The sequence below is a fragment of the Heptranchias perlo genome, chromosome 21 (genome assembly GCF_035084215.1).
Source record: "Heptranchias perlo isolate sHepPer1 chromosome 21, sHepPer1.hap1, whole genome shotgun sequence".
In the NCBI taxonomy this organism is placed as follows: domain Eukaryota; kingdom Metazoa; phylum Chordata; class Chondrichthyes; order Hexanchiformes; family Hexanchidae; genus Heptranchias; species Heptranchias perlo.
The window spans coordinates 51,335,871-51,407,799 of record NC_090345.1 but is presented as its reverse complement, the minus strand read 5'-3'; the positions used below and the strand labels follow the sequence as shown (position 1 = coordinate 51,407,799).

Sequence of the window (71,929 nt, the reverse complement as noted above, 5' to 3'; positions counted from 1 at the left end):
GTTATTCTCATCCCCTGCTGATGTACTTTCTTCTGTTTGAATCGGTTTGTGTTCCAGCTTTTTCTGCTCGTTTCAATTTTAAACCCAGTTCCAAATGGAATCCTGCCACGCACTTGCTGAATGCTTCCTCCTCGGGTTTAATAATGTTAACATAGCTCCCTTCCTTCGCACTATTACCGTTCCAAATTTGTTCAGGCACTCCTCTCCCTCCTCAGGCATTTACTACTCGCTGAGGTTCAGTGTTCTATGTGCTGCTTCTCCATTGCCTTATCCAAATGCCCATTATTTACCAACAGTCAGTAAGCACTGACCGTCCTGGTCCCATTCTGACCTGGCTCCCAAGTTGCACTTTCCTGCAAGGGTCACAAGTAACCCTGCCTGTTGGTTCTGGTCTCTAACCCAGGAGCATTGTGGCTAGATGATCAGCTAACTGCACAGACTGAGCATCAAACCTGACATCTTCCTCATTTGTACAGCTCGGCTACTGACTGCTAAACTCACAGCGATCCTGTACCGTTTCTTTTTAAGGTGGTGAAGAAATGCATCGATATTACAAGCCATTGTTTCTGTTGTAACCTGTTATAAGACATTTCCCTACAACATCTGTGTGTTTTGTGAGTTTTGCACTCGTCTCGGTCAGAAGTTGCCGTTTCACAGAGCGTTGTGCACTGAGATCAGATCCAGCAGAGGTTGGTTCCCTGTACTCTGCTCCTTCCAGCCTGCCTGTTTTCCATCACTAGCTGTCCTGTTGCCTCTCTGAGATTGCAGCTTTGGTGTGAATCGGGCAGTTCTGGGTGACAGGCACCCACAAACTGGATTGAAATGACCCACTAATTTTGTGCAGGGCTCATGGCCAACAGAACAGATTGTCACCCGCCCGAGCAGGCCTGCGTGCCTGAGCTAAGAGTGCGGTGTCTGATCCACTGTTTCTCCCCTTCCCCTTCCCCACCTTCTGATTCCTGGTCGTATTTTTCAATATTCACAGCAAATGAGATCAGTTTCATTTCCCTTCCCTGAAGTAAACAAAGTGAATAAAAACTATTTTTGTAACAACAAATCTAATTCAGAAAGGAAACTGCACCACTTGAAATTTGTTGCTGTTTTACAAAGTTCCGATTTGTGCTTTGTTTTTAAAGGGTTTGACATTCAAACGTGTTGGAGTTCCGACAGCCAATGACATCGTCAAAGCTTCTTGCAAGGACGCCATACGGTAATTTCTAATTTCAGATTAATTTCTGAGGGGCTCGCAAGTCCTGACCTCCAGCATTTGCTACATATGATCCAAAGCCCAACACGGGAACTGGGAGGGAGGGGGAATGCAGTAGGCTTAATGGGTGTGTGCTGTGACACAGGACTGCAGGTGGTTCAGAGTTAGGGTAGGGCAAGGATTTGAGTTCAGTATTTGGGGTGGAAGCAGCCAATGGGGTCTAGTGAGGGTGAAGGGTGTACGAGGCAGAGGTCAGGGCGGGTAAGGGTGAGGTGCGCGCACAAGATTTCGGCTCTGATCTTCCCAACGTTTAATTGGAGCCATTCTGGTTCTTTGTTGAAAAGGAGTCTGATGATACTGGGGTAGGGTGATGGAGTCAAGGGTTGTATGATCAGTATACATGTGGAAACTAACTACAAACCAAGGGAAAGGAAGGAGCCAAGGATGGAGTCATGGGACGCTGCAGAGGGGAGGGTGGGAGGGGAAGCCGTTGCTGGGCATTGTTCAGACACACTCTCACTGTGACGCCTGCATTCCCTGCTGATTCTTCACACTATCTGCAGTGTGCATTTCTGCCAGTTCCACTCAGTTTAAAAAAGACCTCACATCTTTGCTGTGTGGGTTATTTCCAGGTAATGTTTGAATTACATGGTAGGAGGTAGTTGTGTGTTGCTGGATTGTATGAACGTCGTAATTGGTGGACTAAGTCCCGTTCTCCAAACATTCCTGCGCTCGCTGACCTACATTGACTCCTGGTCTGGGAACGCCTTGATTTTAAAATTCTCATCCTTGTTTTCAAATCCCTCCATGGCCTCACCCCCTCCCTATCTCTGTAACCTCCTCCAGCCCTACAACCCTCCGAGATCTCTGCACTCCTCCAATTCTGGCCTCTCGCACATCCCTGATTCCCATCGCTCCACCGTTGGCGGCCCTGCCTTCAGCTGCCTGGGCCCTAAGCTCTGAAATTCCCTCCCTAAACCTCTCCGCCTCTCTCTCCTTTAAGACGCTCCTTAAAACCTACCTCTTTGACCAAGCTTTTGGTCACCTGTCCTAATACCTTCTTATGTGACTTGGTGTTGAATTTCGTTAGATAATCGCTCCCATGAAACGCCTTGTGATATTTTACTACGTTAAAGCGCTGTATAAGTGCAGGTTGTTGTGGAAGAGGCGGTTAATCCTGAGCCTGTACAGTCTGATCTCTGGTTACTGGTCAATCTTAAGAACATGCTTTTAGTTTTCCCTACCATTCAAAACTTGCATGGGAGCTGCTTTCTACATTTGTGTGTGTGGAGAAACAGTGTCCTTCGGTGTACGTTGGGATTTACACCCATTTTATATTTTTCTTTTAATGATTGCAGAATATTCATAAATAAATCATGAGAGCAGTTGTTGCAGTTAGAATGTGGCGGTATTTTATCCTTTGGGTAAATACAGTAAATATTTAATAAGAGCAGGTCAACCTCTCCAATGCTCGTTGGTTCACAGAGTGCAGACCCAGAGTCCCAAATTTGATCCCCAGTCTACGCTGAGAAAGCTGCTCAGCCAGGGTACTGTCATGGGTCAGAGCTCCCTTTCTTTGAAGGCCCTCCCTCTTGACAAGAAGTCCGGGTTGGTCGTGAGGTATTTCCCAGTCGAATAGCCTGAAGGCTCCAGTTCCAAAATTGCCATTATTGCTTGTCTGATCATACCAAACAGTAAATCCCCATCGATGGGGAGTGGGGATGTAAGGAGAGTGGATCAGTGTGAGAAATGTTGACTAATAAATGTGTGTGCGCCAAACGATCCATTACTGATGGTGTCAGTGGATGTCACATCAGTTCATTCCGCCTGCTAAACATTTTTACAATTTGTGTTTGAAAGGTCCTTGGATTCTGTTCCGGCATCAGCGATCGACTATTTCCGTACAGCTGCTGAAAACCTGATCGAGGAGCGAGGAGCACTAGAGGCCTTGGCTGCTGCATTGGCACATATCTCAGGGGCAAAGAGCATCGAACAGCGCTCTCTCCTCAACTCAGATACGGTAAGCCTGGCTGTGTACCTCTGAGAGATTCTCTCCTTACCTTTAGCACTGTGGCAAAGAGCTCCCCCGGGGCATGGTGACCAGTTTTCATCAGTGGCACAGTATTACTTTGTACACACCAGGTCCCAGTCTGTGCTGAGTTAGATAACCTCACCTGGAACAGTGCCTTGGGTACAATAAATGGCCTCAGTGCCAGTGCCCCCGGGCTACGGAGGGCAAATATCAGCCAGATTCCAGCTCTGGCCTTTTGCCTGAATGTGCATCGGATGGGTGAGGATAGGATCAGCCTGTACTTCGATCGCACATACCAGTGGCCAGTTTGACCAGGTACTGGATAGCTGCTGGCACTGTGAAACTCTACCCTGGTGAGAATCGGGGGATAGCGGCAAAGGAAATATGGCAGCCAGTTTTCTTGCCTGTTCTTCATGTGCACCAGTTCACAAGGCATTACAGACTCTGCCAGCCTGCACCCTAAAGCTGGCTCAGCCAGTGACTGTGCCAGTCAGCTGTGGACTCGAGCCTGTCACCATCTCCTGCCAGGCAAGCTGCAATATCAGCTTATGAGGGGTCTGTATCAATCCCAAACTAATCCCACTGCAGTCCCTAGCCCTGTATCAATCCCAAACTAATCCCACTGCAGTCCCTAGCCCTGTATCAATCCCAAACTAATCCCTCTGCAGTCCCTAGCCCTGTATCAATCCCAAACTAATCCCTCTGCAGTCCCTAGCCCTGTATCAATCCCAAACTAATCCCTCTGCAGTCCCTAGCCCTGTATCAATCCCAAACTAATCCCACTGCAGTCCCTAGCCCTGTATCAATCCCAAACTAATCCCACTGCAGTCCCTAGCCCTGTATCAATCCCAAACTAATCCCACTGCAGTCCCTAGCCCTGTATCAATCCCAAACTAATCCCACTGACTCCCCATAGCCCTGTATCAATCCCAAACTAATCCCACTGCAGTCCCTAGCCCTGTATCAATCCCAAACTAATCCCACTGACTCCCCATAGCCCTGTATCAATCCCAAACTAATCCCACTGACTCCCCATAGCCCTGCTGTCCTTGTCTTGACACCGGTGTGCATTTTTCAGCAGAAATGTCTGGATGGTGCTGAGGAGGGGAACCTCTGGCTGACCCCTGCCTAGCGCAGGATATTGTGACTGCTCGTAGTATCCTGACCCCTGCCTAGCGCAGGATATTGTGACTGATTGTAGTATCCTGACCCCTGCCTAGCCCAGGATATTGTGACTGATTGTAGTATCCTGACCCCTGCCTAGCCCAGGATATTGTGACTGCTTGTAGTATCCTGACCCCTGCCTAGCCCAGGATATTGTGACTGCTTGTAGTATCCTGACCCCTGCCTAGCCCAGGATATTGTGACTGATTGTAGTATCCTGACCCCTGCCTAGCCCAGGATATTGTGACTGCTTGTCATATGCTGAGGTCAGCTCAGGCATTTTGAAACAGAAAAGGGGGGCTTGTAGGGGGGTGGGGTTTAAGAACCAGCGAATGGCCTGGTGTCTGCCTTTTATAACGATAAGGGTTATGTGACAATTTGGTAAAGTAGATCTGTATAAAATTACATAGAATTTTACAGCACAGAAACAGGCCATTCGACACAACAGGTCTATGCCGGTGTTCATTCTCCACACGAGCCTTCTCCCTCCCTACTTCATCTAACCCTGTCAAGCATACCCTTCTATTCCTTTCTCCCTCATGTGTTTATCCAGCTTCCACTTAAATACATCTATGCTATTTGCCTCAACGGCTCCTTGTGGTAGCGAGTTCCACATTCTAACCACTCTCTGGGTAAAGAAGTTTCTCCTGAATTCTCTACTGGATTTCTTGGAATCATCGAATGGTTACAGCAGAGTAGGAGGCCATTTGGCCCATCGAGTCCATGCCAGCTCTCTGCAAGAGCAGTCCAGCTAGTCTCACTGCCCCGCCTGTAGCCCTGCAAATTTTTTCTCTTCAAGTACTTATCCAGTTCCCTTTTGAAGACCATGATTGAATCTGCCTCCACCACCCCCTCGGGCAGTGCATTCCAGACCCTAACCACTCGCTGTGTGAAAAAGTTTTTCCTCATGTCACCTTTGGTTCTTTTGCCTTAAATTTATGTCCTCTGGTTCTTGACCCTTCCACCAATGGGAACAGTTTCTCTCTATCTACTCTGTCTAGATCCCTCCTGATTTTGGACACCTCTATCAAATCTCCTCTTAACCTCCTCTGCTCTGAGGAGAACAATCCCAGCCTTTTCATCTATCCATGTAACAGAGGTTCGTCATCCCTGGAACCATTCTAGTAAATCTCTTCTGCACCCTCTCTAAGGCCTTCACATCTTTCCTAAAGTGCGGTGCCCAGAATTGGACACAATACTCCAGTTGTGGCCGAACCAGTGTTTTATAATGGTTCATCATAACTTCCTTGGTTTTGTACTCTATGCCTCCATTTATAAAGCCCAGGATCCCGTATGCTTTCTCAACCTGCCCTGCCACCTTCAGCAATTTGTGCACATATACCCCCAGATCGCCCTGTTCCTGCACCCATTTTAGAATTGTGCCCTCTAGTTTATATTGCCTCTCCTCGTTCTTCTTACCAAAATGTATCACTTCGCACTTCTCTGTGTTAAATTTCATCTGCCACATGTCCGCCCATTCCACCAGCCTGTCTATATCCTCTTGAAGTCTATCACTATCCTCCTCACTGTTTACTACCATTCCAAGTTTTGTGTTATCTGCAAATTTTGAAATTGTGCCCTGTACACCCAAGTCCAAGTCATTAATATATATCAAGAAAAGCAGTGGTCCCAGCACCGACCCCTGGGGAACACCACTGTACACCTCCCTCCAGTCCAAAAAACAACCGTTCACCACTACTCTCTGTCTCCTGTCACTTAGCCAATTTTGTATCCGTGCTGCCACTGCCCCTTTAATTCCATGGGCTTCAGTTTTGCTGACAAGCCTATTATGTGGCACTTTATCAAACGCCTTTTGAAAGTCCATATACACAACATCAACTGCATTGCCCTAATCAACCCTCTCTGTTACCTCATCAAAAAACTCTTATCAAGTTAGTTAAACACGATTTGCCTTTAACAAATCCGTGCTGACTTTCCTTAATTAATTCACACTTGTCCAAGTGACTTAATTTTGTCCAGGATTATCGTTTCTAAAAGTTTCCCCACCACCGAGGTTAAACTGACTGGCCTGTAGTTGCTGGGTTTATCCTTACACCCTTTTTTGAACAAGAGTGTAACATTTACAATTCTCCAGTCCTCTAGTACCACCCCCTTATCTAAGGATGATTGGAAGATTATGGCCAGTACCTCTGCAATTTCCACCCTTACTTCCCTCAGCCACCCCGGGTGATTTATCTACTTTAAGTACAGCCAGCCTTTCTAGTACCTCTATCAATTTTTAGCCCATCCAGTATCTCAACTACCTCCTTTTTTACTGTGACTCTGGCAGCATCTTCTTCCTTGGTGATGCAAAGTACTCATTTCTTACCTCAGCCATGCCCTCTGCCTCTGTGCCTCCTTTTTAGTCCCTAATCGGCCTCCTCTTACTATCCGTTTACTATTTATATGTCTATAGAAGACTTTTGGATTCCCTTTTATGTTGGCCGCCAGTCTATTCTCATACTCTCTCTTTGCCCCTCTTATTTCCTTTGTCACTTCCCCTCTGAACTTTCTATATTCTGCCTGATTCTCACTTGTGTTATCAACCTGACATCTGTCATACGCCCCTTTTTTCCGTTTCATCTTATTCTCTATCTCTTATCATCCAGGGAGCTCTGACTTTAGTTGCCCTCCCTTTCCCCCTCGTGGGAATGTACCTAGACTGTACCTAAACCATCTCCTCTTTAAAGGCCACCCACTGTTCAATTACAGTTTTGCCTGCCGATCTTTGATTCCAATTTACCCGGGCCAGATCTGTTCTCATCCCACTGAAATTGGCCCTCCTCCAATTGAGTATTTTTACTTTAGAGTGGTCCATGTCCTTTTCCATAGCTATTCTAAACCTTATGATACTATGATCACTGTTCCCTAAATGTTCCCCCACTGACACTTGCTCCACTTGACCCACCTCATTCCCCAGAACCAAGTCCAGCAATGCCTCCTTCCTCATTGGGCTGGAAACGTACTGGTTAAGAAAATTCTCTTGAATACACTTCAAAAATTCTTCCCCCCCTTTGCCCCTTATATTATTACTATCCCAGTCTATATCAGGATAGTTGAAGTCCCCTGTTATCACTACGCTATGGTTCTTGCACCTCTCTGTAATTTCCCTGCAAATTTGCTCCTCTATATCCTTCCCACTAGTTGGTGGCCTATAGAATACACCCAGGAGTGTAATGGCACCTCTATTGTTTCTTAACTAACCAAATAGATTCTGTCCTTGACCCCTCCAGGACATCCTCTCTCTCCAGCACTGCAATATTCTCCTTAATCAATACTGCCATCCCACTCCTTTCTTTCCTTCCCATCTTTCCTGAACACCTTGTATCCAGGAATATTTAGTACCCAATCCTGCCCTTTTTTGAGCCAGGTCTCCGCTATCGCCACGACATCATATTCCCATGTGGCTATTTGCACCTGCAGCTCACCAACCTTGTTTACCACACTTCGTGTGTTTACACACATGCACTGTGAACCAGTCTTAGACTGTCTTGTACTCTCTCAGTCTGACCCCACCTAATACCGTACTATTTCTTGCTCTAATGCTATCTGTCTCTCCTGATCCTTTGTGCACCTTGTTTCTCCTTTCCAATGCTACATCCTGGTGCAGCCAAATTAGTTTAAACCCCCCACCCCGCAACAGCAATAGTGAACCTCCCCGCGAGGACACTCGTCCCAGCCCACCCGGCCTGTACAGGTCCCACCTCCACCAGAACTGGTCCCAATGCCCCAGGAATCTAAAGCCCTCCCACCTGCACCATCTCTCCAGCCACGCATTCATCTGCTCTATCCTCCTATTTCTATACTCGCCAGCATGTGACTGTCTTATATTTATGGCCCCTTGTTCTGGTCTCCGCCACTAGTGGAAACATCTTCTCTATGTCTAAACTATCGAACCGCTTCATAATCTTAAAGACCTCTATCAGGTCACCCCTCGGTCTTCTCTTTTCTAGAGAAAAGAGCCCCAACCTGTTCATTCTTTCCTGATAGATATAACCTCTCAGTTCTGGTATCATCCTAGGAAATCTTTTTTGCACCTTCTCCAGTGCCTCTAAATCCTTTTTATAACGTGGAGACCAGAACTGTTCACATTACTCCAAGTGTGGTCTAAACATGACTTCCCTGATTTTGAATTCTATTCCTCTAGAAATGAGCCCCAGTGCTTTATTGGCACTTTTTATGGCCTTATTAACTTGTGTCACTACTTTTAGTGATTTGTGTATCTGTACCCCCAGATCCCTTTGCTCCTTTACCCCATTTAGACTCTTACCATCCAAGCAGTATGTGGCCTCCTTATTCTCCCTACCAAAATGGAACATCTCACTTGTCGATATTGAAATTCATTTACCATTTACATGCCCATTCTGCAAGTTTGTTAATGTCTTGTATTTTGTTGGTCTTTTTCAATAATAACTATAGATCCCAATTTGGTCTCATCCGCAAATTTTGAAATTGTATTTCCGAGTTCAAATCATTAATGTAAATGGAGAACAACCGATCCCTGTGGAACACCACTTCCCACCTTTTGCCAATCTGAGTAACTACCCTTAAACCCCGACTCTCTTTTCTGTTTTGTAGCAGTTATTAGAATAGAATCATAGAAGTTACAACATGGAAACAGGCCCTTCGGCCCAACATGTCCATGTCGCCCAGTTTATACCACTAAGCTAGTCCCAATTGCCTGCACTTGGCCCATATCCCTCTATACCCATCTTACCCATGTAACTGTCCAAATGCTTTTTAAAAGACAAAATTGTACCCGCCTCTACTACTGCCTCTGGCAGCTCGTTCCAGACACTCACCACCCTTTGAGTGAAAAAATTGCCCCTCTGGACCCTTTTGTATCTCTCCCCTCTCTCCTTAAATCTATGCCCCCTCGTTATAGACTCCTCTACCTTTGGGAAAAGATTTTGACGATCTACCTTATCTATGCCCCTCATTATTTTATAGACTTCTATAAGATCACCCCTCAACCTCCTACTCTCCAGGGAAAAAAGTCTCAGTCTATCCAACCTCTCCCTATAAGTCAAACCATCAAGTCCCAGTAGCATCCTAGTAAATCTTTTCTGCACTCTTTCTAGTTTAATAATATCCTTTCTATAATAGGGTGACCAGAACTGTACACAGTATTCCAAGTGTGGCCGTACTAATGTCTTGTACAACTTCAACAAGACATCCCAACTCCTGTATTCAATGTTCTGACCAATGAAACCAAGCATGCTGAATGCCTTCTTCACCATCCTATCCACCTGTGACTCCACTTTCAAGGAGCTATGAACCTGTACTCCTAGATCTCTTTGTTCTATAACTCTCCCCAACGCCCTACCATTAACGGAGTAGGTCCTGGCCCGATTCGATCTACCAAAATGCATCACCTCACATTTATCTAAATTAAACTCCATCTGCCATTCATCGGCCCACTGGCCCAATTTATCAAGATCCTGTTGCAATCCTAGATAACCTTCTTCACTGTCCACAATGCCACCAATCTTGGTGTCATCTGCAAACTTACTAACCATGCCTCCTAAATTCTCATCCAAATCATTAATATAAATAACAAATAACAGCGGACCCAGCACCGATCCCTGAGGCACACTGCTGGTCACAGGCCTCCAGTTTGAAAAACAACCCTCTACAACCACCCTCTGTCTTCTGTCGTCAAGCCAATTTTGTATCCAATTGACTACCTCACCTTGGATCCCGTGAGATTTAACCTTATGTAACAACCTACCATGCGGTACCTTGTCAAAGGCTTTGCTAAAGTCCATGTAGACCACGTCTACTGCACAGCCCTCATCTATCTTCTTGGTTACCCCTTCAAAAAACTCAATCAAATTCGTGAGACATGATTTTCCTCTCTCAAAACCATGCTGACTGTTCCTAGTCAGTCCCTGCCTCTCCAAATGCCTGTAGATCCTGTCTCTCAGAATACCCTCTAACAACTTACCCACTACAAATGTCAGGCTCACTGGTCTGTCGTTCCCAGGCTTTTCCCTGCCTCCCTTCTTAAACAAAGTCACAACATTTGCTACCCTCCAATCTTCAGGCACCTCACCTGCTACCTGTCCCCTGACTCCACATGCTCTGACCTTAGTCGTGAGTCTACAATGCGATACCTTATCGAAGGCATTTTGAAAATCCAAAATGAGGAACTACCTTGAATAAAATTTCTTGTGCAGTTCATGAGCCTGCCAAAGCTATTTCTTTCAGGACTAACAAGTTATAACCAAAAATGTTTGTATGCTGTTATTAAACGTGTGTGTGTCTGACTGTACGCTTTCATGACCTTGGAGATTAACACACAGATTCTTGTTTCAGGGCTATACAACAATGGTGTTGACTTGTTCAACAGAGATGCACAATTTAGGCTACGCATGGCGAGGGCTGAAGGAACAGCTGGGAGAGGCTGTGGACAGCAAAGTGAAGAGGATGAGATTCCTGAAGGGTAAAATGGTATGTTGGCAGTGCGCAGTTAATGTGAAACTGTTTTATTGTATAAAATCAGCAGCATTTAAAACCTACAATCAGACCAGCCTTCAGTGTGTACCATCCACAGGATGCACTGCAGCCAACTCGCCAAGGCTTCTTCGACAGCACCTCCCAAACCCGCGACCTCTACCACCTAGAAGGACAAGAGCAGCAGGCACATGGGAACAACACCACCTGCACGTTCCCCTCCAAGTCACACACCATCCCGACTTGGAAATATATTGTCGTTCCTTCATCGTCACTGGGTCAAAATCCTGGAACTCCCTTCCTAACAGCACTGTGGGAGAACCTTCACCACACGGACTGCAGCGGTTCAAGAGGGCAGCTCACCACCACCTTCTCGAGGGCAGTTAGGGATGGGCAATAAATGCCGGCCTCGCCAGCGACGCCCGCATCCCATGAATAAATTTTTTTTAAAAGACCAGCCTTCGGCAACCCATGGGTCATGGGAATACAACCTGGCAGCTCAGCACTCACCTTTATTGCCTCACCAGTCCATCCTGTTTGAATTTCAGGGGCCTGGAGGTTTGGACAGGACTGTTTCTAGTGCTGTAGCTGCATTGGTAGAGAAACCCTAAATCAGAACACCCAGATCTACTGGCGGGGAACGTGAACAGGAAGAGGGGTTTACACTTTGTTTGTGGCCCCACTCATGCAACCCACAAAGACCAAATGCTCAGACTCCCCTGCTATATGCAGCATACAGGATGGTCGCACAGCGCTGTTTCTGTGAAGTATCCAGGCAGAGTCTGCTATTCCACACGTCCTGATGGACAAGGACATCAGTACATTCCTAGGAAAGGAGCAAGTGCAGTCTCAGGCTTCTGACCATCCCAGGAGTTGGTACTGCAGCTGGCAAAAGAGAAGCCAGACTCGAGGGGGATCTTGGCCTTGTGGTGGGGTGATCTGTGAGGCAGCTCGGGGTCGTGGGCCTGAACACTGCCCAGGTGGCTGCTTGTGGCTGATGGCCTGAAGAGCACTGAGCCTACACTCCGGCCCAGGTCTGAAACAGCACCTTTCTAGGTCCTGCTGCTGAGTGGCAACTGTACACATTGGGGTTTGTGTCCAGCTCCTCATTGGGGTGTCTCGGGGGTACGATCAGATCAGACCCCACGGTCGGTGTTCGACCTTTCTGCACTGTATCATCAGTTCTGTGATTTTGGATGGTTTTCCTTTCGTGAATATTTGTACTGTATTGTACTGTTTTATCAGTATATATTCAAACATTCCAATCAACCACAGCTTAGTATATTTGTGAATCGTTAACTCCAGGTGCAAATTTAATTGAAAGACTTACTGGGGCCTGAGTTTTTTTGGAATGGGACATTTCTGCCAGAAGAAACCAAAAACAGTCTGTGAGATCTTCTTGCACTAATGTCCTGGGGCACCTCCTGTGTGTGTTTTAATGGACTAACTCTCCACATATCTTGTTGTTTAGGGTGTGTGTTTCGATATTCCCGAAGATTCTCTGGAAACCTTGCAGGTACGCTGACCAACCGAGACAACATGTCAACTTTCTGCAGATAAGATTATCTTCATTCAAAGACTGTTTGTTGCTTTAAAAAAAGAAACTACCAACTGTGTGCCACATCTTTTCCTTCCCTTTTTAAAAGACCCGTATCCCACAAACATGAGCAAAGTTAAGCACAGGAAAAGGCCATTTAGCTGATCAAAACTCATCTCTCAATACTTTCACTCTCCCATTGAAGCTAATCCCGGTCCCCAGTGCCAGGTATTCCCAGTATCTTGAACTCATCCAAATTTCTGCTGCCCGTATCCTAACTCACATCAGTCCCATTCTCCCATTACCCCCTGTGCTCACTGACCTACATTGGCTCCCGGTGCGGGAAGACCTCGATTTTTAAAATTTTCATTGTTTTCAAACCCCTCCATGGCCTCGTCCCTCCCTATCTCTGTAACCTCCACCAGCCCTACAATTCTCCGAGATCTCTGCGCTCCTCTAATTCTGGCTTCTTGCGCATCCCCGATTTTCATCACTCCGCCATTGGCGGCCGTGCCTTCAGCTGCCTAAACCTCTCCACCTCTCTCCTCCTTTAAGACACTCCTTAAAACCTGCCCCGTTGACCAAGCTTTTAGTCACCTGTCCTAATATCTCCTTATGTGGCTCAGTATCAAATTTTGTTTGATAATCGCTCCTATGAAGCGCCTTGGGACGTTTTACTACCTTAAAGGTGCTGTATAAATGCAAGTTGTTGATGAGTTGGGCGTTCCTGGTGCGATTGGGTGTGACTGGGTGTTCCCGGTATCCGGTGTGACTGGGTGTTCCCGATGTGACTGGGTGTTCCCGGTATCCGGTGTGATTGGGTGTTCCCGGTATCCGGTGTGACTGGGTGTTCCCGGTGTGACTGGGTGTTCCCGGTGTGACTGGGTGTTCCCGGTGTGACTGGGTGTTCCCGGAGTCCGGTGTGACTGGGTGTTCCCGGAGTCCGGTGTGACTGGGTGTTCCCGGTATCCGGTGTGACTGGGTGTTCCCGGTATCCGGTGTGACTGGGTGTTCCCGGTATCCGGTGTGACTGGGTGTTCCCGGTATCCGGTGTGACTGGGTGTTCCCGGTATCCGGTGTGACTGGGTGTTCCCGGTATCCGGTGTGACTGGGTGTTCCCGGAATCCGGTGTGACTGGGTGTTCCCGGAATCCGGTGTGACTGGGTGTTCCCGGAATCCGGTGTGACTGGGTGTTCCCGGAATCCGGTGTGACTGGGTGTTCCCGGAATCCGGTGTGACTGGGTGTTCCCGGAATCCGGTGTGACTGGGTGTTCCCGGAATCCGGTGTGACTGGGTGTTCCCGGAATCCGGTGTGACTGGGTGTTCCCGGAATCCGGTGTGACTGGGTGTTCCCGGAATCCGGTGTGACTGGGTGTTCCCGGAATCCGGTGTGACTGGGTGTTCCCGGAATCCGGTGTGACTGGGTGTTCCCGGAATCCGGTGTGACTGGGTGTTCCCGGAATCCGGTGTGACTGGGTGTTCCCGGAATCCGGTGTGACTGGGTGTTCCCGGAATCCGGTGTGACTGGGTGTTCCCGGAATCCGGTGTGACTGGGTGTTCCCGGAATCCGGTGTGACTGGGTGTTCCCGGAATCCGGTGTGACTGGGTGTTCCCGGAATCCGGTGTGACTGGGTGTTCCCGATATCCGGTGTGACTGGGTATTCCCGGTATCCGGTGTGATTGGGTATTCCTGGTGTGACTGGGTATTCCCGGTATCCGGTGTGACTGGGTTTTCCCAGAATCCGGTGTGATTGGGTATTCCCGGTGTGATTGGGTATTCCCGGTGTGACTGGGTATTCCCGGTATCCGGTGTGATTGGGTATTCCCGGTGTGATTGGGTATTCCTGGTATCCGGTGTGACTGGGTATTCCTGGTATCCGGTGTGATTGGGTATTCCCGGTGTGATTGGGTATTCCCGATATCCAGTGTGATTGGGTATTCCCAGAATCCGGTGTGATTGGGTATTCCCGGTGTGACTGGGTATTCCTGGTATCCGGTGTGACTGGGTATTCCTGGTATCCGGTGTGACTGGGTATTCCCGGTATCCGGTGTGATTGGGTATTCCCGGTATCCGGTGTGATTGGGTATTCCCAGAATCCGGTGTGATTGGGTATTCCCGGTGTGATTGGGTATTCCCAGAATCCGGTGTGATTGGGTATTCCCGATATCCGGTGTGATTGGGTATTCCCAGAATCCGGTGTGATTGGGTATTCCCGGTGTGATTGGGTATTCCCGGTATCCAGTGTGACTGGGTATTCCCGGAATCCAGTGTGATTGGGTATTCCCAGAATCCGGTGTGATTGGGTATTCCAGGTGTGACACAGTATTCCAGGTGTGACACAGTATTCCCGGTGTGACACAGTATTCCTGGTATCCGGTGTGATTGGGTATTCCCAGAATCCGGTGTGATTGGGTATTCCAGGTGTGACACAGTATTCCCGGTGTGACACAGTATTCCCGGTGTGATTGGGTATTCCTGGTATCCGGTGTGATTGGGTATTCCTGGTATCCGGTGTGATTGGGTATTCCCGGAATCCGGTGTGACTGGGTATTCCCAGTGTGACTGGGTATTCCTGGTATCTGGTGTGATTGGGTATTCCCGGTGTGACTGGGTATTCCTGGTATCTGGTGTGATTGGGTATTCCCGGTGTGACTGGGTATTCCCGGAATCCGGTGTGATTGGGTATTCCCAGTGTGACTGGGTATTCCTGGTGTGACTGGGTATTCCTGGTGTGATTGAGTGTTCCCAGAATCCGGTGTGATTGGGTATTCCCGGTGTGACTGGGTATTCCTGGTATCTGGTGTGATTGGGTATTCCCGGTGTGACTGGGTATTCCCGGAATCCGGTGTGATTGGGTATTCCCAGTGTGACTGGGTATTCCTGGTATCCAGTGTGATTGGGTATTCCCGGTGTGATTGGGTATTCCCAGTGTGACTGGGTATTCCTGGTATCCAGTGTGATTGGGTATTCCCGGTGTGATTGGGTATTCCCGGTGTGACTGGGTATTCCTGGAATCCAGTGTGACACAGTATTCCTGGTGTGACTGGGTGTTCCTGGTATCCGGTGTGACTGGGTATTCCTGGTGTGACACAGTATTCCTGGTGTGACTGGGTGTTCCTGGTATCCGGTGTGACTGGGTATTCCTGGTGTGACACAGTATTCCTGGTGTGACTGGGTGTTCCTGGTATCCGGTGTGACTGGGTATTCCTGGTATCCGGTTGGTGCCAGTGGTGATCATGCTGTATATTGATGGGATTGCGATCTCTCTCACAGGGAACCTGGCAGGACACCAGGCGCTGGCAGCTTGCCGTAGCGACTGAGTTACCGGAGCTGGAGGATGACAGGCGGGATGGGGGGTCTGACTTCAGGAAACGCTCCTTCAACATGGGAGGAGGATTCAACAGGAGTCAGAACGGGAGGGGCATGAAGAGGAGTTTCAACAGAGCGTTCGACCGGTAGTGAAAACAGTCACCTGCCAAACCTTGGACCAGGATACTTTTACATAACTCATTGAAACATCATCTTGGAGACCAACAATGTCCCAGTTACTGATGTACAGGCCGTGCAGTGCTGACAGACTTGTGTATTTATCACGTGGCTATTTTAAATTCACAAGACACCGGCCGGTATTTGTTGGGCTACAGCTGGGTGTTGGAAACAAGGGGTCATTTATCTGGATGGATGGTTACAAAGACATTAAAAAGTAGTCCTTTAACCCTCTGGAGGCTGTGTGAATTTATTAAACCCGCGGTTACACTGCCCTTATAGAATCATAGAAGTTTACAACATGGAAACAGGCCCTTCGGCCCAACATGTCCATGTCGCCCAGTTTATACCACCAAGCTAGTCCCAATTTCCTGCACTTGGCCCATATCCCTCTATACCCATCTTACCCATGTAACTGTCCAAATGCTTTTTAAAAGACAAAATTGTACCCGCCTCTACTACTGCCTCTGGCAGCTCGTTCCAGACACTCACCACCCTTTGAGTGAAAAAATTGCCCCTCTGGACCCTTTTGTATCTCTCCCCTCTCACCTTAAATCGATGTCCCCTCGTTATAGACGCCCCTACCTTTGGGAAAAGATTTTGACTATCTACCTTATCTATGCCCCTCATTATTTTATAGACTTGTATAAGATCACCCCTCAACCTCCTACTCTCCAGGGAAAAAAGTCCCAGTCTATCTAACCTCTCCCTATAAGTCAAACCATCAAGTCCCGGTAGCATCCTAGTAAATCTTTTCTGCACTCTTTCTAGTTTAATAATACCCTTTCTATAATAGGGTGACCAGAACTGTACACAGTATTCCAAGTGTGGCCGTACTAATGTCTTGTACAACTTCAACAAGACATCCCAACTCCTGTATTCAATGTTCTGACCAATGAAACCAAGCAAGCTGAATGCCTTCTTCACCACCCTATCCACCTGTGACTCCACTTTCAAGGAGCTATGAACCTGTACTCCCAGATCTCTTTGTTCTATAACTCTCCCCAACGCCTTACCATTAACGGAGTCGGTCCTGGCCCGATTCGATCTACCAAAATGCATCACCTCACATTTATCTAAGTTAAACTCCATCTGCCATTCATCGGCCCACTGGCCCAATTTATCAAGATCCCGTTGCAATCCTAGATAACCTCCTTCACTGTCCACGATGCCACCAATCTTGGTGTCATCTGCAAACTTACTAACCATGCCTCCTAAATTCTCATCCAAATCATTAATATAAATAACAAATAACAGCGGACCCAGCACCGATCCCTGAGGCACACCGCTGGTCACAGGCCTCCAATTTGAAAAACAACCCTCTACAACCACCCTCTGTCTTCTGTCGTCAAGCCAATGTTGTATCCAATTGGCTACCTCACCTTGGATCCCGTGAGATTTAACCTTATGTAACAACCTACCATGCGGTACCTTGTCAAAGGCTTTGCTAAAGTCCATGTAGACCACGTCTACTGCACAGCCCTCATCTATCTTCTTGGTTACCCCTTCAAAAAACTCAATCAAATTCGTGAGACATGATTTTCCTCTCACAAAACCATGCTGACTGTTCCTAATCAGTCCCTGCCTCTCCAAATGCCCGTAGATCCTGTCTCTCAGAATACCCTCTAACAACTTACCCACTACAGATGTCAGGCTCACTGGTCTGTAGTTCCCAGGCTTTTCCCTGCCGCCCTTCTTAAACAAAGGCACAATATTTGCTACCCTCCAATCTTCAGGCACCTCACCTGTAGCGGTGGATGATTCAAATATCTCTGCTAGGGGACCCGCAATTTCCTCCCTAACCTCCCATAACGTCCTGGGATACATTTCATCAGGTCCCGGAGATTTATCTACCTTGATGCGTGTTAAGACTTCCAGCACCTCCCTCTCTGTAATGTGTACACTCCTCAAGACATCACTATTTATTTCCCCAAGTTCCCTAACATCCATGCCTTTCTCAACCGTAAATACCGATGCGAAATATTCATTCAGGATCTCACCCATCTCTTGTGGTTCCGCACATAGATGACCTTGTTGATCCTTCAGAGGCCCTACTTTCTCCCTAGTTACTCTTTTGCCCTTTATGTATTTGTAGAAGCTCTTTGGATTCACCTTTGCCTTATCTGCCAAAGCAATCTCATGTCCCCTTTTTGCCCTCCTGATTTCTCTCTTAACTCTACTCCGGCAATCTCTATACTCTTCAAGGGATCCACTTGATCCCAGCTGCCTATGCATGTCATATGCCTCCTTCTTTCTGACTAGGGCCTCAATCTCCCGAGTCATCCAAGGTTCCCTACTTCTACCAGCCTTGCCCTTCGCTTTATAAGGAATGTGCTTACCCTGAACCCTGGTTAACACACTTTTGAAAGCCTCCCACTTACCAGACGTCCCTTTGCCTGCCAACAGACTCTCCCAATCAACTTCTGAAAGTTCCTGTCTAATACCATCAAAATTGGCCTTTCCCCAATTTAGAATTTTAACTTTTGGGCCAGACCTATCCTTCTCCATAGCTATCTTAAAACTAATGGAATTATGATCACTGGTCCCAAAGTGATCCCTCACTAACACTTCTGTCACCTGCCCTTCCTTATTTCCCAAGAGGAGGTCAAGTTTTGCCCCCTCTCTAGTCGGGCCATCCACATACTGAATGAGAAATTCCTCCTGAATACACTCAACAAATTTCTCTCCATCCAAGCCCCTAATGCTATGGCTGTCCCAGTCAATGTTGGGAAAGTTAAAGTCCCCTACTATTACCACCCTATTTTTCTTGCAGCTGTCTGTAATCTCCTTACATATTTGCTCCTCAATTTCCCGTTGACTATTTGGGGGTCTGTAGTACAATCCTATCAACGTGATCTCTCCCTTCTTATTTTTCAGTTCTACCCATATAGACTCAGTGGGCGAACCCTCGGATATATCCTCTCTCACTACTGCCGTGATGTTCTCCCCAATCAAGAACGCAACTCCCCCTCCTCTCTTACCTCCTGCTCTATCTTTCCTATAGCATCTGTACCCTGGAACATTGAGCTGCCAGTCCTGCCCCTCCCTTAGCCATGTTTCAGTAATAGCTATAACATCCCAGTCCCATGTACCCATCCATGCCCTGAGTTCATCTGCCTTGCCCATCAGACTTCTTGCATTGAAATCAATGCAGTTTAATCTAGACTTTCCTTGGTCTTTGCCCTGCTTTCTCAGACCATTTGTCTGGTCATGTTTTGTACACTCTCCCTTACTGCCTTTTGTTTCTGTCACCACTTTACTTCCCACTGACTTCCTGCATCGGTTCCCATCCCCCTGCCACTTTAGTTTAAACCCTCCCCAACAGCACTAGCAAACAGTCCCCCTAGGACATTGGTTCCAGTCCTGCCCAGATGCAGACCGTCCAATTTGTACTGGTCCCACCTCCCCCAGAACCGGTTCCAATGTCCCAGGAATTTGAATCCCTCCCTCTTGCACCATTTCTCAAGCTATCCTGTCATTCCTACTCTGACTAGCCCGTGGCACTGGTAGCAATCCTGAGATTACTACCTTTGAGGTCCTACTTTTTAGTTTAACTCCTAACTCCCTAAATTCAGCTTGTAGGACCTCATCCTGTTTTTTACCTATATCGTTGGTACCTATATGCACCACGACAACTGGCTGTTCACCCTCCCCCTCCAGAATGTCCTGCAGCCGCTCATGTCTCCCCTGAAGACGCTGATTCTTGCTGGGACGCAAAACCCTGGCCGTCAGGAGCTCTCGGTGCTTCTTGTGCGAGCCCGGGCAGTGAGTGAGAGCAGGGCATTCTAGCAAGGGCCATCACAGACTCGCCAGATGCCTGTCTGCCCACTTTCCCAGCAGGAGTGGTTGGATGGTGAGTAGCAGCAGGAGCCCTGGATGGTTCCCTCCTCACTCACTGGCTGAGATCTGCTAACTCGTCAGACTGGGAATCAGACCTGGAGGGTTAGTGTGTCTGGCTCCCCTCTGCACCATGGAACTGGAAAGTGGGATTTATCAACTCGCCTGTAGGGGGGAGCACCTTGTCTCTTCATTGTACACTTGGTAACGGTTGAATACCGTTCCCAGAGCTTGCGGCTCACCGCAAAAGCCTCTGCTGCTGCCACTCAATCCTTGACCAAGGGCCATTCCACTAACTATTGCATGTCCCTCTAAGATCACCACACAGATGCCTTCTGACCAGGCTGAAAATGGCAGGTTTCTCTGCCTTTCGTCATAACCCTGACCCTGGGGATCAGCCTCGTGCCTCTTCCCTGCACCGCCTCCAAACTGTGTCTCGGTGACCAGAACTGGACACAGTGCTCAAGGTGGGTCTGACCAGAACTGGACACAGTGCTCAAGGTGAGTCTGACCAGAACTGGACACAGTGCTCAAGGTGAGTCTGACCAGAACTGGACACAGTGCTCAAGGTGAGTCTGACCAGAACTGGACACAATGCTCAAGGTGGGAATCGCCCTCCCCCAGCGACCGGGATATAAGGGAGAGGGGGGAATCGCCCTCCCCCAGGGACCGGGATATAAAGGAGAGAGAGAGGGGGGAATCGCCCTCCCCCAGGGAGCGGGATATAAAGGAGAGAGAGAGGGGGGAATCGCCCTCCCCCAGCGACCGGGATATAAAGGAGAGAGAGGGAGAGGGGGGAATCGCCCTCCCCCAGGGACCGGGATATAAAGGAGAGAGAGAGGGGGGAATCGCCCTCCCCCAGGGAGCGGGATATAAAGGAGAGAGAGGGAGAGGGGGGAATCGCCCTCCCCCAGGGAGCGGGATATAAAGGAGAGAGAGAGGGGGGAATCGCCCTCCCCCAGGGAGCGGGATATAAAGGAGAGAGAGAGAGAGGGGGGGGGGGGAATCGCCCTCCCCCAGGGACCGGGATATAAAGGAGAGAGAGAGGGGGGAATCGCCCTCCCCCAGGGACCGGGATATAAAGGAGAGAGAGAGGGGGGAATCGCCCTCCCCCAGGGAGCGGGATATAAAGGAGAGAGAGAGGGGGGAATCGCCCTCCCCCAGGGAGCGGGATATAAAGGAGAGAGAGAGGGGGGAATCGCCCTCCCCCAGGGAGCGGGATATAAAGGAGAGAGAGAGAGAGGGGGGGGGGGAATCGCCCTCCCCCAGGGACCGGGATATAAAGGAGAGAGAGAGGGGGGAATCGCCCTCCCCCAGGGAGCGGGATATAAAGGAGAGAGAGAGGGGGGAATCGCCCTCCCCCAGGGACCGGGATATAAAGGAGAGAGAGAGGGGGGAATCGCCCTCCCCCAGGGAGCGGGATATAAAGGGGAGAGAGAGGGGGGAATCGCCCTCCCCCAGGGAGCGGGATATAAAGGAGAGAGAGAGGGGGGAATCGCCCTCCCCCAGGGAGCGGGATATAAAGGGGAGAAAGAGGGGGAATCGCCCTCCCCCAGGGAGCGGGATATAAAGGAGAGAGAGAGAGGGGGGGGGGGGGAATCGCCCTCCCCCAGGGACCGGGATATAAAGGGGGGGGGGGTGGTTGGGAATAATCAAAGGGTAACGTTGCAGCACAGCAGGTCGGTGATTGGTTGGTGATTATTCCATTTGTTAATCTCTAAGATGGGGATTAAACTAAAGAGTTGGGAAACTATAACTCGCTATTACTTTATTAAATTAATAACTCAAACTAATTAGTTCATCAACCAAAAATAAGTGAATAAAAACTTCAAATAAATAAATAAAACAAGGTTAGACAGGGTGGCAGGGCAGGTGGTGGTGTAACCACAGTATGTGGGGGTTTGTGGAGAGCAGTGAGATCCCGAGTAACTACACCCTGCAGCAAGTGTCTGCAGCTCGAGGAACTTCGGCTCAAAGTTTCTGGGCTGGAGTCCGAGCTGCAGACATTGTGATGCATGGTGGGGGAGGGGGAGAGTTACCTGGACACTTTGATCCAGGAGGCGGTCACACCCCTCAGAATCATAGAAAGTTACGGCACAGAAGGAGGCCATTTGGCCCATCCTATCCGCGCCAGCCGATAAAAACATCCAGCTTACTCCCACTTCCCAGCCCTTGGTCCGTAGCCCTGTGGGTTACAGCACTTCAGGTGCACATCCAGGTACTTTTTAAATGAGTTGAGGGTCTCTGCCTCTACCACCCTTTCAGGCAGTGAGTTCCAGACCCCCACCACCCTCTGGGTGAGAAAACTTTTCCTCAACTCCCCTCTAATCCTTCTACCAATCACTTTAAATCTATGCCCCCTGGTTATTGACCTGGTTATGAGGGGCCTAGATAGACCGTCCACTCTATCAAGGCCCCCTCATAATTTTGTACACAATTAAATCACCCCTCAGCCTCCTCTGCTACAAAGAGAACAACCCCAGCCTATCCAATCTTTCCTCACAGCTAAAATTCTCCAGTCCTGGTAACATCCTTGTAAATCTCCTCTGTACCCTCTCTCGTGTAATTACATCTTTCCTGTAATGTGGTGACCAGAACTGTACACAGTACTCAAGCTGTGGCCTAACTAGTGTTTTATACAGTTCTAGCATAACCGCCCTGCTCTTATATTCTATGCCTCGGCTAATAAAGGAAAGTATTCCATATGCCTTCTCAACCACCTTATCTACCTGTCCTATCTTCAGGGATCTGTGGTCATGCACTCCAAGGTCCCTCACTTCCTCCACACCTCTCAGTATCCTCCCATTTATTGTGCACTCCTTTGCCTTGTTTGCCCTGCCCAAATGCATTACCTCACACTTCTCTGGATTTAATTCCATTTGCTACTTTTCTGCCCACCTGACCAGTCTATTGATATCTTCCTGCAGTCCACAGCTTTCCTCCTCACTATCAACCACACGGCCTATTTTTGAATCATCTGCAAACTTCTTAATCGTGCCCCCTAGATTTAGGTCTAAATCATTAATATATATCATAAAAAGCAAGGAACCGAGTACTGAGCCCTGCGGAACCCCACAGGAAACAGCCTCCCAGTCGCAAAAACACCCATCAACCATTACCCTTTGCTTCCTGCCACTGAGCCAATCTTGGATCCAACTTGCCACTTTCCCTTGGATCCCATGGGCTTTTACATTTTTGACCAGTCTGCCATGTGGGACCTTGTTAAAAGCCCGGCTAAAATCCATGTAGACTACATCAAACACGTTACCCTCATTGACCTGCCTTGTTACCTCATGAAAAAATTCAATCAAGTTAGTCAGACATGGGCTTCACTTAACAAATCCTTGCTGACTGTCCTTGATTACTCTGTGCCTTTCCAAATGACGATTAATACTGTCCCTCAGAATTGTTTCCAATAATTTGCCCACCACCAAGCTTAGACTGACTGGTCTGTAATTACTCATCTATCCCTTTCTTTTAAAACAACGGTACAACGTTAGCAGTCCTCCGATCCTCCAGCACCACGCCTGTAGCCAGAGAAGTTTGGAAAATGATGGTCAGAGCCTCCACTATTTCCTCCCTTGCTTCTTTTAACAGCCTGGGATACATTTCATCTGGTTAGGTAGTGGTTTAGATTTGGTCATTGGTCAGTGTCAGGAGGATGTGACTGTGAGTCAGGCAGGTATGGGGACCCAGGATACAGTAATGGAGGAGCCTCAGCCTTTGCCCTTGTTCAACAGGTACGAGGTACTTGCTACCTGTGTGGATGAGAACAAAGACTGCAGGGAGGATGGACAAACTGAGCATGGCACCGTGGTACAGGAGGCCATTGAAGTGGGAGGAGTGAAAAGGAATGTGGTAGTGTTAGGGGATAGTATCGTCAGGGGGATAGAGACTGTTCTCTGCAGCCGTGACCGGGAGTCCCGAAGGCCGTGTTGCCTGCCTGGTGCCAGGGTTAGGGACATCTCCTCGTGGCTGGAAAAGAACTTGGAGCATGAGGGGGAGGATCCAGTTGTCGTGGTCCATGTAGGAACCAATGACATAGGTAGAACTAGGAATGAGGTTCTGCTGGGGGAGTTTGAGGAGCTCGGGTCTAAATTAATAAGCAGAACCTCAAAGGTAATAATCTCTGGATTACTACCTGAGCCACGGGCAAATTGGCATCAGGACAAACAGATCAGAGAGTTAAATGCGTGGCTCAGAGTGGTGTGGGAGACAGGGGTTTCAATCCATGGGGCACTGGCACCAGTACTGGGGAAAGAGGGAGCTGTTCCGATGGGACGGGCTCCACTTAAACCGGGCTGGGACCAGTGTCCTGGCTTAGGGCCAGATAGCTGAAGGCACGGCCGCCAATGGTGGAGCGATTAAAATCAGTGATAGTATCATGGAAAGGTTACAGCATGGAAGGAGGCCATTTGGCCCATCGGGTCTGCACCGGCTCCATGCAAGAGCAATCCAGCTAGTCCCACTCCCCCGCCCTTTCCCCGTAGCCCTGCACACTTATCCAGTTCCCTTTTGAAGGCCATGATTGAATCTGCCTCCACCACCCCCTCGGGCAGTGCATTCCAGATCATAAACACTCTGGGTAAAAAAGTTTTTCCTCATGTCACCTTTGGTTCTTTTGCCAATCACCTTAAATCTGTGTCCTCTGGTTCTTGACCCTTCTGCCAATGGGAACAGTTTCTCTCTATCTACTCTGTCTAGACCCTTCATGATTTTGAATACCTCGATCAAATCTCCTCTCAACCGTCTCTGTTCCAATGAGAACAACCCCAGCTTCTCCAGTCTATCCACGTAACTAAAGTCCCTCATCCCTGGAATCATTCTAGTAAATCTCTTCTGCACCCTCTCTAAGGCCTTCACATCTTTCCTAAAGTGCGTACCCAGAACCGGACACAATACTCCAGTTGTGGCCGAACCAGTGTTTTATAAAGGTTCATCATAACTTCCTTGCTTTTGTACTCTATGCCTCTATTTATAAAGCCCAGGATCCCGTATGCTTTTTTAACCACTTTCTCAAACTGCCCTGCCACCTTCAACGACCTGTGTACATATACCCCCAGATCTCTCTGTTCTTATACCCCTTTTAGAATTGTGCCCTCTAGTTTATATTGCCTCTCCTCATTCTTTCTACCGAAATGTATCGCTTCACAATTTTCTGCGTTAAATTTAATCTGCCACATGTCCGCCAGCCTGTCTATATCCTCTTGAAGTCTATCACTATCCCCCTCACTGTTTACTGCACTTCCAAGTTTTGTGTCATCTGCAAATTTTGAAATTGTGCCCTGTACACCCGAGTCCAAGTCATTAATATATATCAAGAAAAGCAGTGATCCCAGCACTGACCCCTGGGGAACACCACTGTACGCCTCCCTCCAGTCCGAAAAACAACCGTTCACCACGACTCTCTGTTTTCTGCCCCTTAGCCAATTCTGTATCCATGTTGCTATTGTCCCCTTTATTCCATGGGCCGCAATCTTGATGATAAGCCCAGCATGTGGCACTTTATCAAACGCCTTTTGAAAGTCCATGTACACCACATCAACCGCATTGCCACATCAACCCTCTCTGTTACCTCATCAAAAAACTCTGTCAGGTTAGTGAAACACGATTTGCCTTTAACAAATCCGTGCCGGCTTTCCCCAATCAATCCACACTCATCCAAGTGACTGTTAATTCTGCCCTGGATTATCATTTCTAAAAGTTTCCCCACCACTGAGGTTAAACTGACTGGCCTGTAGTTGCTGGGTTTATCCTTACACCCTTTTTTGAACAAGGGTGTAACATTTACAATTCTCCAGTCCTCTGGTACCACCCAGTATCTAAGGATTTTTTTAATATTCGTTCATGGGATGTGGGCGTCGCTGGCGAGGCCGGCATTTATTGCCCATCCCTAATTGCCCTTGAGAAGGTGGTGGTGAGCCGCCTTCTTGAACCGCTGCAGTCCGTGTGGTGAAGGTTCTCCCACAGTGCTGTTAGGAAGGGAGTTCCAGGATTTTGTCCCAGCGATGATGAAGGAACGGCGATAGATTTCCAAGTCGGGATGGTGTGTGACTTGGAGGGGAACGTGCAGGTGGTGGTGTTCCCATGTGTCTGCTGCTCTTGTCCTTCTAGGTGGTAGAGGTCGCGGGTTTGGGAGGTGCTGTCGAAGAAGCCTTGGCGAGTTGCTGCAGTACATCCTGTGGATGGTACACACTGCAGCCACAGTGTGCCGGTAGTGAAGGGAGTGAATGTTTAGGGTGGTGGATGGGGTGCCAATCAAGCGGGCTGCTTTGTCCTGGATGGTGTCGAGCTTCTTGAGTGTTGTTGGAGCTGCACTCATCCAAGCAAGTGGAGAGTATTCCATCACACTCCTGAATTGTGCCTTGTAGATGGTGGAAAGGCATTGGGGAGTCAGGAGGTGAGTCACTCACCGCAGAATACCCAGCCTCTGACCTGCTCTTGTAGCCACAGTATTTATGTGGCTGGTCCAGTTAAGTTTCTGGTCAATGCTGACCCCCAGGATGTTGATGGTGGGGGATTCGGCGATGGTAATGCCGTTGAATGTCAAGGGGAGGTGGTTAGACTCTCTCTTGTTGGAGATGGTCATTGCCTGGCACTTGTCTGGCGTGAATGTTACCTGCCACTTATGAGCCCAAGCCTGGATGTTGTCCAGGTCTTGCTGCATGCGGGCTCGGACTGCTTCATTATTTGAGGGGTTGCGAATGGAACTGAACACTGTGCAATCATCAGCGAACATCCCCATTTCTGACCTTATGATGGAGGGAAGGTCAATGATGAAGCAGCTGAAGATGGTTGGGCCTAGGACACTGCCCTGAGGAACTCCTGCAACAATGTCCTGGGGCTGAGATGATTGGCCTCCAACAACCACTACCATCTTCCTTTGTGCTAGGTATGACTCCAGCCACTGGAGAGTTTTCCCCCTGATTCCCATTGACTTCAATTTTACTAGGGCTCCTTGGTGCCACACTCGGTCAAATGCTGCCTTGATGTCAAGGGCAGTCACTCTCACCTCGCCTCTGGAATTCAGCTCTTTTGTCCATGTTTGGACCAAGGCTGTAATGAGGTCTGGAGCCGAGTGGTCCTGGCGGAACCCAAACTGAGCATCGGTGAGCAGGTTATTGGTGAGTAAGTGCCGCTTGATAGCACTGTCGACGACACCTTCCATCACTTTGCCGATGATTGAGAGTAGACTGATGGGGCGGAAATTGGCCGGATTGGATTTGTCCTGCTTTTTGTGGACAGGCCATACCTGGGCAATTTTCCACATTGTCGGGTAGATGCCAGTGTTGTAGCTGTACTGGAACAGCTTGGCTAGAGGCGCAGCTAGTTCTGGAGCACAAGTCTTCATCACTACAGCTGGGATGTTGTCGGGGCCCATAGCCTTTGCTGTATCCAGTGCACTCAGCCGTTTCTTGATATCACGTGGAGTGAATCGAATTGGCCGAAGACTGGCTTCTGTGATGGTGGGGATATCGGGAGGAGGCCGAGATGAATCATCCACTCGGCACTTCTGGCTGAAGTTGGTTGAAAAGCTTCAGCCTTGTCTTTTGCACTCACGTGCTGGGCTCTGCCTTCATTGAGAATGGGGATGTTTGCAGAGCCTCCTCCTCCCGTTAGTTGTTTAATTGTCCACCACCATTCATGACTGGATGTGGCAGGACTGCAGAGCTTTGATCTGATCTGTTGGTTGTGGAATCGCTTCGCTCTGTCCATAGCATGTTGCTTCCGCTGTTTAGCATGCATGTAGTCCTGAGTTGTAGCTTCACCAGATTGGCACCTCATTTTTAGGTACACCTGGTGCTGCTCCTGGCATGCTCTTCTACACTCCTCATTGAACCAGGGTTGATCTCCTGGTTTGTTGGTAATGGTAGAGTGAGGAATATGTCGGGCCATGAGGTTACAGATTGTGCTGGAATACAATTCTGCTGCTGCTGATGGCCCACAGCACCTCATGGATGCCCAGTTTTGAGCTGTTAGATCTGTTCTGAATCTATCCCATTTAGCACGGTGGTAGTGCCACACAACACGTTGGATGGTGTCCTCAGTGCGAAGACGGGACTTCGTCTCCACGAGGACTGTGCGGTGGTCACTCCTACCAATACTGTCATGGACAGGTGCATTTGCGACAGGTAGATTGGTGAGGACGAGGTCAAGTAGGTTTTTCCCTCATGTTGGTTCACTCACCACCTGCAGCAGGCCCAGTCTAGCAGCCATGTCCTTCAGGACTCGGCCAGCTCGGTCAGTAGTGGTACATGTGGAATCTGACGTCGTGTTTACGGATGGTGTCCCCGAGGGGCAGCATGTAGATGAGAAATAGGAGGGGTTCAGGGATAGATCCTTGGGGGACTCCAGAGATAACGGTGCGGGAGCGGGAAGAGAAGCCATTGCAGGAAATTCTCTGGCTACGACTGGATAGATAAGAATGGAACCAGGTGAGTGCAGTCCCACCCAGCTGGACAACAGAGGAGAGGCGTTGGAGGAGGATGGTGGGGTCAACTGTGTCAAAGGCTGCAGACAGGTGGAGAAGGATGAGGAGGGATAGTTTACCATCGTCACAGTCACATAGGATGACATTTGTGACATTGATAAGGGCTGTTTCAGTACTGTGGCAGGGGCAGAAACCTGATTGGAGGGATTCAAACATGGAGTTGTGGGAAAGATGGGCACGGATTTGGGAGGCGACAAAACGTTCAAGGAGGTTGGAGAGGAAAGGGAGGTTGGAGATGGGGAGGCTGGAGATGGGGAGGTTGGAGATGGGGTGGTAGTTTGCAAGGACAGAGGGGTCAAGGGTGGGTTTTTTGCGGAGAGGTGTGATGATGGCAGGTTTGAAGAGGAGTGAGACAGTACTTGAGGAGAGGGAACCGTTAACAATATCAGCTAACACAGGAGCCAGGAAGGTGAGTTGGGTGGTCAGCAGTTTGGTGGGAATAGGGTCGAGGGAGCAGGAGGTGGATCTCATGGTCAAGATGAGCTCAGAGAGGGCATGAGGGGAGAGAGGAGAGAAACTAGAGAAAGATGCGAGTTCAGGGCTAGGGCAGGGGGGAACCTATGGGGAAGTTTGGCTTGGTGGGCGAGGGGAAGGGAGGGAAACAACAGAGGCAGCTGAACGGAGGGTCTCAATCTTCGTGACAAAGAAGTCCATGAGCTCCTCGCACTTGTTGGAGGTGAGGGGGCAGGGGAGAGGGGTTTAAGAAGACGGTTTGTAGTGGAGAAGAGAAGCCGGGGCCGGGGCCATCTTTGCATTCCACGATGATCCTGGAATAGTGAGCAGTTTTGGTAGAGGAGAGCAGGACCCGATAGTGCTCCATGTGGCCCAGCCAGATCTGGCGATGAATGGCTCAACCAGTTATCTATCATATAAGTTCAAGTCTGTGTCTCTTGGACTTAAGGGAGCGGAGATGAGGGCCATACAAGGGGGAATGACCAGGGTGAGAGAGAGTAATGGTTTTAATGGGGACAAGGGCATCAAAGGTGAGGATATCACAGTGTGTTACAGCACAGGAGGAGGCCATTCGGCCCATCGTGCCTGTGCCAGCTCTTTGAAAGAGCTATCCCATTAGTCCCATTCCCCTGCTCTTTCCCCATAGCCCTGTAAATTTTTTCCCTTCAAGTATTTATCCAATTCCCTTTTGAAAGTTATTATTGAATCTGTTTCCACCACCCTTTCAGGCAGTAAATTCCAGATCATTATAACTCGCTGCATAAAAAAACGTTTCCTCATGTCACCTCTGGCTCTTCCAATCATCTTAAATCTGTGTCCTCTGGTTACTGACCCTTCTGCCACTGGAAACAGTTTCTCCTTATTTACTCAATCAAAACCCTTCATGATTTTGAACACCTCAATCAAATCTCCCCTTAACCTTCTCTGTTCTAAGGAGAACAACCCCAGCTTCTCCAGTCTCTCCACATAACTGAAGTCCCTCATCCCTGGAACCATTCTAGTAAATCTCCTCTGCATCCTCTCCAAGGCCTTGACATCCTTCCTAAAGTGTGATGCCCAGAATTGGACAATACTCCAGCTGAGGCCTAACCAGTGTTTTATAAAGGTTTAGCATAACTTCCTTGCTTTTACTGTTTCTCCTCATTCTTCCTACCAAAATGCATCACTTCACACTTCTCTGTGCTAAATTTCATTTGCCATGTATCTGCCCATTTCACCAGTCTGTCCATGTCCTCCTGAAGTTTGTTACTATCTTCTACATTGTCTACTGCATTCTGAGTTTCGTGTCATCTTCAAACTTTGAAATTATTCCCTGCATACCCAAGTCCAGATCATTAATATATATCAAAAAGAGCAGTGGTCCTAATACTGACCCCTGGGGAACACCACTGTATACTTCCCTCCAGTCTGGAAAACAGACTGATTGTGACTGAGGAGGTCGGTAGCTGCAGAAATATCATGGTGAATGGAGGGTCAATGGTTAGACAATCAGGAATTTGAAACTTGGGGAGTTTTTCCCAGGGGTGGATGCAGAAGGAAGTGGGGTTGGGAGGGGGATACAAGGAAGTGATCAGAGATGGTCTCATCGGTGATTGACACAATGGGAGTAGAGAGGCCACATGAGATGGATACACTGGAGAGGGTTGTACAGGACTGATGCGAGTGTAAGGAGAACAAGCTCTGAGCAAAGGTTAGAGAGGCTCATACCTTACTACACAGAAAGAAGTCAGTTAAGAGAGGACATTGGTGTCGTATGTAACATATTAAATCTGGATCTGTCCCAGTGTAACTCATGGGTAGGGGGCACCTGGAGGGTGGGTTTACCCGTTACTGGTCTACACACTGATGGGTAGGGGGCACCTGGAGGGTGGGTTTACCCGTTACCGGTCTACACACTGATGGGTAGGGGGGACCTGGAGGGTGGGTTTACCCGTTACCGGTCTACACACTGATGTCTAACTGTGACAGTGATTTGTGCCTCGATGTATTACACAAATGTACTGAAACAAGAGATCACATGACTGACAAGTGAAAATTATACACAGCTCATCGAGACTGAAAGGCACAGGTCTGAGAGAGAATATTTGGAATACTATCTCGTACCAACTTTACAAAACGTGTTGATATCTTGCCCTCCCTCTTCACAACCTCTGAGTCCCACTTATTTACATTATAATATTTTGCTTCACCTCCCACAGTTGTTTGGAGTTTGCCCGAGATGCCATTACTTTGATTTCCCTCCTCCCGCCTCAAAACCCTCCCCTCCCGACCCCCCCACAACCCTCCCCTCCCCCTCACGGCCCTCCCCTCCCCCCCCCCCCACGGCCCTCCCCTCCCCACCCCCCCACAACCCTCCCCACCCGACCCCCCCACAACCCTCCCCTCCCCCTCACGGCCCTCCCCTCCCCACCCCCCCCCACGGCCCTCCCCTCCCCACCCGACCCCCACACAACCCTCCCCTCCCCACCCCCGCACGGCCCTCCCCCCACGGCCCTCCCGACCCCCCCGCGGCCCTCCCGACCCCCCATGACCCTCCTGACCCCTACAACCCTCCCGACCCCCCCACAACCCTCCCCTCCCCCCCCCTCACGGCCCTCCCCTCCCCCCCCCCACACAACCCTCCCCTCCCCACCCCCGCACGGCCCTCCCCCCACGGCCCTCCCGACCCCCCCGCGGCCCTCCCGACCCCCCATGACCCTCCTGACCCCTACAACCCTCCCGACCCCCCCACAACCCTCCCGACCCCCCCACAACCCTCCTGACCCCCGACCCCGCTCAGTGACAAAATAAACTCATCCGAACAGCATTACCTCAGAAATGATATTTAATAATAAGTGCAGCCACTCACATTTTCAGGTTTTTTTGGGTGCAGTTTGTGCTTCACATTTTGAACATTTTCTGGCTGTCATTGTGTGTTCCACAGGATCAGGGTGAAAGCTGCAACTCTCACTGATGGCTCGTCTCTCACACACACCATGAGTCCTCAGGAGCTGGATATCCACAGCACCCAAGACCCAGGTGGAATGTCCAACTCAAGCCCCTGCCCCCGTGGGGGCATAAATTACATAGAATTTTACAGCACAGAAACAGGCCATTCGGCCCATCTGGTCTGTGCTGGTGTTGTTGAAAGGCACAGGTCTCTCAGACAGAATATTTGGAATACTATCTAGTACCAACACGAGCCTCCCTCCCTACTTACCTCTACCCACCCTGCCCCATATCCTGCTATTTCCTTCTCCCTCATGTATGGATCAAGTCCCCCCTCTGATACATCGATACTATCTGCTTCAACCACTCCGTATTCCCACCACTCTCTATAAAGAAATTCCTCCTGAATTCTTGATTTGATTTCTTGGAATCTTACACACAGGTCAGTCAGCCCATCGTGCTGTTAGAGGCTCTCTTATATTGATGCCCTCTTCTGCTCTTCACTCCTGAATGCGTACCAAACCCAACTGATTATTTTTCACCTACAAGCCTCGTGAGCGTCCGCAGGATATTCACCTGTGGGGGCATCACAACCAAGTTTGATGCCGGCCTCAACCAGTGTCTCCATTTGCAAACTACCAACGGGGATAGTGATCAGGAGTCGGAAACCTCGCTGACTTTCCCCTCCTTAGACAGTGGCTCTGAGGCCAACTCGAGTGAGCCCTTCCACCCTGCACCGACTCCTCCCCGCCGCCCGGTGGCGCTGTCCCGGACTCCTGCACCGACTCCTCCCCGCCGCCCGGTGGCGCTGTCCCGGACTCCTGCACTGCCTCCTCCCCGCCGCCCGGTGGCGCTGTCCCGGACTCCTGCACCGACTCCTCCCCGCCGCCCGGTGGCGCTGTCCCGGACTCCTGCACCGACTCCTCCCCGCCGCCCGGTGGCGCTGTCCCGGACTCCTGCACCGACTCCTCCCCGCCGCCCGGTGGCGCTGCAGCCATCACTAGGGGTGAAGATGGCGGCGGAGGGAGGCGGCCCGGAGCTGGGCCTGAGGTACTCGCGGGCCCTGAGCCTGTCCGAAGTGGAGTCCAAGCAGGACCCGGAAACCGAGCCCTACCGCTCCAAGTACGCGGCGCGGGAGCTACTGAAGGAGCTGAAGGCCGCGGTGGGCCAGTGGGCCCAGGCCGGGGACTTGGAGGATGAGCGGGCCCAGGAGAGGCGCTCCCAGCACGGTCACTGGTTGGAGAAGCTGGGGGTGCTCGAGCTGCAGCTCGGCATCAACCACACGGAGACAGAGGAGCTGTCGGCCGGCGAGGAGCACCTGGCCAAGTGCGTGCGGGTCCTGGAGCCCCTTAAACTCAGGCCCGGGGCCGTGTCTGTCTTCATTCAGGCCGAGGTAAGGCCCGCGGGCCCGACCAATCAAAGCCCGTCACTCCTCAAACCCCGCCCCTCCAGTCACTCACCCCGCCCCCTCCCGATTTACCCCGCCCCTCCCGTCAAGCCCCGCCCCCGACAAACCCCGCCCCTCCCGTCAAACCCCGCCCCTCGGCACTAACCCCGCCCATCTAACAAACCCAATTGAATTTTTTGAGGAGGTAACTAACGTGGTAGATAAGGGAGTGTCTACAGATGTTGCTTATATGGACTTCCAGAAGTCGTTCGATAAGAATCCACGTAAGAGTCTGTTAACAAAAATAAGAGCGCATGGAATTGGAGGCAACCTATTGGCTTGGATAGGGAATTGGTGAGGAGGTAGGACACAGAGAGTGGGGGTGTAGGGAATTCACTCTGATTGATGGGATGTGATGAGTGGAGTCCCCCCCAGGGATCTGTTCTGAGGCCTCAGCTTTTTGCCATAAATATCAATGGATGACAGAGTGGAGAAAAGTTTGTTGAGGACACTAAGTTTGGATGGACAGTAAGTCGTGTAGGTGGGAGCAGGAGGTCGTTAAGGGATAGTGGTAGATTAAGTGAGTGGGCAAAAGTGATGCAGTAGAGTTCATTGTGGGGAAATGAGGCATCCAAGGAAGATCGATCAGAGTATTTTCTAAATGGTGAGAAGCTCGGAACTGTGGAGGAGCAGAGAGATTTCAGAGTCTAAATACACAAATCATCACAAGCCAGTAGACAGATACAAAAAATAATTTAAAAGGCTAATAAAATGTTGACCTTTATCTCAAGGGGCTGGAAGGGGGAGGAACTTATGATTTAGTTGCATAAAGCTCTGGTCAGATCCCATCTGGAGACTGGGTTCAGGTCTGGGCACCGCACCTCAGGAAGGATTTATTGGCCCTGGAGCGGGTGCAGCACAGATTCACCAGAATAATGCAGGGGTTTAGAGGGTTAAATTATGAGGACAGGTTGAATAAACTTGGTTTGTACTCCCTTGACTAAAGGAGATTGAGGGGTGATCTGATCGAGGTGATTAAAATGATATAAGGATTTGATAGGGTAAATACAGAGAAACTATTTCCTCTGGTGGGGCAATCGAGAACAAGAGGGCACAATTTAACATTAGTGAGGCCATTCAGGAGTGCAGCATTTACATGTGGCAGGGACAGAAACCTGATTGGAGGGATTCAGACATGGAGTTGTGGGAAAGATGGGCACGGATTTGGGAGGCGACAAAACGTTCCAGGACATTGGAGAGGAAAGGGAGGTTGGAGATGGGGAGGTTGGAGATGGGGAGGTTGGAGGTGGGGAGGTTGGAGGTGGGGAGGTTGGAGATGGGGAGGTTGGAGGTGGGGAGGTTGGAGATGGGGAGGTTGGAGATGGGGAGGTTGGAGATGGGGAGATTAGAGGTGGGGAGGTTGGAGATGGGGAGGTTGGAGGTGGGGAGGTTGGAGATGGGGAGGTTGGAGATGGGGAGGTTGGAGATGGGGAGGTAGTTTGCAAGGACAGAGGGGTCAAGGGTGGGTTTTTTGAGGAGGGAACATAGGAACAGGAGTAGGCCATTCAGCCCCTCGTGCCTGCTCCGCCATTTGATAAGATCATGGCTGATCTGTGATCTAACTCCATATACCTGCCTTTGGCCCATATCCCTTAATACCTTTGGTTGCCAAAAAGCTATCTATCTCAGATTTAAATTTAGCAATTGAACTAGTATCAATTGCCGTTTGCGGAAGAGAGTTCCAAACTTCTACCACCCTTTGTGTGTAGAAATGTTTTCTAATCTCACTCCTGAAAGGTCTGGCTCTAATTTTTAGACTGTGCCCCCGACTCCTAAAATCCCCAACCAGCGGCAATAGCAGGTATAATGATGGCAGATTTAAAAGGGGGGGGGGGAAACGGGACAGTACCTGAGGAGAGGGAACCGTTAACCCCAACCCACCCTGAGTAACATTCAAACTCCCAGCCATTAAATTAAAATTCCAATCTCATTGATAAATTTACAGAAGTTGTGTGTACTTTGTTCTGTTGATTTTCAGAACCAGTTGGGTATCCTATGGGCAGGGCTGGAGGAAATGGAAAAAGCACAGACCTATCTGGAAGATGCTGAAGCACTTTACAACCAGTACACCAAGGAGGTAAGGTGGAATCTTCATCAAATGGCAACAGGATGAGGAGAACCAACAAAAAAAGGACATGGGATCCTGGGCTTTATTAATAGAGGCACAGAGTACAGATGCAAGATAGCTATGGTAAACCTTTATAAACACTGGTTAGGCCTCAGCTGGAGTATTGTGTTCAATTCTGGGCACCACACTTTAGGAAGGATGTCATGGCCTTGGAGAGAGTGGATTGGATAAATATTTGAAGGGGAAAAATTTGCAGGGCTACAGGGAAAGAGCAGGGGAATGGGACTAATGGGATAGCTCTTTCAAAGAGCCAGCACAGGCACAGTGGGCTGAATGGCCTCCTGTGCTGTATGATTCTATGACTGGTGTGTGTATATTGGACAGGGTGGGGGGAGGAGGAGAAAAGCATGACAGGGAATACATTGCTTCATGATAAACAGTCATTGTGCTGACTAAAAGCCCTGATACCACAGACACCTGCATATGAGAGACAACAAAGTGGGGCCCTTCCCAGGTGGGAGAGAACCCGCTCGCATGGACCCACCCTCCCAACTGGAACTGCTTTTCTTTTCCCTGTTTGAAACAGTGCACCCTGTATGTGAGTCCTTACCTTGTGTTAGATTGCCACCAGACTGCACTATGTTCCCAATGTTTATTAAAGCAGTTTGAATGTAACACTAAAGGTGATTGGCCAGCAGCAACAGGGACTGCTGAGGGAGAGGAAGTTCAGTGAGGGTTGGGGCTCCTGATCGCTGTCCAGTGATTCCTGGTGGAGCTCAGGTCATCAGCTGGGGACAAGATGGAGCTTGGATGTGATGCTATCTATGGTGCAAAGAAAAACTTACTCGAGAAGTTCCTCTCCAAAACAAAGAAGAGGTTGCTGCTTAGGACAACAATCGAAGAAAGGGGCATTTGGTTGAGCTTATCACAAGCTGCTGTGAAACTGTAGCCCAAGAGATGGTGCCTTCAGGAGAGGTGGGGGAGGAAACTGGGTAGGAAAAGGGAGACAGGCCAGTAATTGCAGAGCGACGATGTGTGTGATAAAGATTCATGAGGTGTGTAAAGCCAGTGTGTTATTTATTGTTTAGATTGGGACTCCACCTTTGGATACTCATGAGCACTTCATGGCAGAAGAAGAGAGGTTGAGTGAGCAGGAGAGACATAAACGGTAGGGTGCTTCTAAACATGCGTTCGTCAGATTTACCTGTAAACTTCAGAGACACAGTCTCGAGAGTTCAGAGGGCTAGGAATTGTGTGGCCGTGACCCCGCCCCCTGCGCCGTGACCCCGCCCCCGCCTCACCGCCCCCCTTCATTTGTCAATTCCCAACAGTGCAAATGAGACTGAGGTCCAGCTACTTATTAGTTTGTCTTTTTAACTTTTGTCCTGAGGATTTGGGGAGACTTCCAGTGATCAAATGATTGGTGGCACAAAAACCCCTTCCTGCAGGATTGTACCGTCCCCTGCGAGGAGCCAAGGAGCATTGAGGCTTAAAATAAACATCGATGGGCTCTCCCACTGTGTAACTGACCCGACCCTGCCCGGTGTGTAACTGACCCGACCCTGACCGGTGTGTAACTGACCCGACCCTGACCGGTGTGTAACTGACCCGACACTGACCGGTGTGTAACTGACCCGACACTGACCGGTGTGTAACTGACCCGACCCTGCCCGGTGTGTAACTGACCCGACCCTGCCCGGTGTGTAACTGACCTGACACTGACCGGGGTGTAACTGACCCGACCCTGCCCGGAGTGTAACTGACCCGACCGTGACCGGTGTGTAACTGACCCGACCCTGCCCGGTGTGTAACTGACCCGACACTGACCAGTGTGTAACTGACCCGACACTGACCGGGGTGTAACTGACCCGACCCTGCCCGGAGTGTAACTGACCCGACACTGACCGGCGTGTAACTGACCCGACACTGACCGGCGTGTAACTGACCCGACACTGACCGGAGTGTAACTGACCCGACACTGACCGGTGCGTAACTGACCCGACACTGACCGGTGTGTAACTGACCCGACCCTGACTGGGATGTAACTGACCCGATCCGGAGTGTAACTGACCCGACACTGACCGGTGTGTAACTGACCCGACACTGACCGGTGTGTAACTGACCCGACACTGACCGGTGTGTAACTGACCCGACACTGACCGGAGTGTAACTGACCCGACACTGACCGGAGTGTAACTGACCCGACACTGACCGGAGTGTAACTGACCCGACACTGACCGGTGTGTAACTGACCCGACACTGACCGGAGTGTAACTGACCCGACCCTGACCGGGGTGTAACTGACCCGACACTGACCGGAGTGTAACTGACCCGACCCTGCCCGGTGCGTAACTGACCCGACCCTGACCGGGGTGTAACTGACCCGACCCTGACCGGGGTGTAACTGACCCGACCCTGACCGGCGTGCAACTGACCCGACCCTGACCGGCGTGCAACTGACCCAACACTGACCGGAGTGTAACTGACCCGACCCTGACCGGGGGGTAACTGACCCGACCCTGCCCAGTGTATAACTGACCCGACCCTGCCCGGTGTGTAACTGACCCGACCCTGACCGGAGTGTAACTGACCCGACCCTGACCGGGGTATAACTGACCCGACCCTGCCCGGGGTGTAACTGACCCGACCCGACCCTGCCCGGGGTGTAACTGACCCGACACTGACCGGATTGCATCTGACCCGAAACTGACCGGAGTGTAACTGACCCGACACTGACCGGTGTGTAACTGACCCGACCCTGACCGGAGTGTAACTGACCCGACCCTGACCGGGGTGTAACTGACCCGACCCTGACCGGGGTGTAACTGACCCGACCCTGCCCGGTGTGTAACTGACCCGACCCTGCCCGGGGTGGAACTGACCCGACCCGACCCTGCCCGGGGTGTAACTGACCCGACACTGACCGGGGTGTAACTGACCCGACCCTGCCCGGAGTGTAACTGACCCGACCGTGACCGGCGTGTAACTGACCCAACACTGACCGGAGTGTAACTGACCCGACCCTGCCCGGGGGGTAACTGACCCGACCCTGACCGGGGGGTAACTGACCCGACCCTGCCCAGTGTATAACTGACCCGACCCTGCCCGGTGTGTAACTGACCCGACCCTGACCGGAGTGTAACTGACCCGACCCTGACCGGGGTATAACTGACCCGACCCTGCCCGGGGTGTAACTGACCCGACCCGACCCTGCCCGGGGTGTAACTGACCCGACACTGACCGGATTGCATCTGACCCGACACTGACCGGAGTGTAACTGACCCGACACTGACCGGTGTGTAACTGACCCGACCCTGACCGGAGTGTAACTGACCCGACCCTGACCGGGGTGTAACTGACCCGACCCTGACCGGAGTGTAACTGACCCGACCCTGCCCGGTGTGTAACTGACCCGACCCTGCCCGGGGTGTAACTGACCCGACCCGACCCTGCCCGGGGTGTAACTGACCCGACACTGACCGGGGTGTAACTGACCCGACCCTGCCCGGAGTGTAACTGACCCGACCGTGACCGGTGTGTAACTGACCCGACCCTGCCCGGTGTGTAACTGACCCGACACTGACCAGTGTGTAACTGACCCGACACTGACCGGGGTGTAACTGACCCGACACTGACCGGTGTGTAACTGACCCGACACTGACCGGCGTGTAACTGACCCGACACTGACCGGAGTGTAACTGACCCGACACTGACCGGTGCGTAACTGACCCGACACTGACCGGTGTGTAACTGACCCGACCCTGACTGGGATGTAACTGACCCGATCCGGAGTGTAACTGACCCGACACTTACCGGTGTGTAACTGACCCGACCCTGCCCGGTGTGTAACTGACCCGACCCTGCCCGGGGTGTAACTGACCCGACCCGACCCTGCCCGGGGTGTAACTGACCCGACACTGACCGGATTGCATCTGACCCGACACTGACCGGAGTGTAACTGACCCGACACTGACCGGTGTGTAACTGACCCGACCCTGACCGGTGTGTAACTGACCCGACCCTGACCGGTGTGTAACTGACCCGACCCTGACCGGTGTGTAACTGACCCGACCCTGACCGGTGTGTAACTGACCCGACCCTGACCGGGGTGTAACTGGCCCGACCCTGCCCGGGGTGTAACTGGCCCGACCCTGCCCGGGGTGTAACTGGCCCGACCCTGCCCGGGGTGTAACTGACCCGACCCTGCCCGGGGTGTAACTGACCCGACCCTGCCCGGGGTGTAACTGACCCGACCCGACCCTGCCCGGGGTGTAACTGACCCGACCCTGACCGGTGTGTAACTGACCCGACCCTGACCGGTGTGTAACTGACCCGACCCTGACCGGGGTATAACTGACCCGACCCTGACCGGGGTATAACTGACCCGACCCTGCCCGGGGTGCAACTGACCCGACCCGACCCTGACCGGTGTGTAACTGACCCGACCCTGACCGGTGTGTAACTGACCCGACCCTGACCGGTGTGTAACTGACCCGACCCTGACCGGTGTGTAACTGACCCGACCCTGCCCGGGGTGTAACTGACCCGACCCTGACCGGTGTGTAACTGACCCGACCCTGACCGGTGTGTAACTGACCCGACCCTGCCCGGGGTGTAACTGACCCGACCCTGACCGGTGTGTAACTGACCCGACCCTGACCGGTGTGTAACTGACCCGACCCTGACCGGGGTGTAACTGACCCGACCCTGCCCGGGGTGTAACTGACCCGACCCTGACCGGTGTATAACTGACCCGACCCTGCCCGGGGTGTAACTGACCCGACCCGACCCTGCCCGGGGTGTAACTGACCCGACCCGACCCTGCCCGGGGTGTAACTGACCCGACCCTGACCGGAGTGTAACTGACCCGACCCTGACCGGAGTGCAACTGACCCGACCCTGACCGGGGTATAACTGACCCGACCCTGCCCGGGGTGTAACTGACCCGACCCGACCCTGACAGGTGTGTAACTGACCCGACCCTGACCGGTGTGTAACTGACCCGACCCTGCCCGGGGTGTAACTGACCCGACCCTGCCCGGTGTGTAACTGACCCGACCCTGACCGGTGTGTAACTGACCCGACCCTGACCGGTGTGTAACTGACCCGACCCTGCCCGGGGTGTAACTGACCCGACCCTGCCCGGGGTGTAACTGACCCGACCCTGACCGGGGTGTAACTGACCCGACCCTGACCGGGGTGCAACTGACCCGACCCGACCCTGCCCGGGGTGTAACTGACCCGACCCTGCCCGGGGTGCAACTGACCCGACCCGACCCTGCCCGGGGTGTAACTGACCCGACCCTGACCGGAGTGTAACTGACCCGACCCTGACCGGGGTATAACTGACCCGACCCTGCCCGGGGTGTAACTGACCCGACCCGACCCTGCCCGGGGTGTAACTGACCCGACACTGACCGGATTGCATCTGACCCGACACTGACCGGAGTGTAACTGACCCGACACTGACCGGTGTGTAACTGACCCGACCCTGACCGGAGTGTAACTGACCCGACCCTGACCGGGGTGTAACTGACCCGACCCTGACCGGAGTGTAACTGACCCGACCCTGCCCGGTGTGTAACTGACCCGACCCTGCCCGGGGTGTAACTGACCCGACCCGACCCTGCCCGGGGTGTAACTGACCCGACACTGACCGGGGTGTAACTGACCCGACCCTGCCCGGAGTGTAACTGACCCGACCGTGACCGGTGTGTAACTGACCCGACCCTGCCCGGTGTGTAACTGACCCGACACTGACCAGTGTGTAACTGACCCGACACTGACCGGGGTGTAACTGACCCGACACTGACCGGTGTGTAACTGACCCGACACTGACCGGCGTGTAACTGACCCGACACTGACCGGAGTGTAACTGACCCGACACTGACCGGTGCGTAACTGACCCGACACTGACCGGTGTGTAACTGACCCGACCCTGACTGGGATGTAACTGACCCGATCCGGAGTGTAACTGAACCGACACTGACCGGTGTGTAACTGACCCGACCCTGCCCGGTGTGTAACTGACCCGACCCTGCCCGGGGTGTAACTGACCCGACCCGACCCTGCCCGGGGTGTAACTGACCCGACACTGACCGGATTGCATCTGACCCGACACTGACCGGAGTGTAACTGACCCGACACTGACCGGTGTGTAACTGACCCGACCCTGACCGGTGTGTAACTGACCCGACCCTGCCCGGGGTGTAACTGACCCGACCCTGACCGGTGTGTAACTGACCCGACCCTGACCGGTGTGTAACTGACCCGACCCTGCCCGGGGTGTAACTGGCCCGACCCTGCCCGGGGTGTAACTGACCCGACCCTGACCGGTGTGTAACTGACCCGACCCTGACCGGTGTGTAACTGACCCGACCCTGACCGGTGTGTAACTGACCCGACCCTGCCCGGGGTGTAACTGACCCGACCCTGCCCGGGGTGTAACTGACCCGACCCGACCCTGCCCGGGGTGTAACTGACCCGACCCTGACCGGTGTGTAACTGACCCGACCCTGACCGGTGTGTAACTGACCCGACCCTGACCGGGGTATAACTGACCCGACCCTGACCGGGGTATAACTGACCCGACCCTGCCCGGGGTGTAACTGACCCGACCCGACCCTGACCGGTGTGTAACTGACCCGACCCTGACCGGTGTGTAACTGACCCGACCCTGACCGGTGTGTAACTGACCCGACCCTGACCGGTGTGTAACTGACCCGACCCTGCCCGGGGTGTAACTGACCCGACCCTGACCGGTGTGTAACTGACCCGACCCTGACCGGTGTGTAACTGACCCGACCCTGCCCGGGGTGTAACTGACCCGACCCTGACCGGTGTGTAACTGACCCGACCCTGACCGGTGTGTAACTGACCCGACCCTGACCGGTGTGTAACTGACCCGACCCTGACCGGGGTGTAACTGACCCGACCCTGCCCGGGGTGTAACTGACCCGACCCTGACCGGTGTATAACTGACCCGACCCTGCCCGGGGTGTAACTGACCCGACCCGACCCTGCCCGGGGTGTAACTGACCCGACCCGACCCTGCCCGGGGTGTAACTGACCCGACCCTGACCGGGGTATAACTGACCCGACCCTGCCCGGGGTGTAACTGACCCGACCCGACCCTGACAGGTGTGTAACTGACCCGACCCTGACCGGTGTGTAACTGACCCGACCCTGCCCGGGGTGTAACTGACCCGACCCTGCCCGGTGTGTAACTGACCCGACCCTGACCGGTGTGTAACTGACCCGACCCTGACCGGTGTGTAACTGACCCGACCCTGCCCGGGGTGTAACTGACCCGACCCTGCCCGGGGTGTAACTGACCCGACCCTGACCGGGGTGTAACTGACCCGACCCTGACCGGGGTGTAACTGACCCGACCCTGCCCGGGGTGCAACTGACCCGACCCGACCCTGCCCGGGGTGTAACTGACCCGACCCTGCCCGGGGTGCAACTGACCCGACCCGACCCTGCCCGGGGTGTAACTGACCCGACCCTGACCGGAGTGTAACTGACCCGACCCTGACCGGGGTATAACTGACCCGACCCTGCCCGGGGTGTAACTGACCCGACCCGACCCTGCCCGGGGTGTAACTGACCCGACACTGACCGGATTGCATCTGACCCGACACTGACCGGAGTGTAACTGACCCGACACTGACCGGTGTGTAACTGACCCGACCCTGACCGGAGTGTAACTGACCCGACCCTGACCGGGGTGTAACTGACCCGACCCTGACCGGAGTGTAACTGACCCGACCCTGCCCGGTGTGTAACTGACCCGACCCTGCCCGGGGTGTAACTGACCCGACCCGACCCTGCCCGGGGTGTAACTGACCCGACACTGACCGGGGTGTAACTGACCCGACCCTGCCCGGAGTGTAACTGACCCGACCGTGACCGGTGTGTAACTGACCCGACCCTGCCCGGTGTGTAACTGACCCGACACTGACCAGTGTGTAACTGACCCGACACTGACCGGGGTGTAACTGACCCGACACTGACCGGTGTGTAACTGACCCGACACTGACCGGCGTGTAACTGACCCGACACTGACCGGAGTGTAACTGACCCGACACTGACCGGTGCGTAACTGACCCGACACTGACCGGTGTGTAACTGACCCGACCCTGACTGGGATGTAACTGACCCGATCCGGAGTGTAACTGAACCGACACTGACCGGTGTGTAACTGACCCGACCCTGCCCGGTGTGTAACTGACCCGACCCTGCCCGGGGTGTAACTGACCCGACCCGACCCTGCCCGGGGTGTAACTGACCCGACACTGACCGGATTGCATCTGACCCGACACTGACCGGAGTGTAACTGACCCGACACTGACCGGTGTGTAACTGACCCGACCCTGACCGGTGTGTAACTGACCCGACCCTGCCCGGGGTGTAACTGACCCGACCCTGACCGGTGTGTAACTGACCCGACCCTGACCGGTGTGTAACTGACCCGACCCTGCCCGGGGTGTAACTGGCCCGACCCTGCCCGGGGTGTAACTGACCCGACCCTGACCGGTGTGTAACTGACCCGACCCTGACCGGTGTGTAACTGACCCGACCCTGACCGGTGTGTAACTGACCCGACCCTGCCCGGGGTGTAACTGACCCGACCCTGCCCGGGGTGTAACTGACCCGACCCGACCCTGCCCGGGGTGTAACTGACCCGACCCTGACCGGTGTGTAACTGACCCGACCCTGACCGGTGTGTAACTGACCCGACCCTGACCGGGGTATAACTGACCCGACCCTGACCGGGGTATAACTGACCCGACCCTGCCCGGGGTGTAACTGACCCGACCCGACCCTGACCGGTGTGTAACTGACCCGACCCTGACCGGTGTGTAACTGACCCGACCCTGCCCGGGGTGTAACTGACCCGACCCTGACCGGTGTGTAACTGACCCGACCCTGCCCGGGGTGTAACTGACCCGACCCTGACCGGTGTGTAACTGACCCGACCCTGACCGGTGTGTAACTGACCCGACCCTGCCCGGGGTGTAACTGACCCGACCCTGCCCGGGGTGTAACTGACCCGACCCTGACCGGTGTGTAACTGACCCGACCCTGACCGGTGTGTAACTGACCCGACCCTGACCGGGGTGTAACTGACCCGACCCTGCCCGGGGTGTAACTGACCCGACCCTGACCGGTGTATAACTGACCCGACCCTGCCCGGGGTGTAACTGACCCGACCCGACCCTGCCCGGGGTGTAACTGACCCGACCCGACCCTGCCCGGGGTGTAACTGACCCGACCCTGACCGGAGTGTAACTGACCCGACCCTGACCGGAGTGTAACTGACCCGACCCTGACCGGGGTATAACTGACCCGACCCTGCCCGGGGTGTAACTGACCCGACCCGACCCTGACAGGTGTGTAACTGACCCGACCCTGACCGGTGTGTAACTGACCCGACCCTGACCGGTGTGTAACTGACCCGACCCTGACCGGTGTGTAACTGACCCGACCCTGACCGGTGTGTAACTGACCCGACCCTGCCCGGGGTGTAACTGACCCGACCCTGCCCGGTGTGTAACTGACCCGACCCTGACCGGTGTGTAACTGACCCGACCCTGACCGGTGTGTAACTGACCCGACCCTGACCGGTGTGTAACTGACCCGACCCTGCCCGGTGTGTAACTGACCCGACCCTGCCCGGTGTGTAACTGACCCGACCCTGCCCGGGGTGTAACTGACCCGACCCTGCCCGGGGTGTAACTGACCCGACCCTGACCGGGGTGTAACTGACCCGACCCTGACCGGGGTGTAACTGACCCGACCCTGCCCGGGGTGCAACTGACCCGACCCGACCCTGCCCGGGGTGTAACTGACCCGACCCTGCCCGGGGTGCAACTGACCCGACCCGACCCTGCCCGGGGTGTAACTGACCCGACCCTGACCGGAGTGTAACTGACCCGACCCTGACCGGAGTGTAACTGACCCGACCCTGCCCGGGGTGTAACTGACCCGACCCGACCCTGACCGGTGTGTAACTGACCCGACCCTGACCGGTGTGTAACTGACCCGACCCTGACCGGTGTGTAACTGACCCGACCCTGCCCGGGGTGTAACTGACCCGACCCTGCCCGGGGTGTAACTGACCCGACCCTGCCCGGTGTGTAACTGACCCGACCCTGACCGGGGTGTAACTGACCCGACCATGCCCGGGGTGTAACTGACCCGACCCTGCCCGGGGTGTAACTGACCCGACCCTGCCCGGTGTGTAACTGACCCGACCCTGCCCGGGGTGCAACTGACCCGACCCGACCCTGCCCGGGGTGTAACTGACCCGACACTGACCGGAGTGTAACTGACCCGACCCTGACCGGAGTGTAACTGACCCGACCCTGACCGGAGTGTAACTGACCCGACCCTGACTGGGGTGTAACTGACCCGACCCTGACCGGAGTGTAACTGACCCGACGCGGTGTGTAACTGACCCGACACTGACCAGAGGGTAACTGACCCGACACGGTGTGTAACTGACCCGACCCTTTCTTTGAGTGACACAGTGTGTTGTGTTTGGGCAGGTTTGAGAAGGTTTACACTCACACCTTGTATTACCTGGCACAAGTCTACAAACACCTGGACATGAATGAGAAGGCTGCCTGGTACTGCCACACTACCCTCCAACGCCAGCTGCAGTTCACCCGTTACAATCCCGTGGAATGGGCCATCAATGCCGCCACCCTGTCACAGTATTACATCACCAAGGTAAGCCTGACTGCGCTCAGTCTCCAGCAGCAGTCCTTCTTTGTGTTTAGTGGCAGGTGTGGGGACACGGGCAGTGTCAGGCTCAGTGTGGGCTTGATTTGGGGATTTAAGGAATAATCTGTGAGCTCCTAGCTGCTCGTAGTGGAAAATGGTGGACGTGCTCCCCATGTTACTCCATCCATTGTGGAAAACGGGCCCTGTCAACTTCTGAGAGAGGATTCCCGACATAAAGACCACTGCAGGATGCTTCACCAGAGTGAGGAGTACTGGGCGTGGGGTGGGGTGGATACAGCAGCAGCAGCTCATGGCTGGCCTTGGTGCTGAAATCTGTGAGTTCCTCTCTCAATGCTTGAGGTGAGGGGGGAGAGGAGGGCCGATGGTGCTGGGAACAAGAGGCCTGGGATTATCCATTCCCCCAGGATGATCCGGGAATGGTGGGGTGGTTTTGATTGAGGAGAGTTGCAGCCAAGTCCGATCAGGCTGGTTCTACTGGGCTTTGTGCCCCTCAGAAGATGGAAGTTGTACTGGGGCGGGGGCAGGGGCAGGGGCTAGGGGCAGGGGCAGGGGCGGGGATTGTGGTAGTTTCACTGGGAGCAAGGGGCTAGAGATGAGAGTGCGTTTTCAGCAAATCAGCAGCAATGCGGGGGATGGTGGTGAGTGGAGGGCCTGAGGTGGGAGGGGAGGAGGGTTGGGAATTTGAGAGCGAGGCTTCTCCTAGGGAGAATTTTTCCATGAATGGTTGTTGAAAGTTTCTATTAACATTTTCATTCCTATTTTAAAAACACCAGACCGAAAGGTTTAACCCTTGGTCTGTGCTGAATTAATAGATCACGGCTCTGAAGGTGATAGGGTGCCACAATTGTCCTCAGTGCCCCAGGGCCTGACAGAAAAATTTTGCAGAGTTCTTGGGCCCCTGAGAGCCCTCTCGTGACTCCTGCTGGAAATATGTGTGTAATCACAGGACAGGAATTGGCAGCGTTGAGACGCTCCGTCTGCCCAGGCACATGCTGGAAGAAAGGCCATTATGGTCAGGTCCCAGAGGGTCAGAGCTGTGGAGCGTAGCCCAGCAGGAGTGCATGGAGCCCAGCAGGAGGGAGCCGAGCCCAGCAGGAAGGAGCCATACCCAGCAGGAGAGAGCAGAGCCGTACAACATAGGAACAGGAGTAGACCATCAGTCCCTCGATGCTGTTCCATCGTTCACTGAGATCATGGTTGATCTGTATCCTAACTCCATCCGCCCGCCTTGGCTCCATGTCCCTTAATACTCTTGGCTAGCAAAAACCTATCGATCTCAGTTTTTTGTGGGAGAGAGTTCCACACTTCCACCTCCCTTTGTGTGATGAAGTGTTTCCTAATTTCTCTCCTGAATGGCCTGGCTCTGATTTCAAGGTTATGTCCCCCAGTCCCAGACTCCCCCACCAGCGGGAAAAGTTTCTCTCTATCAATTCCTTTTAAAATCCTAAGAACCTCAATCAAATCTTTTATATTCCAGGGAATACAAGCCTAGTTCATGTAATCTCTCCTCATCATCCAACCCTTGGAGCCCTGATAACATTCTGGTGAATCTGCACTGCACTCATTCCAAGGCCAAAATATCCTTTGTAAAGTGCAGTGCCCAGAACTGTACTCAGTACTCCAGGTGTGGTCTAACCAGGGCTTTGTGTAGCTGTAGCAAAACTTCCCCTTTATATTCTAGCCCTCTAGATATAAGGGCTAACATTCCATTCGCCTTTTTGATTATTTTTTGTACCTGACTAGTACATTTTAGTGATCTGTGTACACGGACCCCTAAATCTCTTTGAACCTCCACTGTTCCTAGCTTTTGGTGGACGAGTTCGTGGAATGCATTCGAGACAGTTTCCGAGAACAATATGAAGTGCAACCAACCAGGGAACAAGCTATTTTAGATCTTGTCTTGTGCAATAAGATAGGGTTAAATAGTTATCTCATAGTAAGGGATCCTCTGGGGAAGAGTGATCATAATATAATAGAATTTCACATTGAGTTTGAGAGTGACGTACTTGAGTCTTAAACTTAAACAAAGTCAATTACATGGGTATGAGGGCGAGTTGGCTAAGGTTGATCGGGAAATTAGATTAAAGATATGAGGGTAGATAAGCAATGGTGAACATTTAAAGAAATATTTACATAAGAACACAAGAAATAGGAGCAGGAGGAGGCCACAGGGCCCCTCGAGCCTTCTCCATTGTTCAATAAGATCATGGCTGATCTTCGACCTCAACTCCACTTTCCTGCCTGATCCCCATATCCCTTGATTCCCCTGGATTCCAAAAATCTATCGATCTCAGCCTTTAATATATTCAACGACTCAGCATCCACAGCCCTCTGGGGTAGAGAATTCCAAAGATTCACAACCCTGTGAGTGAAGAAATTCCTTCTCATCTCAGTCTTAAATGGCCGACCCCTCATCCTGAGACTATGCCCCCTAGTTCTAGACACTCCAACTGTGGGAAACTGTCTCTCAGCATCTACCTTGTCAAGCCCCCTCATAATCTTATATGTTTCAATGAGATCACCTCTCATTCTTCTAAACTCCAGAGAGTATAGGCCCACTCTACTCAGCCTCTCCTCATAGGACAACCCTCTCATCCCAAGAATTAATCTAATGAACTTTCGTTGCACTGCATCTAAGGCAAGTGTATCCTTCCTTAGATAAGGAGACCAAAACTGTACACAGTACTCCAGGTGAGGTCTCACCAAAGTCCTATACAACTGTAGTAAGACTTCCTCACTCTTGTACTCCAGCCCCCTTGCAATAAAGGCCGACATGCCATTTGCCTTCCTAATTGCTTGCTGTACCTGTATGCTAACTTTTTGTGTTTCTTGTACAAGGACACCCAAATCCCTCTGAACACCAACATTTTATAGTTTCTCACCATTTAATAAATATTCTGTTTTACTATTCCTCCTGCCAAAGTGAATAACCTCACATTTCCCCAAATTACACTCCATCTGCCACCTTCTTGCCCACTCACTTAATCTGTCTATATCCCCTTGCAGACTCTTTGTGTCCACCTCACAGCTTACTTTTCCACCTAGCTTTGTATTGACAGCAAACTTGGATACATTACACTTGGTCCCTTTATCTAAGTCATTAATATAGATTGTAAATAGCTGAGGCCCAAGCACCAATCCTTGTGACACCCCACTAGTTACAGCCTGCCAACCCGAAAATGACCCGTTTATCCCTACTCTCTGTTTTCTGTCCGTTAACTAATCCTCTATCCATGCTGATATGTTACCCCCGACCCCGTGAGCCCTTATCTTGTGTAACAACCTTTTATGTGGTACCTTATTGAATGTCTTTTGAAAATCCAAATATACGACATCCACTGGTTCCCCTTTATCTACCCTGCTAGTTACATCCTCAAAAAACTCGAATAAATTTGTCAAACACTATTTCCCTTTCATAAAACCATGTTGACTCTGCCTAATCACGTTATGATTTTCTAAGTGCCCTGTTACCACTTCCTTAATAATGGTTTCCATCATTTTCCCGACAATTGATGTCAGGCTAACTGGCCTGTAGTTCCCTGTTTTCTCTCTCCCTCCTTTCTTGAATAGTAGGGTTACATTTGCTACTTTCCAATCCGCTGGGACCGTTCTAGAATCTAGGGAATTCTGGAAAATCGTAACCAACCAACACATCCACTATCCCTGTAGCCACCTCTTTTAGAACCCTAGTAGGCCATCGGGTCCAGGGGATTTATCAGCTTTTAGTCCCATTAGTTTCTCCAGTAGCTTTTCTAGAACCATAGAAAAGACAGAGCACAGAAGGGGGCCATTTGGCCCATCGTGTCTGCGCCGGCTCGAAGAACAACTAGGTGCCCATTCTGATCCCACCTTCCAGCACCCAGTCCGTCGCCCTGCAGCTTACAGCACTTTAGGTGCAGGTCCAGGTACTTTTTAAAAGAGTTGAGGGTCCTTGCCTCTACCATCAATTCGGGCAGCGAATTCCATACACCCACCACCCTCTGGGTAAAAAAGTTTTTCCTCATGTCCCCTCTAATCCTTCCGCCACTCATCTTAAATCTATGTCCTCTAGTTCTTGAACTCTCCGCTCGGGGAAACAGGTACTTCCTGTCTACTCTATCTGGGCCCCTCATAATTTTGTACACCTCAATCAAGTCTTCCCTCAGCCTCCTCTGCTCCAAGGAAAACAACCCCAGCCTATCCAATCTCTCCTCGTAGCTGCAGTTTTCAAGCCCTGGCAACATTCTTGTAAATCTTCTCTGCACTCTCTCCAGAGCAATTACGTCCTTCCTGTAATGTGGTGACCAGAACTGCGCACAATGCTCCAGCTGTGGCCTTACCAGTGTTTTACACAGTTCCATCATTACATCCCTGCTTTTGTATTCTATACCTCGGCTAATAACAGAGAGCATTCCGTATGCCTTCTTCACAACCTTATCTACCTGTACTGGAACCTTCAGGGACCTGTGCACATGCACTCCGAGGTCTATCACTTCCTCTACCCCTCTCAATATATTCCCCTTTACTGCATATTCCCTTTTACTCTTTGCCCTCCCTAAGTGCATTACCTCACACTTCTCCGGGTTGAACTCCATTTGCCACTTTTCCACCCACTCCACCAACCCATTGATATCTTCTTGGAGTCTACAGCTATCCTCTTCACTATCAACTACACGGCCAGTTTTTGTGACGTCTGCAAATTTGCCAATTATGCCCCCTACATTCAAGTCCAAATCATTAATATATACCACAAACAGCAAGGGACCCAACACTGAGCCCTGTGGGACATCACTGGAAACGGATTTCCATTCGCAAAGACATCCATCAACTTTTACCCTTTGCTTCCTGTTACTGAGCCAATTTTGGATCCAATTCACCACATTTCCCTGTATCCCATGGCCTTTTACCTTTCTGACCAGTCTGCCATGTGGGACCTTGTCAAATACCTTACTCAAATCCATGTAGACAACATCCACTGCACTACCCTCATCAATCCTCCTTGTCACTTCCTTAAAGAATTTAATCAGATTTGTAAGGCATGACCTTCCCTGAACAAATCCATGCTGACTATCCCTGATTAAACCATGCCTTTCCAAGTGACAGCTTATCCTATCTCTCAGTATTGATTCTAATAGTTTGCCCACCACTGAGGTAAGACTGACCGGCCTATAATTGTTCGGCCTTTCCCTCGTACCCTTTTTAAACAATGGTACTACGTTTGCAGTCTTCCAGTCCTCCGGTACCTCCCCTGTATCTAGTGAGGATTGGAAAATGATCCTCAGAGCATCCGCTATTTCCTCCCTGGCTTCCTTCAATAGCCTAGGAAGCAATCCATCCGGCCCTGCTGACTTATCAACTTTCGAGGATTCCAGTCCCTCTAGTACTTCCTCTCTCGTTATGTTTACCTTATCCAATATTTCACATCTCTCCTCTTTAACTACTACGTTCGGATCATCCCTTTTCTTTGTGAATACGGAGACAAAATATTCATTTAAAACCCTACCCACATCCTCTACTTCTACACATAAGTTACCCTTATCATCCCTGATAGGTCCCACCTTTTCCTGAGCTATCCTCTTGTTCTTAATGTACTGATAAAACATCTTTGGGTTTTCTTTAATCTTACTAGCTAATATTTTTTCATGCCCTCTCTTTGCTTTCCTTATTTCCTTTTTTACATCATCCCTGTACTTTCTATACTCCTCTAGGCTTTCTGCAGTATTTAGTTTTCTGTGACAGTCATAAGCTTTCTTTTTCTGCTTTATCTTGCCCCGTATCCTTCTAGACAACCAGGGGGCTCTAGATTTGGCAGTGCCACCCTTTTTCTTTGAGGGGACGTGTCTGCATTGTACCCGTAGAATTTCACTTTTTAATGCCTCCCACTGGCTTGCCACTGATTTCTCCTCAAGTAGTTGTGTCCAGTCCACTTCTGCCAAATCACCTTAGTTCTGTAAAATTTGCCTTCCCCCAATTTAAAACGTTCACTCCTAATTTAACTCTGTCCTTTTCCATAACAATGCTAAAACTAACTGAATTGTGGTCACTATCCCCAATATGGTCACCCACTGTCACATCTTCATTTCCCAGGACTAAATCTAGAATTGCATCCCCTCTTGTTGGGCCTGTCATGTGCTGGCTAAAAAAGTTCTCCTGGACACCGATCAAGAATTTTGCGCCCTCTGTGCCCCTCACACTGTTTGAATCCCAGTTGATGTTAGGGTAGTTGAGGTCCCCTACTATTATTGCACTCAGAAATTTGCCTACATATTTGTTCTTCTATCTCCCTTTCGCCATTCGGGGGTCTATAGTACACTCCTAGTAGTGTGACTGACCTGTTTTTATTTCTTAGCTCAACCCATATGGCCTCGATTGATGATCCATTTAGCATATCATCCTTTCTCACAACTGTAATTGATTCTTTAACCAATAATGCTACCCCCCCTCCTTTTTTATCACCTACTCTATCCTGCCTGAAAACTCTATATCCAGGGATATTGAGCTGCCGATTATCCCCCTCTTTAAGCCAGGTTTCCGTTATAGCAATGATATCATGCTGCCATGTGTCTATCTGTGCCCTTAGCTCATCTGCTTTGTTTGTAATACTCCTTGCATTGAAGTATATTCCCTTTAACCCCGTCAAATTCCTGCGCTGAACACTATTTAACCTTTGCTTCTTTTGCCTTTTTGAGTCGCTAACTACGTCACTAACTGCTTTTCTACTTCCCGTTTTCTGGTCTGAGTTTGTCCTATCTGTACCTGCCCTTTGGTTCCCATCCCCCTGCCATACTAGTTTAAACCCTCCCCAACAGAACGAGCAAATGCCCCCGCGAGGATATTGGTCCCGGTTCTGCTTGGGTGCAACCCGTCCAGCTTGTACAGGTCCCCCCTTTCCCAGAATCAGTCCCAATGCCTCAGGAATTTAAACCCCTCCCTCCTACACCATCTCTCAAGCCACGTATTCATCTGGTCTATTCTGCTATTTCTGCTCTCGCTAGCACGTGGCACTGGGAGTAATCCTGAGATTACTATCTTAGTGGTCCTGCTTTTTAATTCATTTCCTCACTCCCTATATTCTGCTTGCAGGACCTCATCCCTTTTTTTTACCGATGTCGTTGGTACTGATATGGACCACGACCTCTGGCTGTTCACCCTCCCCCTTCAGAATGTCCTGCAGCCGCTCCATGATATCCTTGACCCTAGCACCAGGGAGGCAACATACCATCCTGGAGTCATGTCTGTGTGACTCTACTGATATTAATTACTTTAAATTCCTCACTTGGTTCACCACTATTTCTGGTATGTTTTTTGTGTATTCTACTGTGAAGACAGATACAAAATATTTGTTTAAGGCATCTGCCATTTCCTGATTCCCCATGATAATTTCTCCTGTCTCAGCCTCTAAGGGACCCATGTTTACTTTTGCTACTCTCTTCATTTTTACATTCTTGTAGAATCTCTTACAATCCGTTTTTATATTTTTTGCTAGTTTACTCTCATATTCTATTTTCTCTCTTTTTATCAATTTTTTGGTTGTCCTTTGCTGGTTTCTAAAAACCCTCCCAATCCTCAGGCTTACCACAATTTTTGGCAACATTATAGGCCTCTTCTTTTAATCTAATACTATCCCTAACTTCTTTAGTTAGCCATGGGTGGATCACTTTTCCCGTGGAGTTTTTATTTCTCAATCAAATGTATATTTGTTGAGAATATTGAAATATTTCTTTAAATGTTTGCCATTGTTTATCAACCGTCATACCCTTTAATCTAATTTCCCAATCTACCTTAGCCAACTCATCCTCATACCTATGTAATTGGCTTTATTTAGTTTATGACTAATTTCTGACTTAAGTACGTCACTCTCAAACTCAATATTATGATCACTCTTCCCCAGAGGATCCCTTACTGTGAAATTACTAATTAACCCTGTCTCATTACATAATACAAGATCTAACATAACCTGTTCCCTGGTTGCTTCCATGACGTATTGTTCTAGGAAACTGTCTCGAATGCATTCCATGAACTCGTCCTCCAAACTACTTTTGCCAATTTGATTTGCCCAGTCTATATGAAGATTAAAGTCCCCCGTGATTATTGCATTACCTTTGTTACAAGCTCCTCTTATTTTTTAATTAATACTCTGTCCAACAGTATAGCTACTGTTAGGGGGCCTATAAACTACTCCCACCAGAGTTTTCTGCCCCTTGTTATTTCTTATCTCCACCCAGACTGATTCTACTTCCTGATCCTCCGAGCTAAGATCCTTTCTCACCACTGTCCTTATGTCATCCTTTATTATTAGGGCTACACCTCTCCTTTTCCATTCTGCCTGTCTTTTCTAAATGTCAAGTACCCTAGAATATTTAGTTCCCAACCTTGGTCACCTTGCAACCGTGTCTCAGTAATGGCTACTAGATCAAACCCATTTATCTCTATTTGTGCCATTAATTCATCTATCTTATTACGAATGCTCCATGCATTCAGATAAAGCGCCTTTAATTTTAACTTTTTACCATTTTTTCCTGCTTTGACATTATTTGCTGATGCAAACTCTGCTTATCTTTACCCAAATCACTACACTGCTCTATTGCCTTGATTTTCTCCATTAGATTTCTAAATTTCGCCATACCTGACCCCCCCTCCCCCCCCCAATATTTAGTTTAAAGCCCTATCTACCGCCCTAGTTATTCAATTTTCCAGGACACTGGTCCCAGTCCTGTTTAAATGGAGCCCGTCCCATCGGAACAGCTCCCTCTTTCCCCAGTACTGGTGCCAGTGCCCCATGGATTGAAACCCCTGTCTCCCACATCACTCTGAGCCACGCATTTAACACTCTGTTTGTCCCTATGCCAATTTGTCCGTGGCTCAGGTAGTAATCCAGAGATTATTACCTTTGAGGTTCTGCTTATTAATTTAGACCCGAGCTCCTCAAACTCCCTCAGCAGAACCTCATTCCTAGTTCTACCTACGCCGTTGGTTCCTACATGGACCACGACAACTGGATCCTCCCCCTCATGCTCCAAGTTCTTTTCCAGCAGAGAGGAGATGTCCCTAACCCTGGCACCAGGCAGGCAACACGGCCTTCGGGACTCCTGGTCGTGGCTGTAGAGAACAGTCTCTATCCCCCTGACTATACTATCCCCTAACACTACCACATTCCTTATTACTCCCCTCCCCCCCCCCACTCGAATGGCCTCCTGTACCACGGTGCCATGGTCAATTTGCTCATCCTCCCTGCAGCCCTTGTTCTCATCCACACAGGTAGCAAGTACCACGTGCTTGTTGGACAAGGGCAAAGGCTGAGGCTCCTCCATCACTGGATCCTGGGTCCCCATACCCACCTGACTCTCAGTCACATCCTCCTGTCCCTGATCACTGACCACATCTAAACTACTGCCTAACCTAAGTGGTGTGACCGCCTCCTGGATCAAAGTGTCCAAATAACTCTCATAATTTCATAATGCTCAAAGAACTCCAGGGGAAAAGTGATCCATCCGAGGCTAACTAAAGAAGTTAAGGATAGTATTAGATTAAAAGAGGCTTATAATGTTGCCAAGAAGAGTAGTGAGCCTGAGGATTGGAATAGTTTTAGAAACCAGCAAAGGATGACCAAAAAATTGATAAAGAGGGAGAAAATAGAATATGAGAATAAACTAGCAAGAAATATAAAGTAAACGTGGGTCCCTTAGAGGCTGAGACAGGAGAAATTATAATGGGGAATAAGGAAATGGCAGATGTGTTATCAGGTTGACAGGCTGTAACTAGCGGGGTGCCGCAAGGATCAGTGCTTGGGCCTCAGCTGTTTACAATCTATATTAATGACTTAGATGAAGGGACTGAGTGTAATGTATCCAAGTTTGCTGACGATACAAAATTAGGTGGGAAAGTAAACTGTGAGAAGGACACAAAGAGTCTGCAAAGGGATATAGACAGGTTAAGTGAGTGGGTAAGAAGGTAGCAGATGGAGGATAATGTGGGGAAATGTGAGGTTATTCACTTTGGTAAGAAGAATAGAAAAACAATATTTTTTAAATGATGAGAAACTATTAAATGTTGGTGTTCAGAGGGATTTGGGTGTCCTTGTATACGAAACACACAAAGTTAGCATGCAAGTACAGCAAGCAATTGGGAAGGCAAATGGTATGTTGGCCTTTATTGCAAGGGGGTTGGAGTACAAGAGTAAGAAAGTCTTACTGCAGTTGTACAGGGCTTTGGTGAGACCTCACCTGGAGTACTGCGTTTTGGTCTCCTTACCTAAGGAAGGATATACTTGCCCTAGAGGCAGTGCAACGAAGGTTCACTAGATTGATTCCTAGGATGAGAGGGTTGTCCTATGAGGAGGGACTGAGTAGAATGGGCCTGTACTCTCTAGAGTTTAGAAGAATGAGAGGTGATCTCATTGAAACATCTAAGTTTCTAAGAGGGCTTGACAGGGTAGATGCTGAGAGACTGTTTCCCTAGGCTGGAGAGTCTAGAACTAGGGGGCATAGTCGCAGGATAAGGGGTCGTCCATTTAAGACTGAGATGAGGAGGAATTTCCTCACTCAGAGAGTTGCGAATCTTTGGAATTTTCAACCCCAGAGGGCTGTAGATGCTCAGTCGTTGAATATATTCACGGCTGAGATCAATAGATTTTTGGATTCTAGGGGAATTAAGGGATACAGGGATCGGGTGGGAAAGTGGAGTTGAGGTCGAAGATCAGCCCTAATCTTATTGAATGGCGGAGCAGTCTCGAGGGGCCGGATGGTCTACTCCTGCTGTCATTTCTTATGTTCTTATGTTTCACCACTTAAAAAATACTCAGATCGATCTGTTCTTGGTCCAAAATGGATGACCTCACACTTACCTGTGTTGAAATCCATCAGCCACAGTTTTGCCCACTCACTTAATCCATCAGTGTCTCTTTGTAATTTTATACTTCTGTCTTTGCTACTTACTGTGTCACCAATCTTTGTGTCATCGGCAAACTTGGATATCTGTTTTTTTTATTTGTTCATGGGATGTGGGCGTCGCTGGCGAGGTCAGCATTTATTGCCCATCCCTAATTGCCCTTGAGAAGGTGGTGGTGAGCCGCCTTCTTGAACCGCTGCAGTCCGTGTGGTGAAGGTTCTCCCACAGTGCTGTTAGGAAGGGAGTTCCAGGATTTTGACCCAGCGACGATGAAGGAACACCGATATATTTCCAAGTCGGGATGGTGTGTGACTTGGAGGGGAACGTGCAGGTGGTGTTGTTCCCATGTGCCTGCTGCCCTTGTCCTTCTAGGTAGAGGTTGCAGGTTTGGGAGGTGTTGTCGAAGAAGTCTTGGTGAGTTGCTGCAGTGCATCCTGTGGATGGTACACACTGCAGCCACAGTGCGCCGGTGGTGAAGGGAATGAATGTTTAGGGTGGTGGATGGGGTGCCAATCAAGTGGGCTGCTTTATCCTGGATGGTGTCGAGCTTCTTGAGTGTTGTTGGAGCTGCACTCATCCAGGCAAGTGGAGAGTATTCCATCACACTCCTGCCTTGTAGATGGTGGAAAGGCTTTGGGGAGTCAGGAGGTGAGTCACTCGCCACAGAATACCCAGCCTCTGACCTGCTCTTGTAGCCACAGTATTTATGTGGCTGGTCCAGTTAAGTTTCTGGTCAGTGGTGACCCCCAGGATGTTGATGGTGGGGGATTCAGCGATGGTAATGCTGTTGAATGTCAAGGGGAGGTGGTTAGACTCTCTCTTGTTGGAGATGGTCATTGCCTGGCACTTCTGTGGCACGAATGTTACTTGCCGTTTATCAGCCCAAGCCTGGATGTTGTCCAGGTCTTGCTGCATGCGGGCATGGACTGCTTCATTATCTGAGGGGTTGCGAATGGAACTGAACACTGTGCAATCATCAGCGAACATCCCCATTTCTGACCTTATGATGGAGGGAAGGTCATTGATGAAGCAGCTGAAGATGGTTGGGCCTAGGACACTGCCCTGAGGAACTCCTGAAGCAATGTCCTGGGGCTGAGATGATTGGCCTCCGACAACCATTATCATCTTCCTTGGTGCTAGGTATGACTCTAGCCACTGTTATATATTATCTAAGTCACTAATCAATATAGTGAATAGTTGAGGCCCTAGCACAGATCCTTCTGGGACACCACCAGTCACTTTCTTCCATTTCAAGTACATACCCATTCTCCCTACTCTCTGTCTTCCACTGCCTAACCAATCTCCTAACCAGGTCAATAATTTGCCTTCAATTCCATGAGCTTTAATTTGGCTAACAGTCTCTTATGTGGAGCCTTATCGAATACCTTCTGGAATTCCATATAAACTACATCCATAGACATTCCCCTCTCTACTACTTTAGTTACTTCCTCAAAATATTCAATTAGGTTCATTAGACATGACCTACCCGTTACAAATCCATGTTGGCTCTCTCTAATCAGCTCAAATTCCTCTAAGTGCTCAATCACTCTGTCCTTAATTATAGATTCCATTCGCTTCCCCACAGCGGCTGTTAGACTAACAGTTCTGTAATGACCTGGTTTCTCTCTCTCACCTTTCTTAAATAGTGGAGTTATATTTGCATTTTTCCAATCTAAAGGGACAATTCCTGAATCGAGAGAATAGTTTGGAAGATTATGACTAAAGCATCTCCAATTTCCTCACCGACTTCCTTTACAACCCTGGGGTGGAAACCATTGGGTCCTGGGGATTTGTCAGTCTTTCGTGCCATTATTTTTTCTCATAATGTTCTTGCTTACGTTAACTTTAGTGAGTTCCAGTCCTTGATTCATTATTAGTTTCCCTGGAATGTCGGGTATATTATCCTCTTCCTCTACTGTGAAGACCGACACACAGTAATTATTCAACAAGTCCGCCATTCCTTATTTTCATTTATTACCCGTATCTGTTCCTAAAGGGCCCACATTACCCTTGGCTACCCTTTTCCTTTTAATATAATTGTAAATGCTTTTTGTGTTAATCCTTTTATCCCTCCCAAGTTTTTTTTCGTATACCCTTTGTAGAGCTATTTATCCTTTCCACGAGGACCTAGGTCCCAGTCCGGTTCAGGTGCAGTCTGTCCCAGCGATACAGCTCCCTCCTGTCCCAGTACTGGTGTCAGTGTCCCATGAAATGGATCCCCTCCTTCCCACACCACTCCTTTGGTCACGTGTTCACCTTCCTGATCTGTTTTTTCCCAATGCCAATTTAGCACGTTCCTGAGATTACCAGTCTTGAGGTCCGGCTTTTTAATTGAGCTCCTAGCTCCTGATACTCCCTCAGCAGGACCTCCTCCCTTGTCTTCCCTATGTCATTGTTCCCAACATGGACCACGAGCAGGAGAGACCTACAGCGTGGGCCGGGACTGCAGTGAACAATTCAGAGCTCAGGGTGTACCCAGCATGTTGACTGTTTGTGTTTTCTGTTGAGCAGCAGCGTTACATGGAAGGTCGACTGTGCCTTGCAGCTTCCAGCGTGATCTTCAACCAGGTGGGAGGAGTGGCCTCCGAATCTTCTGCAGAGGAAAGTAGGTTTGATTATCTAAGAATGGTTTTGGTGTTTCAGCAATGAAATGTATGAGAAACATTCAGAGCCTTAAAAGCTCGAAGTATTGAAGTGTTTTTGCAGTAGTCATAGAGAGTCATAGAGTCATAGAGTTATACAGCACGGATAGAGGCCCTTCGGCCCATCGTGTCCGCGCCGGCCATCAGCCCTGTCTACTCTAATCCCATATTCCAGCATTTGGTCCGTAGCCTTGTATGCTATGGCATTTCAAGTGCTCATCCAAATGCTTCTTGAATGTTGTGAGGGTTCCTGCCTCCACAACCCTTTCAGGCAGTGAGTTCCAGACTCCAACCACCCTCTGGGTGAAAAAGTTCTTTCTCAAATCCCCTCTAAACCTCCCGCCTTTTACCTTGAATCTATGTCCCCTTGTTATAGTACCCTCAACGAAGGGAAAAAGCTCCTCAGTATCCATCCTATCTGTGCCCCTCATAATTTTGTACACCTCAATCATGTCCCCCCTCAGCCTCCTCTGCTCCAAGGAAAACAAACCCAATCTTCCCAGTCTCTCTTCATAGCTGAAGCGCTCCAGCCCTGGTAACATCCTGGTGAATCTCCTCTGCACCCTCTCCAAAGCGATCACATCCTTCCTGTAGTGTGGCGACCAGAACTGCACACAGTACTCCAGCTGTGGCCTAACCAGTGTTTTATACAGCTCCATCATAACCTCCTTGCTCTTATATTCTATGCCTCGGCTAATAAAGGCAAGTATCCCATATGCCTTCTTTACCACCTTATCTACCTGTTCCGCCGCCTTCAGGGATCTGTGAACTTGCACACCAAGATCCCTCTGACCCTCTGTCTTGCCTAGGGTCCTCCCATTCATTGTGTATTCCCTTGCCTTGTTAGTCCCTCCAAAGTGCATCACCTCGCACTTTTCCGGGTTAAATTCCATTTGCCACTGTTCCGCCCATCTGACCAACCCATCTATATCGTCCTGCAGACTGAGGCTATCCTCCTCGCTATTTACCACCCTACCAATCTTTGTATCATCAGCGAACTTACTGATCATACCTTTTACATTCATATCCAAGTCATTAATGTAGACCACAAACAGCAAGGGACCCAGCACCGATCCCTGTGGTACCCCACTGGCCACAGGCTTCCAGTCACAAAAACAACCTTCAACCCTCACCCTCTGCCTTCTGCCACTAAGCCAGTTTTGCATCCAAAGTGCCAAGGCACCCTGGACTCCATGGGCTCGTACCTTCTTGACCAGTCTCCTGTGCGAGACTTTATCGAAGGCCTTACTGAAATCCATGTATACCACATCCACTGCGTTACCCTCATCCACACGCCTAGTCACCCCCTCAAAAAATTCAATCAAATTAGTAGTGTTCTGTGTAGAATAATTTCCAGTCTGAAGACGTGTGTGAATCAGCCGTGATACATAGAGCTGGGTGTGGGACCGCATGGAGACTTCCCGGGGACTCCCTCTCCCCCCCCCCCCCCCCCCGCCTCTGACCATGGTGCTGACTCGGCTAGAGATGGTCCTCCCTCCAGTACTTCAGCTAACTGATCTGTCTTTGTATGTTGACAGACTATTCAGCCATGAAATGCATTGTAGCCGAAGCCAACACTGACCTAACCCACCGTTTGTGCGTGTGCAGTCTCTAATGGGAATGGTGGGCGGGGGGGGGGGGGTGGTAGATTCACTATGTAATGACCAGGAGGGCAAGCCCTGGATGATTTTCTCCCACTCCCCTTTTTCCCAGGGCACCGAGGCCAATGATAGTGCCCCAAACCCTGCCCTGGGCAGCGACCAGTTAACTGGGCCCTGATGGGGAATGGATCGGGACCTTTTGGTGTTTGTGGCTGAGTACCACATCACGTGGGGCATTCAGCCACTGAGCCAGCAGGGCGCTTCCAGAGAGCTTTGAACAGAGCCCCGAGGGGCCGATTTGGGGGAGTGAGTTTTGACCGTTTGTCCTTTCATCCCATTGTGATTCGGAAGCTGTGTCTGAAAGAAAACATCATGGCAAAGGCAGCAGCAGGCCCACCATCGCCGGACAGAGTTCATTAGAACATCGATCGGAGTTACATGGAGCAGTCTGTGCCCCCTCCCAGCGCGGGCGCCCGTGCCCCCTCCCAGCGCGGGCGCCCGTGCCCCCTCCCAGCGCGGGCGCCCGTGCCCCCTCCCAGCGCGGGCGCCCGTGCCCCCTCCCAGCGCGGGCGCCCGTGCCCCCTCCCAGCGCGGGCGCCCGTGCCCCCTCCCAGCGCGGGCGCCCGTGCCCCCTCCCAGCGCGGGCGCCTGTCCCTTACTCAGCTTCACTGCAAAAATAAAGTGTTTTCACTGAGCCAAAGTCGCGGGAGGAAGAACGAGGTGAGCTCCCCACAGTGCCAGCTGCTCTTCTAACTCAGATTGTTCCAAAACATTCAGCCCCGGGTGATTACTCAAATCTTTGCCTCATATTGTGACTCGCGGAGTGTGATCAACGGGAAACACTCAAAGCCATTTCCCTCCAACACAGGTGAAGAGGAGAGGGACCGGCGTGACCAACTCCAACAGAAGAAGGCAGAAATAGCCCGGTGTTGGATAAAGTACTGTCTCAATCTGCTGCAAGATGCGCGCAGGCTGCTCGAGGTATCTGCGATCGGTTTGTTTGGTATCTGTAGCTTTGTTCTAGGCCCCGACACACAAACACATGGTCCAGAAAGTGACTGTGACTCTAACTTCAATAAGATGAATGGTGGTGGGGGGGAAGGAGATAGAGGAGCAAATTTTCAGGCAAATTACAGAAAGATGCAAGAACTATAGAGTAGTGATAATGGGGGACTTCAATTATCCCAATATAGACTGGGACAGTAACAGTGTAAAGGGCAAAGAGGGGGAGGAATTCTTGAAATGTGAACAAGAGAACTTTCTTGATCAGTATGTTTCCAGCCCATCGGGGAAGGAAACAGTGCTGGATCTAATTCTGGGGAATGAAGTGGGGCAAGTGGAGCATGTTTCAGTGGGGGAGCATTTGGGGAACAGTGATCATAATATCATTAGGTTTAGAACTAGTTGTGGAAAAGGACAAGGAACAATCAAATATGAAAATACTAAACTGGAGGAGGGCTAATTTCAGTGAGTTAAAAAGGGATCTTGCCCTAGTGGATTGGAGTCAAAACTTGGTAGACAAAACAATAATTGAACAATGGGAGGCCTTCAAGGAGAAGATGGTTCGGGTACAGAGTAGACACATTCCCACGAGAGGGAAAGGAAGGGCATCCAAAGCTAGAGCTCCCTGGATGACTAAAAATATAGAGATTAAAATGAAACAGAAAAAGAAGGCTTATGACAAATGTAAGGTTCATAATACAGTAGAAAACCAGGCTGAATACAGAAAGTACAGAGGAGATCTAAAAAAGGGAATAAGAGGGACAAAGAGAGAGTGTGAGAATAGATTAGCGGCTAACATAAAAGGGAACCCAGAAGTCTTTTAGAAACATATAAATAGTAAAAAGGTAGTCAAAGGAAGGGTGGGACCGATTAGGGACAAAAAAGGAGATCATCTTGTGGAGGCAGAGGACATGGCTGAGGTACTAAATGAATACTTCGTATCGGTCTTCACTAGAGAAGAGGATGCTGCCAATGGAGCGGTAAAAGAGGAGGTAGTTGCGATATTGGATAGGATAAAAATAGATAAAGAGGAGGTACTTAAAAGGTTAGCAGTACTCAAAGTAGAAAAGTCACCAGGTCTGGATGGGATGCCTCCTAGGTTACTGAGGGAAGTAAGGGTGGAAATTGCAGAGGCTCTGGCCACAATCTTCCAATCCTCCTTAGATATGGGGACGGTGCCGGAGGACTGGAGGATTGCAAATGTTCAAAAAAGAGGAGAGGGATAAACCTGGCAATTACAGGCCAGTCAGCCTAACGTCAGTGGTGGGGAAACTTTTAGAGAATAATCCGGGATAAAATTAATTGCCATTTGGAAAAGTCTGGGCTAATAAATGAAAGTCAGCAGGGATTTATTAAAGGAAAATCGTGCTTGACTAACTAAAGATTGAGTTCTTTGATAAAGTAACGGAGAGGGTTGATGAGGGTAGTGCGGTTGATGTTGTGTAGATGGACTTTCAAAAGGCATTTGATAAAGTACCACATAATAGACTTGTTAGCAAAATTAAAGCCCATGGGATTAAAGGGACAGTGGGCAGTGTGGATACAAAATTGGCTAAGGGACAGAAAGCAGAGAGTAGTGGTGAACGGTTGTTTTTCAGACTGGAGGGAAGTATACAGTGGTGTTCCCCAGGGGTCAGTATTAGGACCACTGCTCTTTTTCATATATATTAATGACCTGGACTTGGGTGTACAGGGTATAATTTCAAAGTTTGCAGATGATGCAAAACTCGGAAATGAAGCAAACAACGTGGAGGAGAGTAACAGACTTCAGGAGGACACAGACAGACTGGTGAAATGGGCAGACACATGGCAGATAGAATTTAAAGCAGAGAAGTGTGAAGTGATGCATTTTGGTAGGAAGAATGAGGAGAGGCAATATAAACTAAATGTTACAATTTTAAAGGGGGTGCAGGAACAGAGAGACCTGGGGGTGTATGTACACAAATCTTTGAAGATGCAGGACAAGTTAAAAAAGCATATGAGATCCTGGGCTTTATTAATAGAGGCATTGAGTACAAAAGCAAGGAAGTTATGTTAAACCTTTATAAAACACTGGTTAGGCCTCAGCTGGAGTATTGTGTTCAATTCTGGGCACCACACTTTAGGAAGGATGTCAAGGCCTTGGAGAGGGTGCAGAGGAGATTTACTAGAATGGTACCAGGGATGAGGGACTTCAGTTATGTGGAGAGACTGGAGAAGCTGGGATTGTTCTCCTTAGAGCAGAGAAGGTTAAGGGGAGATTTGATAGAGGTATTCAAAATCATGAAGAGTTTTGACAGAGTAAATAAGGAGAAACTGTTTCCGGTGGCAGAAGGGTCGGTAACCAGAGGACACAGATTTAAGGTGATCGGCAAAAGAACCAGAGGCGACATGAGGAAACATTTTTTTACGCAGCGAGTTGTAATGATCTGGAATTCACTGCCTGAAAGGGCGGTGGAAACAGATTCAATAATAACTTTCAAAAGGGAATTGGATAAATACTTGAAGGGAAAAAATTTACAGAGCTGTGGGGAAAGAGCAGGGGATCGGGATTAAATTGATAGTTCTTTCAAAGAGTTTGCACGATGGGCCAAATGGTGTCGTTCTGTGCTTTACCTACTATGATAGCTGCAGCAGAGATTGAGAGGAAATTCAGGCAGTGAGGCCTATCCCTGTCCGGGGCACCCAGCCGGGACTGACCCCACCCCGGCCAGGACTCCCGCCCGTCCCACTTACTGCAGCTTCCAAGGGCTGCTATGTAGAAGGTAGTGGGAAGCCTTGTCGTGGTCTCCTCTCCCCCAGTGGGGCCCAGCATTTCCCTGCTGTTGGTCATGGCCTGGGCCTACAGTGGAAGCCTTGTTGCCCCTTGTGGAGGTCCCCACTGCACCACTGCCAGGATTTAGCGTCCTCACACTAACGGAATCCTTCGTGGCGGCAGGAGCTCCCCAGCGGAGTGAACTTCGACCCAGCATCAGGGGGTCAGGGCTGGCAAGGACCCGGAGATGCGGGTGGTAGTCCCTCCCAACCCCCGATGAGGAGAATTCCCCTCCCAACCCCCGATGAGGAGAATTCCCCTCCCCCCGATGAGGAGAATTCCCCTCCCATTCCCCCGATGAGGAGAATTCCCCTCCCACCCCCCCCCCCCCTGACGAGGAGAATTCCCCTCCCATTCCCCCCCGACGAGGAGAATTCCCCTCCCAACCCCCGACGAGGAGAATTCCCCTCCCATTCCCCCCCGACGAGGAGAATTCCCCTCCCAACCCCCGATGTCTCCAGTGTACTGCACAGTGGCTCCAGTAGATGGGGCTGTGGCCCAGGACTCGAGGATTGTGATGAGGCCAGCTTCTCCATTGGAAGGTGCTCTGCCTTCCTGGCCAGTGGTGCCACGGATGCCGGTCCCACTTGGATGCAGTGCCTGGCCCAAGTGGCCGTTCTCCACGTGTGACACTGTACGGTAAACCGCAAAGGGACATCTCTGCCCCACACCTCCTGGGCAAACATGGTGTCAGTGGCATGGCCACACATTAACAGTCCCTCGGCCGAGACGAGCTGAACCAGCTCATATCTGGGCTTCAACCCCGGATGGCCCCGCTCAGTGTCACCCCCCCCACCTCTGGTGGACCGACTCACTCGCCCCTGTTTGGGGTCTGGGTTCAAGACACTTTTCATCACGTATCGGGTTGCCAACTCGCGTTGAACATATTCCTGGAGGTTTGATCACATGACATCTGACCATGTAACATCGGATCACGTGACATCTGATCACGTGACACTTTCCCGCAGTTTGATGAGGGTTGGGCCCCCTCTAGTTGAATGCCTTTGCATGTGGTTTTGTGACAGCAGCTGCGGCGCAAGATTTTTCAAAATTTATTCTTGGGATGTGGGGGTTGCTGGCGAGGCCGGCATTTATTGCCCATCCCTAATTGCCCTCGAGAAGGTGGTGGTGAGCCGCCTTCTTGAACCGCTGCAGTCCGTGTGGTGACGGTTCTCCCACAGTGCTGTTAGGAAGGGAGTTGCAGGATTTTGACCCAGCGACAATGAAGGAACAGTGATATATTTCCAAGTCGGGATGGTGTGTGACTTGGAGGGGAACGTGCAGGTGGTGTTGTTCCCATGTGCCCGCTGCCCTTGTCCTTCTCGGTGGTAGAGGTTTGGGAGGTGCTGTCGACGTTCTGAGAACCAGAAGGCTGTTCGCAAGCAGGCAAAGAAAGTTTACAGGCACAGACCACAAACTCAAAGCTCCACTTCCCCCCCCCCCCCCCCACCGGGAGATTCACCTCCTCCCCCCCACCCTCCCCCCGGGAGATTCACCTCCTCCCCCCCACCCTCCCCCCGGGAGATTCACCTTCTCCACCCCCCCCCCCCCCGGGGATTCACCTTCCATCTGGCAGGGTTGGCGATTCTACGCTATATCTGTGTAGAGTTCATTTTACATGTTCGGCCCTGCTGTCGGACCTGTCAGGCACTACCCCCTCTTTACAGAGATAAACACAGGTTTAATGAGGAAAGACTTCTGTTTACAAAATCCCCTTCCCACACACCAGCGTTCAGCTCTGTTCACTTAACAGTTTGCAGTCTAAATTCCTGTTTCACTTCAAACTGCTCTCACTTGGAACAGAGTGTAACTTCAGTAATGAACTGCGTTTCTCAGTTCTTAGCAGCATTAGGACAGTCATGGGACAAAAGAATGGGGGCAGTGTGATGACAGGTTGTGCCTTTCCTTGATTCAGGAGGCTGGTGAAGTCAGTGCGGGGCGGCAGCGAGTTTTGTGAAAGAAATGTTTTTTGTGGAATGGGGAGTTCTTTACCCAGCATCCAAAGCGGCAGAGAAACTATTCCGTGGGATTGAATAGGTACACAGCTCTTTCCCAGGTGTATTTGCCCACTGATTTTATCATTAACCTCTGACAGTGTTAGATGGTAAAGGTGAAAGTGTAAATGTCATACACACTGTAGCGGCAACACCAAGGAGGCACCTTGCTGGATTGCTGTAGCTGTCGCCTTTTCTTACAGGATGATATAGGTGAACTGGATTGGGACCGGCAAGAAGAGCTGAAAATTCAACTGAGAAAAGAAGAGGAGGAGAAGGAACAGGGGAGGAAAAGTGCCGTGCTGTTTGGATCCAGCGATACGTTTGATCTGATTCAGTCTGTCGAGGAGAAGGTGAGCTACACTTACCCCGTGGACTTTGCGGAAGCCCGTGAGGTGTTCATGGTCGGACAGAACTACGTGCAAGAGGCCAAGGAGTTCTTCCAGCTTGATGCCCACGTGACGGACCACATTGAAGTGGTTCAGGATCACAGTGCCTTATTCAAGGCCCTGGCATTCTTCGAAGAGGACCAAGAGAGGCGTTGCAAGATGCACAAACGGCGCATAGACATGCTCGACACGGTCTACACGGAGTTAAACCCGCAGTATTACCTCTTGGTCTGCAGGCAGCTTCAGTTTGAGATAGGAGATACATACTATGAAATGATGGAGCTGAAGGTCTCCATCGCTAACAGGCTGGACGAGCTGGATAGTCACAACATCAAAAAAATCAACCACCTGGCCCAGTCAGCCATTGCCTACTACAACCTCTTCCTGGACTCCCTGAAGAACTCTGAGAAGAAGTTCCCCGAGAGGCTGGACGCTGACGTGGTGCGCCCAGCACTGGTGGCCAAGTTTCGCATCGGTTGGTTATACAGCAAGGTGATCACTTCTGAGCTGAAGACCCAGCTGGAGAACATGCAGCAGTCGGTGGACTGTTACCGTTTTGTGGTGGATTACTGTGAGAGCCAGCCTGAGGCAGCCAAGGTAATGGAACCTGAGCTAGAGCTCTGTGCCGAGATGGCTACCCTATTACCGGCAAGAATGGAGAAAGTAAGGGCCAAATTAGTGCCTTTCGACTAGTGACGATGCCTGAACTGCCTCATTGCCCCACCCCATTAGCTGTACTGCCCCTTGTGGAATAAACATACCCCAAACGTTTAGTGTTTTGTCTCTTCAGATGTAAACAGAAAGACTTGTATTTATATCACACCTTTCACAATATCCCAAAGTGCTTTACAGCCAATGAAGTACTTTTGAGGTGTAGTCACTGTTGTAGGAAATGTTTTTCAGTGATGTTGGTTGAGGGATAAATATTGGCCAGGACATCAGGGAGAACTCCCCTGCTCTTCTTCCAGTAGTGGCTGTGGGATCTTTTACGTCCACCTGAGAGGGCAGACGGGGCCTCGGTTTAGACGGCACCTCCGACAGTGCAGCATTCCCTCTGTACTGCACTGAAGTGTCAGCCTGGATTTTGTGCTCAAATCCCTGGAGTGAGGCTTGAACCCATGACCTCCTGACTCCGAGGCGGGAGTGCATCCACCGAGCCACGGCTGAAGTTTCGAGAAAAGCCACCCAACACATTTGTGTGCAGCTCCCCCTCTAACTACGTAGTGTGAATGACATATTCACATAAACCAGACATCACTCAACTCACATCTAGTCCAATTATTCTTTGAAAATCCAAAGTTATTGCTGCCCAAGCTCAGAACTAAATTCTGTTTAAAAGTATTTCTCAGGAATAGGAAAAGCCATCAGTCCGAAGGCTATCTCTGCTGTTCACAGATCAAGCCCATTTACCAACCCACACATATCTCTCAATCTCTTCTTCCATCACATTGTCAGTCAGTGACCTGCCCTTAGAACTTATTTCACAATTTATAGTGTCACACTAAGAACTGTTAAATGAATACAGTATTTGGCAAGTACAAAACAAAGTGTTCAGTTGCTCTTACATTATCAATAGTTGGAAATAGAAGCAGGAAATGCAAAAAAAAATTGCAGAGGTATCCTGTATAAAAAAAGTTAGCATTGGACAAAAATAGTATAGTGGTTATTTAATATACAGATATGCTACCGGGACTTGATGGTTTGACTTATAGGGAGAGGTTGGATAGACTGAGACTTTTTTCCCTGGAGAGTAGGAGGTTGAGGGGTGATCTTCTAGAAGTCTATAAAATAATGAGGGGCATAGATAAGGTAGATAGTCAAAATCTTTTCCCAAAGGTAGGGGAGTCTATAACGAGGGGACATAGATTTAAGGTGAGAGGTGAGAGATACAAAAGGGTCCAGAGGGGCAGTTTTTTCGCTCAAAGGGTGGTGAGTGTCTGGAACGAGCTGCCAGAGGCAGTAGTAGAGGCGGGTACAACTTTGTCTTTTAAAAAGCATTTGGACAGTTACATGGGTAAGATGGGTATAGAGGGATATGGGCCAAGTGCAGGCAATTGGGACTAGCTTAGTGGTATAAACTGGGCGACATGGACATGTTGGGCCGAAGGGCCTGTTTCCATGTTGTAAACTTCTATGATTCTATGATTATTTTTATAGTTACATTATTAACCTTTGGGTGGAAAAACTTGTTTCCTTATTCCTAAGTTGCTAATTTGTAACTGCTGTCCCCTGAGTTTTAAACCCTTTTGCTGCTAATCAATTTGCTTGTGTCGATTTTCTTCATTCCCTTCATGATCTTCAAACTTCAATTCTATAATCTCATAGTCTGTTCAAAGCCACAATCACTGATCATTGGCCACCCTCACACTTCTTCATTTACAACTTGCTGCTCCCTGTCTCTCATGTGGGCCTCAGAAAACCTTGGAGACTGGTTTCACTCTGACTCCCCTCGCTGTCCGTTTCCATCACTTCCAGGGCACGCACTGCCACGAAGGAGGACAGCATGTACTTATATTGTCCCCTAAACACAGTGGGGAGAAGAAATGGAATGGGCATAGAGGGAGAGTCAAGAGGGCTGACCGAGGGTTCACAGAGAGGATGGACTTTGACCGAGGGTTCACAGAGAGGATGGACTTTGACCGAGTGTTCATGGAGAGGATGGACTTTGACCGAGGGTTCACGGAGAGGATGGACTTTGACCGAGGGTTCACGGAGAGGATGGACTTTGACCGAGGGTTCACGGAGAGGATGGACTTTGACCGAGGGTTCACGGAGAGGATGGACTTTGACCGAGGGTTCACGGAGAGGATGGACTTTGACCGAGGGTTCACGGAGAGGATGGACTTTGACCGAGGGTTCACGGAGAGGATGGACTTTGACCGAGGGTTCACGGAGAGGATGGACTTTGACCGAGGGTTCACGGGGAGGATGGACTTTGACCGAGGGTTCACGGAGAGGATGGACTTTGATCGAGGGTTCACGGAGAGGATGGACTTTGACCGAGGGTTCACGGAGAGGATGGACTTTGACCGAGGGTTCACGGAGAGGATGGACTTTGACCGAGGGTTCACGGAGAGGATGGACTTTGACCGAGTGTTCACGGAGAGGATGGACTTTGACCGAGGGTTCACGGAGAGGATGGACTTTGATCGAGGGTTCACGGAGAGGATGGACTTTGACCGAGGGTTCACGGAGAGGATGGACTTTGACCGAGGGTTCACGGAGAGGATGGACTTTGACCGAGGGTTCACGGAGAGGATGGACTTTGACCGAGGGTTCACGGAGAGGATGGACTTTGACCGAGGGTTCACGGAGAGGATGGACTTTGATCGAGGGTTCACGGAGAGGATGGACTTTGACCGAGAGCTCACAGAGAGGATGGACTTTGAGGAGGATATCAATGTGAGGGAGAAGCAGAGAGGTGGAGCGAATGATTAAGGCTTGACTAAATGTGTTTAGTTTCGAGTTGGATTAAAATGATTAAGAGTAAGCACTGCTCCAGATGTGGAGGGAGGGAGCAGCTGCCCACAGGATTGACCTCCACATGACCCTGTCCCAAATCCAGAGTTTGGGTTCATTAACGTGGGTTTATTAGAATGCATTGTCATTTGGTTCTATCCTGGTGACAAGTACTTGTTGAGTGCAGGCGGCAGTACTGCTGGACCTATCGGAGGTACTCGGGGGGGGTGGGGGGACTCCCAGAATAGCCCAGGAACGCCCACAGTTACTTCATTAAAAGCTGGAAGTCAGAAGTGACCGCTTCCCACAGTCGGGATTTCTGGGCTTCATTTTGTCTAATTATTCCTCCTCAAAAGGTGCTGACTCTCAATGGGGGACTGGTCCACATCTCTCCTGAAGGTGCTGACTCATTGAGTTTCAGGCTCCATCTCTCCTGGATATGCTGACTCTCACTGGGGTTCAGGTCCCAATGTCTCCTAAAGGAGCTGTCCCTCACTGAGTTACGGTTCGCCTGCCCTCTTGAATGTTCTGAATCTCACCGGGGTATAGTCCCCTAGTTTCCTAAAAGTGCTGACTCTCATTGGGGTACAGGCCCTCTCCTCTCCTGAAGGATCTGACTCTCACTGGGGTACAGGCCCTCTCCTCTCCTGAAGGATCTGACTCTCACTGGGGTACAGGTCCCCTCCTACCCTGAAGGATCTGACTCTCACTGGGGTACAGGTCCCCTCCTACCCTGAAGGCACTGACTCTCACTGGGGTACAGGTCCCCTCCTATCCTGAAGGTGCTGACTCTCACTGGGGTACAGGTCCCCTCCTATCCTGAAGGTGCTGTATCTCACTCAGGTACATAGTTACATAGAGTCTGCAGCACAGAAAAAGGCCAGTCTGCCCAACTGGTCTATACCGGTGTTTATACTCCACATGAGCCTCCTTCCTCTTACTCCATCTAACCCTATCAGCATACCCTTCTATTCCTTTCTCCCTCATGTGTTTATCCAACTTCCCCTTAAATGCATCTGTGCTTTTTGCCTCAACTACTCCATGTGACATCAAGGCAGCATTTGACCGAGTGTGGCACCGAGGAGCCCTAGTAAAATTGAAGTCAATGGGAATCAGGGGAAAACTCTCCAGTGGCTGGAGTCATACCTAGCACAAAGGAAGATGGTAGTGGTTGTTGGAGGCCAATCATCTCAGCCCCAGGACATTGCTGCAGGAGTTCCTCAGGGCAGTGTCCTAGGCCCAACCATCTTCAGCTGCTTCATCAATGACCTTCCCTCCATCATAAGGTCAGAAATGGGGATGTTCGCTGATGATTGCACAGTG

At 50.5% G+C, this 71,929-nt stretch overlaps 2 protein-coding genes across 2 annotated transcripts in view; both read left to right on the top strand.

The window, feature by feature from the left end:
* ddx21 (DEAD (Asp-Glu-Ala-Asp) box helicase 21) overlaps positions 1–16,112 on the top strand; it is a 49,510-nt gene extending 33,398 nt beyond the window's left edge. Inside the window, exons 11-15 of the mRNA XM_068002650.1 lie at positions 1,137–1,210; positions 3,068–3,227; positions 10,722–10,856; positions 12,331–12,375; positions 15,671–16,112. Of these exons, the coding sequence (XP_067858751.1) occupies positions 1,137–1,210; positions 3,068–3,227; positions 10,722–10,856; positions 12,331–12,375; positions 15,671–15,856 (600 nt within the window). The 3' untranslated portion in view covers positions 15,857–16,112. The remainder of the gene's footprint in view (positions 1–1,136; positions 1,211–3,067; positions 3,228–10,721; positions 10,857–12,330; positions 12,376–15,670) is intronic.
* Positions 16,113–32,577: 16,465 nt separating this feature from the next.
* kifbp (kinesin family binding protein) lies at positions 32,578–67,920 on the top strand. The gene is made up of 7 exons (XM_068002649.1): positions 32,578–32,985; positions 35,018–35,116; positions 36,196–36,275; positions 45,661–45,844; positions 59,237–59,330; positions 61,837–61,949; positions 66,962–67,920. The coding sequence occupies exons 1-7, from the start codon at positions 32,605–32,607 to the stop codon at positions 67,838–67,840; spliced, it is 1,830 nt and encodes a 609-aa protein (XP_067858750.1). The 5' UTR covers positions 32,578–32,604; the 3' UTR covers positions 67,841–67,920.
* Positions 67,921–71,929: the final 4,009 nt, after the last annotated feature.

What these genes read in the sequence shown, in the direction of transcription:
- kifbp (XM_068002649.1), top strand. Translation starts at nt 32,605, where the DNA reads ATGGCGGCGGAGGGAGGCGGCCCGGAGCTGGGCCTGAGGTACTCGCGG. An exon ending in ACAACCAGTACACCAAGGAG is followed by an intron (nt 35,117 to 36,195) that starts GTAAGGTGGAAT and finishes TTTATTGTTTAG; the next exon opens with ATTGGGACTCCACCTTTGGA. An exon ending in CGAATCTTCTGCAGAGGAAA is followed by an intron (nt 59,331 to 61,836) that starts GTAGGTTTGATT and finishes CCTCCAACACAG; the next exon opens with GTGAAGAGGAGAGGGACCGG.